The sequence below is a fragment of the Mizuhopecten yessoensis genome, unplaced genomic scaffold (genome assembly GCF_002113885.1).
Source record: "Mizuhopecten yessoensis strain PY_sf001 unplaced genomic scaffold, ASM211388v2 scaffold2369, whole genome shotgun sequence".
NCBI classification, from domain to species: Eukaryota; Metazoa; Mollusca; class Bivalvia; order Pectinida; family Pectinidae; genus Mizuhopecten; species Mizuhopecten yessoensis.
In genome coordinates this window covers 631,077-703,165 of record NW_018404512.1, presented here as the reverse complement: position 1 = coordinate 703,165, position 72,089 = coordinate 631,077, and the positions used below count along the sequence as shown (strand labels likewise).

General features: G+C 34.7%; 2 protein-coding genes across 2 annotated transcripts; one reads left to right on the top strand and one right to left on the bottom strand.

Annotated features, from left to right (window-relative positions):
* Window positions 1-27,247: 27,247 nt before the first annotated feature.
* LOC110445792 (glutamyl-tRNA(Gln) amidotransferase subunit B, mitochondrial-like) lies at window positions 27,248-51,349 on the bottom strand. The gene is made up of 12 exons (XM_021490581.1): window positions 51,241-51,349; window positions 49,325-49,469; window positions 41,587-41,700; window positions 41,035-41,239; window positions 37,623-37,745; window positions 37,085-37,198; window positions 36,609-36,693; window positions 34,647-34,881; window positions 33,246-33,379; window positions 32,530-32,608; window positions 29,836-29,985; window positions 27,248-27,613 (listed from the first exon to the last, which is right to left on the bottom strand). Exons 1-12 carry the CDS (start codon window positions 51,339-51,341, stop codon window positions 27,482-27,484), a joined length of 1,617 nt encoding a protein of 538 aa, XP_021346256.1. The 5' UTR covers window positions 51,342-51,349; the 3' UTR covers window positions 27,248-27,481.
* Window positions 51,350-57,481: 6,132 nt separating this feature from the next.
* On the top strand, window positions 57,482-68,740 carry LOC110445791. The gene is made up of 4 exons (XM_021490580.1): window positions 57,482-57,621; window positions 64,064-64,259; window positions 66,805-66,929; window positions 68,250-68,740. The coding sequence occupies exons 1-4, from the start codon at window positions 57,561-57,563 to the stop codon at window positions 68,333-68,335; spliced, it is 468 nt and encodes a 155-aa protein (XP_021346255.1). The 5' UTR covers window positions 57,482-57,560; the 3' UTR covers window positions 68,336-68,740.
* Window positions 68,741-72,089: the final 3,349 nt, after the last annotated feature.

The window sequence follows — 72,089 nt, the reverse complement described above, 5'->3', positions numbered from 1 at the left end:
GGTGAAATTTCATTGTGATGAAGTTCACAATTTCGTGTCAATTGAATATAGATTAAGTTTCTTTTCTTATCATAATGAATCCAAATGTAATCAAAGTCTCGTAAAACACTATACCTGTTTTAACCGTTCGTGTTTTATTTAGATTTGAACATTTAATAGGACAGTTACTGGGTATATGACATTAATGATCGATTTTGTACAGTTTATCACCGTTAGGTAATAGATAACATTTGAAGGTGACCCAGTTTGTATTACTAATCGATTCAGTTTATGTTTGTTCACTAGTCTACATGTGCATCATGTAAACTTACTATACAATCCTGTCGACATGTAATAACTATAGTACTTCTGTTAGCTAAACCCTACAGTTTGTATTACGAATGGACTCAGTTTATGTTTGTTCACTAGTCTACATGTGCATCATGTAAACTTACTATACACTAATGTCGACATATAATAACTATAGTACTTCTGTTATCTAAACCCTACAGTTGGTGTACAGTGTATTTTATTTAAGAGATGCAGAATGTTCATTTGCTGATAAATGGATTAAAAACCTTTCTCTAAGTATTGATATTCAAATTTTCTAACTAACAAGACATATTTGCATTTTTATAGCTAAAATCATCTCGCATCTACAAAGATTATTGAATATCCCGTAAAGAAAGTTTATGTTTATAAAGGTTTAGACATCAATAGCACCGATTAAATATATAATTCAAATACGTTGATCCTTTACGAAATATCTGTCGTCATTTCCCCCTAAATATACAAATCAGCGGAAAACGCAGAAATATTATATTAATAAATACAACACAAATTTTCTCATCTTATATAGGACATCGTCTAAACGTTGCTCTCGTTCCAACCATGTCAAACCAACGTGCCTGTAGGTAAGTTAATATAAATTTAAGATATGCTTCATCTTTGCAAAATGTGTATGAAAACGATTTCAACACTAAATAATATACATAAAAATATCATTTGTATTATAAATAGAGGGATGAAACGGTTCTCGGTTTGATTATGCTATGACAAGATACCTACAAAGAGTACTACACAGAAATAAACGGACAACTTGGCCGATTGGAAGGAGGGTCCATCTAACAAAAAGCCTTAAAGTTTTGATACATAGTCAGTAAATACGGTGGTTGATATGTGCCATTTCGTTTGTTCGTCTGTTCGTCCCGGAAAGACGAGTTAAGTAACTTTTATTCTCATTGTTTTGTCTATTTGCCCTGAATAGACAAGGTTAAATAATTTGCTTAAATCTCGTTATAAATCACATGCGAACACACGAAAATAATGCACCCTGATAAGAAACCTTTCATTTGCGTTTTTCGGGTTAGAAATTTCGTCTTTTCGTTGTTTGGTATTTTCGCCTCGAAAAGACAGTAATTAAGAAACCTCAATTGTCGGGGTTTTTTTTCGTTTAGCAGAACTGACGTGAATAAACACATTTTTATTCCATTTCTTTTATCTTTTCGCCCTGACGATTGGGGTCTGTTTCTCTCTACACCTTGATCATATCTCTATATGTATATTACACAGTGTATTGTGTAGCATAAATTACTATACAGTGACGGGGTCAATAATTTTGGCATCTAAAAAAGAGAAACGGAATTATAGAAGCTCTGTACTTTAATTTTAGTGTGTTTTGAAATTTCCTTTAAGTATTTTTCTGAAACACTTTTGTCACTTTTTGTTATTTTATTCTATGAGAATATGGGCCGATCTGGACAAAGAATCTTCTGATACCGGTTACATGTTCTTTAATCCTTGCTTAATATTTCCTTGCTATAAAATTTTAATGTTCGTTAGATTTTTCTAGAGTCATGGTGAGCTTTTAGCGGTGATGTTGGGCACCCGAGGAATCAAAGGTAGCACAGACTCACTTAAACGTGCCAGTACAAATGACGCAGGGTATGAATTTTTAACCATGTCGCAATTGAATAACTCGTAATTACAAGAAAGTAACATACTGATTACAAAATAAATTGGTCGAAATCATGTTGTAATCAAATCGTAATTCTGAGAAAACAAACAAATGGATTTTACCTTATTACAATAATAGGCTTGCGTACATAAAACATAAAAACTGAAAATAATTATCAGAAATGCTGAAATCAGCGGTAGCGCATCTCCAAAAACAATGTTTTTGTTTAATATCTAACATGTTTTTTTATCTACTGCCTGTCCCCATGTTTACAATATACTACACTTGGTACTTTTTTATTTGCATGATCAGCCTATGCATTATTGGCTGTAGTTCAAAACAATGTTTACCTTTCTCCTTTAAACACTAATCTCCTTTTAAATTGCATTAACATCAAAAACATATATATATTTCAAACCATTTTTAATTAATCCATGGATTCTGTGCTGTACAGTAATGCAATTTAATCAACTCTGAGTTCCCTGGATCTCATTTGTACACCCGACCTTGGTATATATTTGCATGTCTTATTGCATTAGTTCTCGTAGTGGACCCAAGAGAAATCCATCAAGCCCAACATGCAAATAGGAATTATATTCTAATCATCATGTAAATGATCTCTACAAACAAATTACGATCTCATTCCCTGGACATTGATAGTTAAAAAAAAAAGTTAATTGAACTTTTAAAATCTCACACTGATAATGTTTCATTTATGAGAATGTCGTTTATTGGAAATCGGTATCAAATTAAAGCAATAAATACTTCGATTTTATCTCTATGATAAACACGTGACAGCCTCATCTGGGTCAAGGTCAACAAATACATTTCGTTAACATGCAAGTGATGAGTGGTTAATCTCATAATTCAGCAATAAATCAAAATAATATACGTGAAGGGAGATAATTTTACCAAATCATCACATCGGAACATAACGAGATGGTACAGCTTGTATCTGTTTTATGAATTATTAATATTGCTTGCGTGTTCGGACGGTGATGCAACACCCCACAAACACGTGTAATCGCTTTCACTATATAAACCACTCCAACCAATATATATATTGTTAATAAAATATTTAAAATGCATCATATTAATTTCTTAGGAATTGTGTATGCTGCAGAGACATGTCACACATATAGAAAACATGTGTCATTCAATAGATTTTTAAAAGCTTAGCTTACAAACTGATAACATTTGGGAGTCATGTCAATAACAATACCTACATTACAGAGTAGTTTATAAAGCTCATTAAATGAGACACAATGGAGCAGTGGAGGCTATAAAAGTAAAGGAATTCTAAACCAATCCTAATATAACAACAAAACACTGCAGTATAAACAACCTTGCAGCTCTTCTCGTTTAGCATTCGGGTTGATCAATATATAAATGATGTCATCAATTCTCGTAATTATCGACATTCTAAAATATTATGAACGTTTTTACATTTCATATTGCCAAATTAGTATATCTGAAAAGCTTTAATCATTATAAAAGAAATATTAGATATCCGGAAGCAGGAGAGTTTGAAGGACTCATTAATGATTAAACAATATCAATATGCTTGTAAAATTGATAAGAACAAATGGATGTTTCATACAAAATGCGCCAAACTGCATGCGTATACAAACTTGTTATACATTATTAGTACTTTGAAGATATCCGTTAAACGCTGGGTAGTCATTAGACTAAATCAAAACGTTTGGCAGTGCGTAAAGGCTAGGTAGTCATTAGACTAAATCAAAACGTTTGGCAGTGCGTTAAAGGGTTTAATTTAGCATCATTCTTCTGTAACACTCTAAAATAAAACTTTGTTTAAGTTACATTTTTCACATTTAGAAAGCTGCAGAAAACGTTTGAAACAACCTACACTCAGTTCCTGTTACAATAATATCAGTATAATAATAGCTATTACATACCAAACAGTGTCCGTGTAGGATAAAGCGAATCGATAATCAACAACAAAATTGCATAAACTATGTTTACAACGATTTTCATCTGAACGACACCTTTAAATTTATTTATTTATTTACTCATTTATTAACTAATTTGTTATTCGCCTTGTTATAAATTATTGATAAAAAAGAAAGAGCATTACACAGTGTGGATTTATTTATATTCAGAAGTGGACATTCAGAGCGAGAGTTGTGCTATGTACCGGGTCATACTTCCTCGTAACAGCTAAGGGCACTTAAAGACGAGTAACAGCAATACCAATCAGAATGTACCCTGTATGTCAGGTACTATACCACGTGTCTGTGTGTCGTCATCCAAACCCTCTCTCGGTACGTTTCTTCATGTAATAACGTGTATATAGATAGTATATAGGTGACATGAAGAAACATAAAACCAACACTTCCAAAACAAACAAGCATGCACTGCAAACCGGTGTATATATGTTAACGACTTGCACAATGTCGGTTGTAGTAAAGATGTTAATACAATAATGAGTGCTGAAATCACTCCGGTTTCAAAAAAAACTCATCAAATAAAAAGGGAGACCAAGTATAGTTATACATTATGTGACAAGAACACAAGACCAGATCAAATAGTGAAACCATGTTTCTATGCATTTGTACACCCAAAGACTCTGTAGGTGTGTTATTTAGTTTTGTAGTCTTCGGCACCGTGCCCGGAGTGCAATGCACTTGGCCGCCGTTTACGCATTGAATATTCAATTATTAATGTTAAAAGACGTTTGATTGTTTTGCTCAATAGTAAATAACCAACCATACACTAGTAAAATAAAACAGAGTTTTAGACATAACATTTTTTTGATAATTTTTACAGTGATTGATTGGTTTACGCTGACAGTAACCAATATCCCTCGATATGTCTCTGTTTTTCTTTAATTCACGATACCAAATTAAAACTTTTGGAGAAAATTAATCAGACAAAAATATATACTCGGTATAGACATTAATACACTATTGGATAACAAGATGGAAAATAGGTGATCGCGAAATTTGATTGCTTTACAGCAAAAGTTATTTTATAATTGGAAACAATTTTGTCATTTTCATGTAGCATGAAATTGTCGATGTTCTAATTAACATTCCAGATGATTTACAAATATTTATATCAAAGAAATTACCGGGAACATGAGTTAACATATTGGACTTACCTTCGAGTCGTTATGAAGGAGTCGAAGTGTGTATCCGTTCAGTTTTTGGCGATTGTTGATATGAGAAACAGCCACTTTAGCGGCAGTGAGCTCGGAAAGTCCGTACCGTAACCCCCTATCTCCTTCCATATCGAGGAGGCCACCGATGTAAATCTCTTTATTTTGGTTACCAGTAGAGGACCCCTTATGGTGAGTTAATGTCATTGACATGTTGGCTGGTGTTCCGTGGTATTGGGAGTCCAACATTCCACCTGACGGCTGTGTCCGAAATGCTGTGTTTTGCTCCATTATCATTGAACTAGCATTAAACATCAAACCATCTTTTCTTTTCCACGTTTTACTTGTGAAGTTCGTGTTGAACTGTTTCTCGGTTATCTTGTGGTCCTGAACCAATATTTCCAACTGTTTTAGCGGTGATCTTTTTGTGTAAAGATAGAATGGTTCTTGTTTTTCAGCATAGGACGTGCACATAAGTGTGAACAAGAAAACGTAAAACATCTTTGGGACGACAAACACGAATCACAAAGTTTAAAACAGTTCTGTTCCAGATGTCATTGAATCACGATGTCTCAACTTTCATGCTCTGAAGTTAACATGAACATGTATAGAGTAAAGTCTGTAGTAGGTGGTGAGCGCCTGGAGTGAGTGGAAAGCTAATCCACAAGTGACACAAAACTAGAACGAAACCATCGATCTCTTAATTTAATGTTCTGTCGTAATCATCCCACAAAATAGCAGATACTTCTACATTCGGAAAGCTCTTTCGGATCAGCAAAGTGCAAGTTAATTTGATTTCTAGGCAAATTCTTCTTTATCGTAAGATCCCTTGTCACAGCCAGAGTCCATACCAATACGAGGGAATATCTTTAGGGGCAATAAGGATCCCGCGGACATTTGCGAATGGTGTACTTCCATACAACACACCGCCGAGGCGCTCTTCTACTGGCGTTAACTGTATAGTTTAAAATTCATAGCAATTGTTATAAGCATGCCAACCCCAAAAACCTGTTTGCTAGAGCTGGGTTTACTAAAAGCCTCTGTTCAAAGTACATTTGACATATATCAATTACAACCGTATTAGTTTAGTTATATTAATATCACTGTCGTGTTAGTTTTAAGTGAACTTGTCTGCAGAGAGTTTGCTGTAGCGCGGGTTCAGGCAACATCATCATATCGTGTACCACAACCCGAAATCACAAAAATAAAATGTAAAATATGGAAAAGGAATATGCAGCTGCTTAAAGTTCAATTCTCGCTAAAGGAATACTGACAGGATAAGTGGAGTTTAAACACTCTTAAGTGCCTTAAAACCGATGTCAAATCATGTCAAAGCTGAGGTTACAAAACGACCTGCTGTGGCGGTTATACGGGGATCCATATTGCTGAAATGTCCGATTATAGGTGTTTATGACGTAAGTAGAAGGGTGGTCTACCATTTCGGTATCACCCTATGACAGATCATTAGCATGGGAACCGTTTTGATGATTGTGTATTGTATAAAATGCAGAAATATTCAACATTTTGTTAACATCCTTATAGTATATTATTCAAAACGCAACAGATCGTAGACATACAAATTTTAGCGCCCTCGGGTTGTGGCGCATTGTCGAATTTTAAAAGAATAGCGCATTTATATGTTGGCGCAACAACAGTACATGTATATGCAAAAGAAAGATATACGGAAACTTCGTTAAACGAAATTATACGTTAACGCAATTAAGAGCACCTCTAGAACAAGTCCGTTGACAGATTCACTTTACTGGTTATGATTGTAGATATCGAAAGTTTTACCCCTTTTGAAATCATATTTTTTCACTTTTCGCACTTATTAATAGGAATAAAGATACTAAGATAGCACAGCATTGTTAATTAACTATGAAACATACACTAAACAGTATAATAAGCTCAGCGTTATATAGACATTGGTATCACTTTGTCAAAAAAGCAAAGTGCAACCTGAAAGTTTAAAGTAGTCGGACACGCTTTACATGAAATCCTTGTTAAAGATGTAAATAATTTGTCGGACTACAACTTTTTTTATCGGCGCCTTCTTCACTTTTACCTTTTTTGAAACAAATATTTCGGAAACCATTGAATTTTTTACCATGGGTACCACGGACAAGTCCTGAATGAGCAAACAACTAGACAGTGAATTAAAATACACAAACAGCTAGACAGTGAATTAAAATACACAAACAGCTAGACAGTGAATTAAAATACACAAACAGTGTAGGTTTACTAGATCCTTCCCGCTTCCCTGATTGTCATTTTTAGCGATTATTGTAAATATAATTGAATGTGCTCTAAAGATGGTCACGTCCCGTACATATATCCACATCATAAGTAAGCCGGTATAAAGCAGGTATGTTGATCCTAAAACCAGGTGATCACAAACACATTAATGGTAAGTAGATAAAATACTTTCCTGGTCATAGGGTAAATGCTTAACTAATAATCCAGTAATTGCAAATCCATGATATGCCTTGTAAATTGCTGTGTTCGTCTAAATGTCTTCTTCATTGATTTAAAAAAAAAATCGCTTATCTCTTTTCGAAAATTTGTTTATCTTCCCCAGCTATTGGTTTAACCACTGTCCACCAGTAGAACGAACGAGTTAGGAAATATACACGCGTTAAGTATATGTATAAGTGCGTGTTCGGATTAGATAAATAGTGAAAAACCATCACTTCGATACACAACTGCCATGGACATAGACCAACAGTAAAACTCCATCAAGAATGTGTCTTGAGCGCCCACGTGCTATACTGTAAGTAATCCACACTCTGTCTTGTATATATTTTCCTGCCAAATCACCGACAGGAGTTATTAAACTTCATTATAACTTGTAGACACTAGCAGTACATGAGGTCCCATACCTCCAATAACCTGTTATTATCTCTCAAAGGAAGGTGAATAACGGCGGTTGCACTAAGGAGTCATGGCGTTATTAATTCATTTGACATATTAAACCTTTCCCTGGCATTTTGGCACCGGGAGGATCATCAAACCGCTTGATAAAACCCATCAAATGCTAAATCAACATAGCACATCACACATCCTAAGCAATCAAAAGCCTTTTTTATGAATTCCCGGATTGTCCGTAGTTGGATTCATCGATTACAATCCCACTACGATTTCCGGTACGTCCTGGGTTTTCAATTACGTGAAGTATATGAACACTGGGTCTGTTTCAACACTCCGATGACACTGGGCCAATCAAGAACGTGATGGATCTAGCAATATCATAAATCATTCTATATCTTCACAACTGTCAAATCTCCAGAAAATAAACGGAAGTGGAAAGCGAGCGTCGTCCTTATTGGGTTTGGTAATTTGATAAGATTAAAAATACAAAGAAAATTATATGATAATAATTTCTACAATTTGATAAATTGTACAATATATGCCATCTATATCGAAGGCAATATATGAAGGCAATATATGTACATAGATGTTATTTCAGTCAAAAGACCAAGTGGACAATAGTATGAAGCGTCATATCACTTTAAACTCAAATGCGACTGCATGAAGGAGCGCAACCTTGAAGCAACTTTAAAAACTTTCCCGCACTGCCTTATAAATATGATGTTGTAAATTATCAGTCAATCGAAAACCGTCGGTCAGAAATGCTAGAAAAGACCGATTTAGACATCACAAATGCATTTGCAAATGTGTAAGTCAAGCAGCTCTTTCTGTCTCTCTCGTGATGCAACGTACAAATGGAAGTGACTCTCAATTTGCTTGAAATATTGAAAAATTGGAAAAGAACTGAGTTTATTCATCATAAACGGGTGGGGAACAAGAAAATAACTACTGCCACTTAAGCTATTTCAATCCAGTGAAAAAGTGTACGCTTTGCTTTGACTATCTTCGGCCAAAATGTTGAATCCGTTAAAAACGTTATCTTTATTGCAATAAGGTAAATGTTGTTTACCAGGAAGCCCTTTTAGCAATGACATATAATACAATTTAACAGTGGCTCTTGGAAAACACTGTAATAGACACGTGATTTCTGTCCACGTTCGGCCGCGATTCTAGGACGTTACAAAACAAAGGATCCATTAGCCTTTAAGGGCACCTGAATAGTATTATAGCTTTTATTTATTTATTTTACTGATTTGTTTATTTATTGTCAGTTGGTTTCGTAGGTAAACGAGGCCGGCATAAATTTCACACTTTTTAGTCTCTTTACTTATTAGCTGAGAATGTGTTTTACAGCGCTTTAAGAAATACAACACTTCCTGAAGATGAGATTAACATTCCCATCTAATATCAATGAAATACCTAAGGTAATAATTCAATTTTATTTGAAAACGCACGTACATGTATGTAAAATGTTAACCGAAGATAGACGACAGCCATTATAAAGGATCGGCATAAACTTATGTTGGAAATTGAAAACAATCTGTCAGTAAAAAAAAAAAAACACAAAAAAACGCACGAACTATATCTTCTGATGGGGAACGGCTTTTGCCGTATGCAAATCAAGCACGTAACTCGGGTCTTTCAGTTTTGTTCACGATGCAACAAATTTAAGGTTGTGACTATGATTCCCCAGTTAACAAACCTTGTACAAACATTCCATGAAGAAGAATATTAAAAAAAAAAAAAAAAAAACATTGATGCCTGTATATCCGATGTTTGTAACTTATGGAATTTGACTAGCAGTGTACATGTCAAGTAATAGATAAATACCAGAGTCGACCTCTATCGGCAGACGATGGGCGCTCGCAGGTGACAAGATGTTAGTTTCTTGTCTAATTGACTGAACCATTAAATTCTTCTACAAGATGGACAAACGTATTATATGTTGTTTAGTCGGGGGTTTTCGGGGTTTTATGTTCTACCGTCAAAACTAAAATACGTCTGGATCATATCTCCGGACCATTTTGTGAAGCTCTATATATGTGATCTTTGTGAAATAGCGTAGCCCCAGGCGTCAGCTCCTCAGCTTATCAAAGTCGTGTATTTTCTATCAGTAAGGATATCACATCATATCCTTTGGATAGTTTGTAAAATATAACCTGTGCATTAAATGTCATGTATTTAGAACATACTTGTATCTTTATCTCACATTTTTTATATCTTAAGGTGAGCTACATATAATTACTTACATGTATAGAAGCTCCTATAATGATCATACATATATGGGCTAGTCATTGGTATATATATCTACATATGTATCCCGTTACACAGAAAGTATATGTGCTAGTCATTGATACTTGTATATGTATATATCTATATTTACATTCTGTGTTGCATTTGCCTATATGTCGTTAGTAAACCAAATTGCAGTATACGAGACTGTATATATACTACAATTTACAGTGATACGGCTAGCGTAGGAATTCTGCTGGTACAAGGTAAACAAACATGGCCGCCAGTTACATCCGGTATCAATAGGCCTATAGTCAGAGAACTTTCTGGGTTCGTTAGCATTTAGCAATATAGGTCATCGCAAAAAATAAAGCAACTTGACAAACTATGACAATATAGATTTATTATAAGATGTGCAGGTACCACAAAATAATTGTAAGCGCCATTCTAGATACGAAATTACCAAGTGTGTCAACGTCATCACACAGGGGCTCGGTTTCGAGATTTTGAGTTATGCATAACATCAATGAATAAGCACAACACTAAAATTCAGCATTTATAAAACCTTTTAAAAGTCGAGGGTATCGACAACGTTTTAGAATGTGTATAAATACCTTTTTAAGTGTTGTGGTTCTTCAGTGATGACATCCATTACTCAAAATCACAAAACCGAGCCCCTGTAAACGTCGTCTGCTACCGATGCTAATCTGACCGATTAGACATGGAATCTGTTTCAAACGAAATGTCCTTGGAATCGTTATCACCCTATGAAAGAACCACTTTAATTACGAATTTCCGAGTATATATGCTTCTGAAAATAACGTAATATTCCAGTCGATGGAAACAATCAAGTCCGTTCAGCGCCGCATCACTTCAAAGTACATGTAATCTATCAATGCGCGAAAAACAGCTTTGATTTTAAACAAGCAGAAGTTATGCAATTATTAACAATTTTTCAACATATACACACTCATATGAAATAAACCATTTTATCTGCGTGTGGTTTTCATTGACACGAGGGACTATATTATTTCTTCTGGAAATTTCGGCTGTTCTGGGATTTGAACTTACTGACGTCACTGATATGGTAAGCGGGAAATTCAAATGTATTTTTGCTTCAGTTTCTATACAAAACAAACTATATACATGTGTAACGTGATACATTTAAGCATTGAATGGTTACAAGATGTAGTATACAGTCGATATGAATGCAATTTGGGTGACAGATAAATATTCATGTAACGGCCGATATTCTATCTATCTGTCACCCAAATTGCATTCATATCGACTGTATACTGCATCTTGTAACCATTCAATGCTTAAATGTATCACGTTACACATGTTATGTGTGCTAGTCATTAGTATATGTTCATATCTACAGATCACGTTATACATATATTATCTGTGCTAGTTAACTGTATATGAATGCATCTACTGTATCACGTTATACACATATTATCTGTGCTAGTTAACGGTAAATGTAAACATCTACAGTATCACGTTATACACATAGTATCTGTTCTAGTTAACGGTAAACGTAAACATCTACAGTATCATGTTGTACACATAATATCTGTAATAGTTAACGGTATATGTATACATCTACAGTATCACGTTATACACATAGTATCTGTACTAGTTAACGGTATATGTATATATCTACAGTATCTCGTTATACACATATAATCTGTACTAGTTAACGGTATATGTATACATCTACAGTATCACGTTATACACATAGTATCTGCACTAGTAAACGGTATATGTATATATCTACAGTATCTCGTTATACACATAGTATCTGAACTAGTTAACGGTATATGTATACATCTACAGTATCACGTTATACACATAATATCTGTAATAGTTAACGGTATATGTATACATCTACAGTAATACGTTATACACATAGTATCTGTACTAGTTAACGGTATATGTATACATCTACAGTATCAAGTTATACACATAGTATCTGAACTAGTTAACGGTATATGTATACATCTACAGATCACGTTATACACATATTATCTGTACTAGTTAATGGTATATGTATATATCTACAGTATCACGTTATACACATAAAATCTGTACTAGTTAACGGTATATGTATATATCTACAGTATCACATTATACACATAGTATCTGTGCTAGTTAACGGTATATGTACATATCTACAGTATCACGTTATACACATAGTATCTGTACTAGTTAACGGTATATGTATACATCTACAGTATTACGTTAAACACATATTATCTGTACTAGTTAACGGTATATGTATATATCTACAGTATCACATTAAACACATATAATCTACACTAGTTAACGGTATATGTATACATCTACAGTATTACGTTATACACATAATATCTGTAATAGTTAACGGTATATGTATTCATCTACAGTATTACGTTATACACATAGTATCTGTACTAGTTTACGGTATATGTATATATCTACAGTATCACGTTATACACATAATATCTGTAATAGTAAACGGTATATGTATATATATACATTGTCACGTTGTTAACATATTATCTGTACTAGTTAGCAGTATATGTATATATCTACAGTATCACGTTATACACATATTATCTGTACTAGTTAACGGTGTATGTGTACATATCTACAGATCACGTTATAAACATATTATTTGTACTAATTAACAGTATATGTATATATCTACAGTATCACGTTATACACATAATATCTGTGTTAGTTGACAGTATATGTATAAATCTACAGTATCATGTTATACACATAGTATCTGTATTAGTCAACGGTATATGTACATATCTACAGTATCACGTTATACACATAGTATCTATGTTAGTTAACGGTATATGTATACATCTACAGTATTACGTTAAACACATATAATCTGTACTAGTTAACGGTATATGTACATCTCTACAGATCACGTTATACAAATATTATCTGTGCTAGTTAACAGTATATGTATATATCTATAGATCACGTTATACACATAGTATCTGTCCTAGTTACCGGTATATGTATATATATATATATATACAGTATCACGTTATACACATATTATCTGTATTAGTTAACGGTATATGTATATATATACATTATCACGTTGTAAACATATTATCTGTGCTAGTTAACGGTATATGTATACATCTACAGTAATACGTTAAACACATAAAATCTGTACTATATGTATATATCTACAGTATCACGTTATACACGTAATATCTGTACTAGTTAACGGTTATGTACATATCTACAGATCACGTTATATACATATTATCTGTGCTAGTTAACGGTATATCTGTACATCTACAGTATCACATTATACACATATTACGTTAAACACATATAATCTGTACTAGTAAACGGTATATGTATACATCTACAGTATTACGTTAAACACATATAATCTGTACTAGTTAACGGTATATGAAAATATCTACAGTATCACGTTATACACATATAATCTGTGCTAGTTAACTGTATATGTATATATCTACAGATCGCGTTATACACATATAATCTGTGCTAGTTTACTGTATATGTATACATCTACAGTATTACGTTAAACACATATAATCTGTACTAGTTAACTGTATATGTACATATCTACAGATCACGTAATACAAATATTATCTGTGCTAGTTAACAGTATCTGTACATATCTACAAATCAAGTTATACACATATTATCTGTGCTAGTTAACGTTATATGTATACATCTACAGTATTACGTTAAACACATATAATCTGTACTAGTTAACGGTATCTGTACATATCTACAGTATCACGTTATACTCATAGTATCTGTATTAGTTAACGGTATATGTATATATATACAGTATCGCGTTGTAAACATATTATCTGTGCTAGTTAACGGTATTAAACACATATAATCTACACTAGTTAACGGTATATGTATACATCTACAGTAATACGTTAAACACATAAAATCTGTACTATATGTATATATCTACAGTATCACGTTGTAAACATATTATCTGTGCTATTTAACGGTATATGTACATATCTACAGTATCCCGTTATACACATAGTATCTATGTTAGTTAGCGGTATATGTTACACATATTATCTGTATTAGTTAACGGTATATGTATATCTATACATTATCACGTTGTAAACATATTATCTGTGCTATTTAACGGTATATGTACATATCTACAGTATCACGTTATACTCATAGTATCTGTATTAGTTAACGGTATATGTATATATCTACAGATCAATATAATCTGTACTAGTTAACGGTATATGAAAATATCTACAGTATCACGTTATACACATATAATCTGTGCTAGTTTACTGTATATGTATACATCTACAGTATTACGTTAAACACATATAATCTGTACTAGTAAACGGTATATGTATACATCTACAGTATCACGTAATACACATATAATCTGTGCTAGTTTACTGTATATGTATACATCTACAGTATTACGTTAAACACATATTATCTGTACTAGTTAACGGTATAAGTATATATCTACAGTATCACGTTATACACGTAATATCTGTACTAGTTAACGGTTATGTACATATCTCCAGATCACGTTATACACATATTATCTGTGCTAGTTAACGGTATATGTGTACATCTACAGTATCACGTTATACACATATAATCTGTGCTAGTTAACTGTATATGTATATATCTACAGATCGCGTTATACACATATAATCTGTGCTAGTTTACTGTATATGTATACATCTATTATCTGTACTAGTTAACGGTATATGTATATATATACATTATCACGTTATACATATAGTATCTGTATAGGTTAACGGTATATGTATACATCTACAGTAATACGTTAAACACATAAAATCTGTACTAGTTAACGGTATATGTATACATCTACAGTAATACGTTAAACACATAAAATCTGTACTATATGTATATATCTACAGTATCACGTTATACACGTAATATCTGTACTAGTTAACGGTTATGTACATATCTACAGATCACGTTATATACATATTATCTGTGCTAGTTAACGGTATATGTACATATCTAGAGTATCAAGTTATACACATATTATCTGTGCTAGTTAACAGGATATGTATATATCTACAGTATCACGTTATACACGTAATATCTGTACAAGTTAACGGTATATGTATATATCTACAGTATCACATTGTAAACATATTATCTGTACTAGTTAAAGGTGTATGCACATATCTACTTTATCACGTTATACACATAGTATCTGTACTAGTTAACGGTGTATGCACATATCTACTTTATCACGTTATAAACATAATATTTGTGCTAGTTAACGGTATATGTATATATCAATAGTATCACGTTATACACATAGTACATTTTTATCTGTACTACAGTAGTTACATGTAACGGTATGTGTACATATCTAAAGTATCACGTTATACACATATTACCTGTACTAGTTAACGGCATGGCCTCCATGAAAGCTGGTTAATGTCGCGAGGCTGGGTACTTTGGCGCTCAGTGTGTATTTGATCATTTCGGTGGGGGGGGGGGGGGGGGATTGTCGCGCACTGGGCGTCAGCGTAGCAGAAGGCTTTGACAGTAGTTCCAATTTGATCCAACCTGTTTGCCGTGGGCTGCATCTCGTATTCCTGGGGGAAGAAGATTCTGGTGGTTGAGCAGAGGTCGGAATCACTGACGAAATCTGGATTGGAGAGAGACATGATCCGACAATCTACAACATACTATTTTGGCTTTGGACTCTGGGAGACGCGTGGTGATATGGGTCCTCTATCACCAATCGGCTAGTTACGCCAGCCCTTGTTATCCACATTTCCAAAAAGGCGGTGGCTTAGGTCAATCGCGAGAGTGTACTCTGACACTTTGGCGCTGGATATCCGCGCTGATATCAGTGTCCCCTTGTTGGGCTCCAGGGTGGGCGGGGACACAGATAGTGAACCAATAAAAACCCCACACATGGGTAATGAATAACACACAGAAAAGAACCCTACAACTACCAAATTTCCACAAATCATCGTCATGTCATCAACCACAAATTGAAAAACAGCTGCAACATTATCTCCTCTTCTGTTGAGGAAAGGTATAAAAGGAATAGCTGGGGACGTAAAGTCCGTCAAACCTTTTTCGCAAGCAACAGGCGACTAACCTACTGGGTACCACATGTTTTGGAGGTATCAGCGTTACAGTTATACCGCATCGATCACTGAACAGCAGCAGAGGGGTAATCATATGCCCTGCCCTGCGCAATGACGCTGATGTGGCCATACTGGTGTACTTCCAGGAGGAGGAGATCCCAGTCTCTGAGGTGCGACGGACATTGTCCAAGAAAAACAAAAAGTTGGTACCAACATACACGTTTTTACTGACCTTTGCTACCCCATCACTCCCTTCGGCCGTAATGATTGGTTACCAAATGTGCAGTGTCTCCGTCTACATTCGTAACTGCCAGAAGTACGGGCATCATGGAAATAGAAGTAGGAGGAAGACCGTTTGCCAGTATTGTGGTCGTGAAGGTCATGAGGACCAAAGCGACTGGGATATTGTCAACCTTCGTTGTGTCAACTGTGAGGGAAAGCATACTGCTTCGTCTCGAGACTGTCGCGAGAGAGATATTGCGGGTCAAATATAACCGAAATGTCTCCTTTCCCAAGGCTATGAGGATAGTGGAGAGCACGGACGTAGCTGCACCCTCATATGAACAAGTGACGAAAGTCCGGTCGTCGATTGACAATGTCGCAGTCAAGGATGCTTCGGTTCAAGTGTCTGAAAACATACCTTACTGGGGCTCACAAGTCCCAGACATGGCTGGCCAACAGAACTTGAAAATCTTCACGGGAGACCAACCCCGTTTCACGACTATAACCAAACCAGCTAAAAACAACAAACCACCAAAACCGACAACACTAACAACAGTCAATGTTTCAAAAAACACCTTCCTCATCAGAAGAAAACCAAAAAAAAAAATTGGCCCATCTAGGACACATATGTGTTTGTAGTGATCTCGCTCACTTTACTCTGTACCTCAATCCCAACTTAGGTCAAAGGCAATATCACCAACCAACAGACCTAAGAAAAGAAAAAAAAAATAGCCAGGGGCAAATTTAATAGGCCCGATCTGAATGTCACCTATGGCAAAGGATCAGAGGACCCGGCAAACAGGTTTAATGTCCTAATGGATCTCGATGATGAGATGGAGACGAATGCCTTAAAGCTTCGTGCTTCGAATCCACTCAAAATAAGAAAAAAAATAACAATACAACTATCCAATGGAACATCCACGGATTAAAGGCAAATATAGAAGAATTTCAGAATCTATCAAAAGAATTTAAACCCACTATTTTTTGTCTACAAGAAATCATGCTCAAAAACCCAATCACTCTTAGAAATTTCTCACTCTACACTAACATTCCAACTGTAGGTAGCAGAGCAGCCGATGGTGCAGCTGTAGCTGTCCATAAAAATATTCCTCACAGAATGATCAAGTAAAACACAAATTTACAGGCTATTGCTGTCTGTGAAACATTACATAGACAAATAACCGTCTGTTCAATTTATTTTCCTCCGAGTATTGTTTTCACTTGTGAGCAACTCAATAATATATAATATCGTCTCCCAACTCCCAACACCATTCATAATCCTCGGTGATTGTAATGTTCATAATAGCCTGTGGGTCTCTCCAAAAACAGAGGAGAGAGGAAGACGTATCGAGGAAGTTATAGATAAAAACAACTTGTGCCTTTTTAACAACAATACCCCTACTTATGTACACCCTGCTACAGGCTCTCGTACCCACATTGATCTGTCATTATGTCATCCTTTCATCCTACTTGATTATGATTGGAAGGTAAATAATTATCTTTGTGGGAGTGACAACTTCCAAATATTTCTTAAGAATATAGGGACTCCTCTTGATGATCCTCTACCTCGATGGAATGTGCACAAAGAAGATTGGGTCCAATTCCAACACATGTGCAATGAGAAGCTTACTACAGACATTTTTACTAACCTCGACGACCCAATCAAAACTTTTACAGAAACACTCACTTCTATTGCCCAAAAGATAATTCGAAAATCCGCTCCAAAACCTACGAAGTTCCTTTTATCAGAAGAATTTTTTAAAACACGCAGTAATCGGGCAGCTGCTCTAAGACGCTACTTGAATCGCCCAACTGCTTCAAACTACAGTGAGTTTAACATTTGGCGGACAAATGCTCGGCGATCAATTAAAATTGACAAAAGAAACAGCTGGAGAAAATATGTATCCCATGTATCATCAAACAGGTCCTCCAAAAAGGTATGGTATATGATTCGGAAAATAAGTGGGACAAAGAAAAAGTCAACATCCTCCCACCTCATTAATAAAAACATTTTTTTCGTCTAGGTCTGAAATTGCTGATGCATTTGCATAAAACATAGCTAAAAACTCATCCCCTTTAAACCACTCCCGAAAATTCCAGTCTTTAAAGAAAAAAAAGAGAAAAGAAACGTCTTAATTTCAAATCATCAAACAAAGAAAGTTACAATAACCATTAACCCTACCAAAACTTGTTTGTTCACTTAGAAAATCACCGGACTCTGCTTCAGGTCCTGGTGATGTTCCATATCCATTTCTCAAGCACTTACCGGACTCTCATTAACACGCCTACTTTACATATTCAACCAAGTTTACGCTCCCAGAAAGATTACCGAATCGTAGAAGAACTCCACAATTATACCTATCCCAAAACCGGGAAAGTTGTGTATGTAAAACTTTAGAACGAATGATAAACACAAGACTGGTTTGGTTTCTTGAGGCCAACGATATAGTATCCTCTCTTCAAAGTGGTTTTAGAAACAGAAGAGGTACAAATGACCATCTCATCAGACTCGAGACATTCATTCGAGAGGCTTTCGCTAAGAAGAAAAACCTTGTTGCCGTGTTCTTTGATTTTAAGAAGTCCTATGATAATACATGGCAGTATGGCAACATGAAAGATCTTCACGACCTTGGCGTACGTGGAAACCTTCCCAATTGTATATCTAATTACCTATCAGATAGACACTTCAAAGTCCGCATTGGTTCAACCTGTTCTGAAACGTCGAACCAGGAAATGGGAGTCACACAGGGTGGAATCCTATCAGTCACCCTATTTTGTCTTAAAATCAATGATATAGTCAAATATCTTGGTCAATCAACAGAAGGGTCGATATTTGGAAACGACTTCTTGATCTGTTACAGATCTAAGAACGACAGCTTCAACAGAGTTTGAACAAACTACAAAATTGGGCAGACGAGAACGGCTTCAAATTCTCTAAATCTAAAACTGTGTGCATGAATTTCTGTCAAAAACGAAAATCACACAATGACCCAAACCTTACACTCGATGGCACTAGAATTCCTGTTGTTGAACAGTCAAAAGTTCTCAGCCTCATTTTTTATTCGAAAGTCTCTTTCATACCACATATAAAGTATCTGAAGGATAAGTGTTTCAATGCGTTAAACATTATACGAGTCCTTTCTCATACTGATATTGGGGCGGACCGTGAAATGCTTTTGCGCCTATACAGATCACTTATTAGAACAAAACTGGATTATGGTACTATGGTATACAGGTCTGCGTGCAGTTCGTACCTGCAGATGTTAGACCCAATCCATAACCAAGGGCTACGTCTAGCCCTTGGAGTTTTTCGAACAACACCTGTAAAAAGCCTGTACGTGGAAGCGAATGAACCATCCCTTTAAGACAGAAGAAAAACACTTGCATTACAGTTTGCAGCTCAATTAAAATCAAACCCTAAAAATCCTGCTTTCGACCAAGTATTCAACCCAAAATACCAAAACATATTTACGCAAAACCCAACACTTCTGCCAACATTTGGTATCCTAGTTTCAACTTTTCTGCAAGAACTCAACAAAAAGTTGACTGTCATAGCTGAATTTTACATATCTGATGTTCCTCCGTGGACCATTCAAACACCTGCTTTTAACTTTACATTACATGAGCGAGGGAAATCAAGTGTTATGCCCGAGGAACACAAATCCTCCACTCGGGAGTGCATTTCGAATTACCCTTCTCATACACAACTTTACACCGATGGTTCCAAAGAAGGTGAGAAAGTGGCAGCAGCCTGCTGTACTTCTTGCACTTCAGTTCGACTTCCAGACGATGCCTTCATTTTTTCTGCCGAAGCATGCGCCATTGGTTTGGCCCTCGACCATATCGATGAACACCGCATTAAAAAAGGCAATCATTCGTTCAGACTCTCTATCTGTCCTACAGAGTTTACAGTTACGAGATCCTAAAAACGCACTCGTACAAAACCTTTCTCTTCGAATATCTCGTATCTTAAAAAAAAGTCTAAAATAACTTTACTATGGATTCCGAGCCATGTCGGAATGAAAAGCAACGAATTTGTTGACAGGGAAGCAAAAAATGCGTTAAATCTCGAACAAACAAAGACCAAACTACCATAAACAGATTTTAAACTTATTATTCGTACAGTCATTCAAATCAAATGGCAACAACGCTGGTCTCTCGAGACCAGCAATAAAAAAAAAATACAACCGAAACTTAAAACATGTATTCTAAGTCGGCAAGGTCGTAGTGAGGAAGTTGTCCTCGCATGGCTCCGTACTGGCACACATATCCTACTCATTCGTACCTTTTAAAATGAGAAGATCCACCTTCATGCCACGCATGTGACACTCATTTACAGTGGAACATTTTTTACTAGAATGTTCCGATTTTAAACACATTCGTGATAACTACTTTCGAGTCCCGGATATGAAAACTCTTTTCCGTTCCGTGGACTCGAAGGCATTATTTAACTATTTGAAAGACATCGGTCTATTCTATAGACTGTGGTGTCTTTTAACCCACCTTGCCCTTTCTGACGTTATATATATCACATATTCCATATAATCTATTCGTTATCTCTGTTATTATTTTAACCCCCTTTTATTTTTAATTATCTACACAAACAATGCGAATGCTTTTAAATTGAACCTTTTTATCTGAATTTATCTTTGCTACTCACATGTTGTTTAAAAAAATAATCACCGTGGCCCTAAATGATCACAGCCGTCGATGGGCCGTCAAACCCGTTACACAAACAAACAAACAAATCTGTGCTAGTTAACGGTATATGTATGTATCTACTGTATTAGGTTATACACATATTATCTGTACTAGTTAACGTAATAGAGGATATTTAATGGTGTCTTCAGTAATACCAATATATTTCACGAGTGTGGCTAATATTTGATGTGTTTCACGAGTGCGTAGCACGAGTGAAAAATATCAAAATATTAGCCACACTAGCCTTCGGCTCGGGGTCTATGAGATATACAAGCCAAATTCATAGAATAGGCAGGAGCTAGTTTGGCTGGAGGCGGCACAGTACCTCACTTCCGGTCCTGACTTGGTGAGTGTTAGGTTAAGACATTATTAGGCATAGGAGCCGTCTTACAAACACTAGACTTATACAGTTAATATATATAGGATAGACGGCCCCTTCTCTAACCTATCCCCCTCTTCTACTCTTTTACTCCATACTTTATCCCTTCTACTCATTTTCTTTTCTGTTCTTCGTCTGTTGGATAACCGAACTACTCGGTAGTGAGGCGGACGTAAAACCTACCAATCAATCAATCAATCATATGAGCCTGTAGACACCTCCTAACCCAGATATAACTAATATTATCTACAGTATCACGTTATACACATATTATCAGTGCTAGTTAATGGTATGTGAACCTATCTACTTTATCACGTTACATACATATTATCAGTGCTAGTTAATGGTATGTGTACATATCTACTTTATCACGTTATACACATATAATCTGTACTAGTTAATGGTATGTTTATATATCTACAGTATCACGTTATACACATATTATCAGTGCTAGTTAATGGTATGTGTACATATCTACTTTATCACGTTACATACATATTATCAGTGATAGTTAATGGTATTTGTACATATCTACAGTATCACGTTAATTACATATTATCTGTGCTAGTTAATGGTATGTGTACATATCTACAGTATCACGTTACATACATATTATCTGTGCTAGTTAATGGTATGTGTATATATCTTCTTTATCACGTTACATACATATTATCTGTGCTAGCTAATGGTATGTGTACATATCTACAGTATCACGTTACATACATACTATCTGTGCTAGTTAATGGTATGTGTATATATCTTCTTTATCACGTTACATACATATTATCTGTGCTAGTTAATGGTATTTGTACATATCTACTTTATCACGTTACATACATATTATCTGTGCAAGTTAATGGCATGTGTACATATCTACAGTATCACGTTACATACATATTATCTGTGCAAGTTAATGGTATGCGTTCAAGCCCCTGCGTGATCACTGTAGTCACATATTTTAACATTATAACAAGGAATACTTTCGTTAAAATATTGTATGAATGAATAGTGAAATGAAATCACAATACTGACAGAAAGGAACATGTCAAAAGTTAAGTACGCTTAAAATTAATGAGATGATAACTCCTACATGAGTAGGAAATATCCGTCAAAGGTCACCCAGTCACAACTGAGAAACATATACGTGAAATGCTTAAAACCTTACAACGAAAATCCGATGAGGAAGTAATACATTCAATAAAAATACAGGACTATGGAGGAAGCACCAGCGACTTAACTTCTTAATTAAACATGCATGGACTCTGAGATTGTTATGCTGATATGGATTCTCAATGTACTAATATTTTCAAAAGATATGGTGATCAAAAATTAAAAATTAATTACCTTATGTCAACTAAGAAACTTTTCCAGTAATCTGAATCAAGATCTTTTTAAATCTCACATAAATTATGCCTCTGCCTTCTAGTGTAATTCTCCTGTTGAGGATAGTGATCACTTCTTCCTCCGCTGTTCCCTGTATACTAATCAAAGGCAACTGCTCATGATCCCGATTTCTACTCTTAATAATACTTTTCCGTTAAATACTCATACCTTTCTTTATGGATGTGAACGACTCGATATCAATATGAGACGCTTTTACAAGATTACACTTATGTATATATCAATTGTCACACGACCTTGCCAGCACAGAATCGTACGTTTAGTATGTGTTGTCCATCAGCACCATTTGGCTGAGGTTTGTATCATCTAGTTTATGTATCAACAATCGCAAAAAGAATATTAGCATGCAATTAGCAATTTATATATAATACAACATATGTTTTGTCATTACTACAATATGATGTGTGTAACTGTTTATTACTGAGAGGCCCTATATTAGGAGAGGGCGTCCATAGGCTTTGCCTGTTGCCCAATGCCTTTGTATATAAGACCTGAACAATGAACATTCTGATAGTTTCCGATTAATAAATCGATAGAACAATGTATGATCTTGTTCAATCCTTTAATTTATTTCTAAAGTTGAAAAGGTACACTTTTACTGCACAAAATATGTGTCCTTTGTACGTATAACTACGATATTAGTATTTTTATGAATGGCGCAATGATGGAGTGTTTTAAATCTTTCGCAAGCGTTACGACCCGCCAGTATAGTTGAGCCGGAGATTTAAACAGGCTTGTTTAAACGTTTATTAGGTCATGTGTAGATCTTCCCTAACCGTCGGGAATATGTCCATGCCTTCTGTTCTAAACTCACGTGTAGTGCTTAAATTCCCAATGTAAAAAGACTTGGTTACTGACGATTATTCAAGTGTGACAGGTGAAAACCTTTTAGTATTGTTTGGGGGAAAGTAGTACTTCGTGTATGACGTATTCAAAATATGTTCTTATTTTCTTGGTCTATCACTTGTAAGACAGTAAACACAAACCAATAAACAAGTGTGTTACAAAAAGTATTGATTTATTGAAACTTATGGAAGTCAAACAAAGTTAACATGTACTACACCATATGGCTACTTCGTCAATTTAAACTCCTCAGTGAAACTAAAGGTCGAAAGAGTGAAAAACTTATCTGAGGTGTTTCAAAACAGATGTAGAAAGATAGCAAAATGGCAACCAGACTTCTGTACTACGTTACAAACGTACATCTTCTTGCATAACAGATAATCAATTATAAACGAACACAGTTTTTATTTCGTGTACACAATGTCAAAATATATTCTAACTACAGTAACAGCCGCCCTCCGGGTCTGATAGTCCACCAGAATATTCCACCATCGTGCGGCGTAAAACACGAAGGAAACACCTATTCAAACATTGCATTAGTCATTGTAGAACACCAATCAAATCAAACATGTTAACCTAATATAGTGATTATTGGCTGGTTGATTCTATTGTTGGACTATCAGTCCCCGAGGTAGGCCTAAAACGTGTAACTGACATTCATTCTGGCAGGGTTTATATGAAGTACGTATTTAAGCATAACTATATGTGGTAGTCAAAAGTTATTAATTTGTAACCTAAGAAATAAAAATGAAAATAACATTTCGATGAACTTTATGCAGGTCCGTGTATATAAGCTTTTGTTTTGTAATAGCCATTACCGGACTAAATTTTTGTAAGTGTATGTTTATAAACATGACGCGGAAGGTTATGGTGAGGATTTGGATGTGATAAGGTCTAAACCTTTCCCCTTTCACTGTATTCTACACATGTTTCGGAATATTCACTATTTACCTTCACTACCATTGTAGAGTCCTTAATGAACGAAATAGCCATCTAACGCAGTATCATGCCAAATACGTGTTGCTTATTGTGTTGAATAAATAAGTAAATAAAAACATAAATAAATAAATAGGTGTTTCATTTCTGCATATTTCAAGTGATAACTTTACATCACAAGTTGGTTGGGTCTGCCGGTGGACAACATCTATCACCCCCGAAATTTGGCCGCAGCATTGGAGCCGAGATTTACTCAGTCATGGCTTCCGTGAAATACTATTACAAAAATAACATGTTTAGAACACTTCAGATCTCGATTTTTATTCCTTAAATCTACATTACCATAAACAAAAACTAAATGACCAGACATGCCATACAAACGATGCACTTAAAATTTGCTTTAGGCAAAAAGCACCAAGATGGTGTTAGAGCAGAGAAGTCAACAAGAGGAATGCAGTTAGGCATCAGGATTTCATACTGATGGTCATCAGCTTGAAGGCTGGTAATAATGTGTATGTGCCTACGGGAATGGGTTGCTGGGCTAGTGTATGTTATTGCGGACGGCTTAAATCGAATCGAATTAGTGGTGAAGAGTGTCATAGAGATATCGTCCTAGTAGGTATGGAGAAAAAAGATAGAATGGCGACGAGGAGCATTGTATTTCATTATACTTTACTTGACTGATGACCTCAGTCGACGCTCTTCTGAAGCACAAAGAAAGGCGAAACGTGTGAGTCATTAGTGCACGCAATGGCTATATGACGCAGTAGCATGTTCATTTTAACATTCTTTTCATTTTCAAACAGAATTTTAATAAGAGTTTTGTTTTTTTCCAACTCTACTAGTTTTGTTTAGAAAGGAAAGCTTAACCTGTTAGACGTGCGAGGTGTTGTTGTCCTGATTTTACAAAACGTTTACCATTTAGAGTAAGTCTTGGTCTACCTGTCATTAAACGGCGTACACGCATTGTGTCTCTATCAAATGCACAAGAAAACTTCGGGCAGTAATTCTCCATTGTGAGTGTTAAAGTTTGACCTTGTTTGCATGAACATGTTTGCCATACCTTACACAGCCACGTCACGATGTCTGACGTCACATTTAGTTCATAAATTCGTCCCTTTCCTGTTTGAAACATGTGAAGTTGTGATTTTGCAGGGTAGGAATTTCAAACTTTTAACGTATAATCTACGATCAGATTAGTATCTACATGTCACATGTATACCACTGAATCGTAATATATCCTGTCCTTTAATATCAACTCTTTCAAGAATATTACAACATCTGACACGTTTGAACTGTATGCATGTACATGTATACAAAGTCTATTTTGTAACAGATTTACCTGCAATACTGTTGCTCCTTCTTGTGTGTTGAATCCGTTCGGTGAGTCACATGTTCGTAGTAAACCTCGGCTCTTATTTTCTGTTTATTATCCAGATGTTTCTCTTGCATTACATGTTTGTAACCTCGCCATTGTAGCTGATGAGTGATATGTTATGTATTTTCATGTCTTGTTCACTATGTTTGGTATTTTTTGGGGGGATTTCTATCATCATTAGGTCGTTGTTGCATATGAAGGACAGCAGGTGCATTAAAGATCCATTAATACAGAGCTCTCTGGCATTTTATCGAAATGATTTGTAGATAAAAAAAAAAATAGTGGATGAGGAAGATCGACAAGACTGGTCTGCAAGGAAAGTTCCATGCTATATGAGGTTCATTTGACTTCAGTCGAAGGACTGTAGAGATTCATCAGAAGCACCATGCGGAGGTGGCTTGAAGTTCTACTCAGTTAATTCGACTCTTCAACCAGACATCATCATCGCAATTCCCGCTGTCTTTAGTGGAGTAGTTCAAGGTCACATAGGCCAGGCTGGTGTTGATGCTGCGAGACTGAAAGGACAAGACAGTAAGGCAGGCAGAAATCCTGAACGGGACAGGAAGGTCCTGGTCCGCAAACCAGTCTGAGGAACAAACCGCAAGTGCTAGTGCTCTCAAAGACCAGGACATCATCGGAGTAACCTGCTCACGACGACAAGAATTCGGGGACAACGCATTGCCAGAGGTGTGAAGGAACAGACAAGGAGCAAATATTAATGTTACATGGGGAATACCTCAGAGAAGATGGGGTCAGGAAAGCAAGGACAGTGTAATGGACTTGCGAGTGGCATAGTTAAGATAGAAGCTGCCGAAGCGGAAACTAATATTGACAGTCATGTGGAGATACCAACCATTGAGGATCCAGTTCATGCTGTGGTTGGCATACGACACGTTACCTGATAACGTGATAAAGCCAAGAATGAGTGATACATGAGTGATATCCTTTCAGCGTGCATGTCAGCGCTGCCTTGGGTACAAAACTTGTGGATGCATGACCGCGGGTAATTAGGAATAAGGGAATTTAGCGGATAATCCAATGGGCCATAACTGTTGTATTTCATGTTTTTTCATTTCATACTGAGTCTGGAACACTGTTGTTTAGATAAAATTCAATTTTATTTTGAGTTTGGACCACCCGTGTTCAGCTGTTTGTTCACACTTTTCTACAATGTCTTTTTTTTCACGTTTAATTTTGAACACATTTTACAATGTTCCTTCATTTTATGTTGAATTTAGAACACCTTTTAACAATGTTTTTTTCTTTCACAATTTTCCTCTCGGTCAGTTTGAATAAGAATGATGGCTCTTGTCAAATAGTGGATTTTAAGTCATTCCTTATTCAAAAGCTTCTTGAAAACTGTCCTTGCATGAACAAAACGAACCTCAACTGATTTCTTTGTAGCCTGCTGAGCCAAGAAAATCAACAACTTTTCCGGATTTCGTTTAAGCTTTGCATTTTTCTGAAATGACAAAACAGCCAAATGTCATTTCACAGACCTTCACTGTTAAAGTGGTTCATTTCAATCAATCCAAATGATTTTGCTTCTATCAATACAATTGCGATATCCCGGAAATATTGTATAATGCAATATACTTCATACCTAATATTATAATGTTTATATATACATCACAACAACATTGTTATATTATAAATCAATAGTTACCTTTCCATCCTGACCAGTTACTGAAAAATCTGCCTACCTACTTAAGATGAGACACTATAATACAAGAGGCCCAATGGGCCTGCATCGCTCACCTGGTATAAATCTCACACTTGTAACCTTAAAAGTGATCTAAAATAAAGCTACAGGCAAATTAAGTCATTATGTTGAACAAATTTTATAGCCTTTCATCACAGGATGCAACTTGCAAAGTATCAACATCCTGGGACCCATGGTTATTCAGAAGACGTCGTTTAAAGATTTTAAACAAATTTGACCCCTGACACCTTGAATATAAGTCAAAGTCATTCACTTTAACAAACCTAGTAGTCCTTGATCCCAGCATGCTACTGACTAAATATCATCACCCTGGGCATTTTGGTTATTCAGAAGAAGTTGTTTAATGTTTTTAACATATTTGACCCCTGTGACCTTGAATATGGGTGAAGGTCATTCATTTGAACAAACTTTGTGGCCCTTTATCTCAGCATACTACTGGCCAAATATCATCACCCTGTGCGTTTTGGTTATTCAGAAGAAGTTGTTTAATGTTTTTCACATATTTTACCCCTGTGACCTTGACTATAGGTGAAGGTCATTCATTTAAACAAACTTGATAGCCCTTCACCCCAGCATGCTACTGGCCAAATATCATCACCCTGGGCATTTTGGTTATTCAGAAGAAGTTGTTAAATGTTTTTCACATATTTGACCCCTGTGACCTTGAATATGGGTGAAGGTCATTCATTTGAACAAACTTTGTAGCCCTTTATCTCAGCATACTACTGGCCAAATATCATCACCCTGTGCGTTTTGGTTATTCAGAAGAAGTTGTTTAATGTTTTTCACATATTTGACCCCAGTGACCTTGAAAATAGGTGAAGGTCATTAATTTTAACAAACTTTGTAGCCCTTCATCCCAGTTTGCTTCTGGCCAAATATCATCACCCTAGGCCTTTCGGTTATTAAGAAGAAGTCGTTTAAAGTAAAATATTGACGCCGGACGGATGACGGACGACGGACGGACGACGGACGCCGCGCCTGGGCATAAGCTCACTTGGCACTTTGTGCCAGGTGAGCTAAAAATTAGAAAGCAATTGATTTTGATGTTTCTACTGTTGGTTGTGCAGGTGGAATACTGACACTAGATATATTGAACATTTTTATTTTGATCTATTCTTGTCATTATTATTATGAAAACTTATTGAAAAACTGATTTTAAGAATTGATATAGACTTTATCAACTATATTATCAGGTTATGACAAAAAATAACACATCATGCATACATGTATGCTATACAGATGAAACAGTTTGCATGTTTTTCTCCAATGACTAACGAAATATTCCCATCAATGTTTAAATAATATACAGTAGTTAAAACGAATCTACTTACACTTAATCAGTGATCACATAAAATGTAACTAAAACGATCCTTTTCATACCTTTGAAAAATCATTTTTATGTAAATACAATTAAAATTATTTGTATCCCAATAATATCCGTACACATTCAGCATTATATAGATACACATAAACCATTCATATCTATGGGAAATCATATTTGTATGAAATGTTTCTGAAATTATCCTGATAATAAAGATACTAATTCAGTCATACATGAATTTGTACTACTAAAACTTTCATGTTCATTTGTTTAAGATTTCATTGTAACGGATATATGTAGCTAAAATGATACCATTTATATCTTTTTTTAATTTTTTAAAACTTATTTTTAAAACCTTACCAAAACTATAACCTTCCCATCTACAAACATTTTTCTGTATATTAGATAAATCAATTGTTACCTTTGTCATTTAAGAAGTAATTGGTCATAATTGTTACATAAAACTATGATTGGAGATCCATGTAACGTAGATATAGCTTGTGACTAAATCAATTCTTAATTATCACTATACTTCAGAAAAGTTTATTTCTGATTCCAGATCCTTGTTACCGTTCAATTTTAAAATCCATGAAAATACTGAAAAGAACAAATGAATAAAAAATAGATGACATATTACCAGATGTGATCCCTGTTCAAAGTCCTCTAGGACCTGACGACAGATACTCTCTAGCTGCTCATCAGAGTCCCTGCTTCCCATAAGTAATCTTTTCCTGATACGATTTAAATGTGTTTCCGATGGTGGATTCTCCAGCAAATCCTCTACAACCTGTAATAAAATACATGAAACTAGAATTTTGTTTTTGTGAACAAAAACATATGTCTCCCCTAGCCAATAGACAAACTTCGGTATTAAAAATTAACAAAGGGCCATATCGCTTTATAAAGGGGAACACAAGACCCGAATTTAGAATGCGACACTCCTTCTTCCCGAGATACATTAAAACTAAAGCAAGTTTGGTCAACGTAGGTGGAAAAAACATGGAAGTAATGCTGTGGACAAACTTCCGTATTGAAAATGAACAAAGGGCCATAACTCTGTAAATAGTGGGGCACAAAACCTGATTTTAGTGCAAGAGATTCCACCTTCCCAAGATACATAAATATGGTAAGTTTGGTTAACGTAGGTGAAATAACATGGAACTTATGCTCCGGACAAACTTCGGTATTAAAATTAAACAAAGGGCCATAACTCTGTATATATAGTGAAGCATGAGACCTTAATGCAGTGCACTGCATATCTTCTGTGGGTGATGTAGGTTAACTTCAAGTTTGATTAAGATATCTTTAACGGTTTAAAATGTACGGGCCGGACAAGAATTTACTGAAAATGTTGCACTTATTTGACCTTTGACCTTGAGGTGAAGGTCACAGTGACCTAGTCCCAGTGCATTGCGTACCTTCTGTGGGAGATGCATGCATACTTAAAGTTTCATCAAGATATCTTTAACGGTTTAAAAGTTATGGCACGGACACTTTCCGATTAGAAGAACCAGAAAAAGAAGAAGAGGAACCAGTACTAATACAATATGTTTGCCTTCATTCGAAGGGGAGATATTTAAGCATTGAACTGTTTTGTATGGTATTTATGATCTATTTGAATGACACAGCTTTGCAAGCACTAGCGCATTATGATTTGATTGCTTGCAAAGCTGTGTCATTCAAATAGATCATAAATATCATACAAAAACAGTTCAATACTTATATTTACGTTTTCTCTGCCTCTTTTGTTCTTTTTTAACTTATAATTTATAATTAAAATTAAAAATGCCCGCCTTATCGACAGTCCACACAATTTCGTTCAATAGTTTGAACAGCGTATTGTCGCGTGCTGATTGGCAAACAAAGTAGTACTTTGACATTTTAACAAACACTTCAAATGTATTCCACAATTTAGTATCAATACAATTGCGTATGATATGTCTATAGGGTGATTCAAGTTTATCAATAGAAATCTGAGCTGAAAGTTAGATTTGAAATTGTTTCGATTTTTCCCCTGGAACAAATTTCGCGCATGGATAAATACAGTGAACACCGTGAATCCGACCTTGACCTCCACGAGGGAGTTATTTTTGGAAGTTAATTCAAACTTTTCTCTTGGCTCATTTTGTGAAGAATCCAGGCGTGACTGTATTTGATGATTGTATGGGAACCCGACAACAGTCGGTAGATTCTATAACAGCATCGTTATTTGACATGTCGTCAGAAACTGAGGAACTGTGGATCAGGGACGCGTGAAACTGATAGCATTTGAAGTGAGTGATCTTGCGACGGAGCACAGGTTCGTTACAAATGTCTGAAATGACAAATGTTTGTGTGTGCTGGGACTCATATCAGTAGGTCTGTAACATATGTGTCAGTAGGTCTATAGAATATGTGTATTTCAGACATTTATAACGAACCCCTGTTGATCAGTGCAGTGGAACAGACGATATTTCTGATAAATTGCATGAGCGTTAAAATTGTTTCCATTGCCGGCATTAGTGATTTCAACCGATGTACATTTTGTACGATATTGCAGACCTTGGTCTTGTTTTCGTTGTAATAAAAGTGTTTTTTATTTTATGTTTTTATTTTTTGTACATAAATTCACAATGACATTATCAAATCTCACAATGCCCAGGGATATTTCAGCAGCCGTCATGTTTATTTACATTGGATATTGTAGTTCCGGTCAGTGTTGTAATTAATACGCTAAGAATTGTGTCTCGTGCGGCATGGGAATTAAAGTCCCATCAACGACACAGCTTTCAAAGAGGCTATATAGTGGCAATGCCATGCAAATGTAAATATAATCGTTTATGTTAACACACGATTTTTCCGAACACATCCTTCTGGGTTTTTTTATTGATATAAATGTATCGGCCTCACGTTTATCCATACAAACATATTATCTATAACTAAACGAAGACCTGGCGTTGAAACATCGAAAACAGGCCCAAAGTCTAACATTCTTCCAGATCATTGACAAAATGTTATTTTTTTATTAATTTATCACCAGAATAAGAAATTTTGCTTGAGCACAAAATCTGAGTTTAAGCATCAAAATGATTTCATGAATACCGGCCCAGATCATGTTTCCACACAATTTTAAACAACATGATTATAAGGACAGTTTAAAAGACACATTTACTCAAGCTTAAATGTTTATGATGGATTCCAAAACTGATATCAGAAATCACTGCTCCAAGATACTTATTTATAGGGTTTCTTTGTCGTTATCATATTTCTGTTAAATTTGGTAAAATATTAATTAGATGGGATCAGCTTTAATGGATCTAACTTTGTATGTGGTTATTATTAGTTTTCTTACCTTTTCAAATTCTCTCGTTGTCATTGCATTTAGTTTACGTAAGTCACAGGCCTCACCAAAGGTTTCCGGGCTACATGTTCTGGAAAGTCATCAATGAAAATGGTCATTCTATAGAACTTTTATTAACCTAAATCAATAGTCAACAAGAGTTCATTCATTTTCGTTTTAAGAAATACACTGTTTGAAGGAGAATTTAAGATTAGAAGAAACATAATTAAAAGAGAAACTATGAAAATTTGTGCATGGTCCTTGACTAAGATCTCAGTTTCTATTATCTGCTGTAGAACCAATGACTGCAAATAGTACTCTGCTCTACCTGTAACAGTCCACTGATATGGTACTACGTATATGTAGTAACTGTATTATCTATGTTCTCCTGGTTCTGATTAAATGTACAACTTTATCTATTCAAACAGTCCTTAGAGATGATACATATTTAACAGTAACTTTATCTCTCCACTTCTCAGTTTAAATAATTGTTTTACTTCATTTAAGTTTAGGGGTGCACCTCAGGACCGCCATATTCTAAAGGAAATGTTGACATGGGACAAACTGATGCAGACTTTGTATGCTGGTTCACTGACACTTAATGACAGGTGGCTTAACTCATTCACCCCTGAAGACACATTTGAACTCTTCCAATTCAAAGATTGGAATAGATCATTATGAAATTCCATGGGTGAATGAGTTAAAACCTAGAAAACTGAAATACTTACATGTCGTTGAATTCCAGCTTTTTTTTATTCATTTCACCTAGCAGTTCTCCCATCATACGAACTGCTATATATATTGGATCTTTAGGTCTGGCCTCGACAACCTTTTTATAATAATCTCTCATACCTGGTTTTACCTGAGTACAGAATAAACATTTTATTACACATTGTACTGTTCATTTTCTGCTTATCATATTAGATTTAATGCATTAATAATTCACTGATAGCTAAATGTTATAATTTTACCATTCTCAAAATGAATTACAAGAATCTTCACATTATATATAATTCATTTTAATCATTTTAATTAATTTAATTATAATTCATTAGCGATATGGGCACTCATTACCTGAGTAACAAACAAAGATTTTTTTCACATATACATTGCTACATGTACATCTTATTGGCTTCAGTATATATTAGGCAAAGTTTTTAAGAATTTGAAATTTCAAGGGCAAATAGTATTTAACTTGTTACTCGCACAAGAATACTTGCAAGTTAAATAAGGGAAGGGAGATAACTCCTATTACATGACTTCCATTGAATATATTTGCTATCATTTAGTTATTTGTCTTTAATAACATTACTTCACATAACAAATCAAATACATAAGTTGTAATATTAATCATTCAATAGTAAGAATCTGCATGATTTTGCAGAAATGATCAATACCAAATTAAGCTTACCATGCCATCATATTTTCAGGATGTCTTTTATCGAAGCTTTATTTAACCATGTTCACCTATACCCTCCCCCTGGAAACTACCACCTTTACATACAAGTTTGAATTCCCTTGCCTATACCTCAGGAGTGACACGCTTCATTCATAAAAAATTCATTCTGTTATCCCTGAAATGCTGCATACAAAATTTACGCAGAATCTGTTTACTCACATTTTAGGAGAGGTTTTTAAGATACAATGTAAATCCCTATTTCCACAATTGGGCTCTACCTCTGCCACCAGGGAGACTACACCCCTTATTAGGGCCTATAACAAGGTGCTTTACTATTATAAGATCAATTATACATTGTCCCCAGTTGGCCCAGGGATGGTCTCTTTATACCAAATTCATTCAAAACCTGATCACTGGTATATTAGGAGTTTTCTTTTAAATACAATAAAGTGAAAACAACACTGCATTATTTTACATCACTTTGATGAATAGTGTATGAAATTTAAAACACAGGACCACAACGTGTTTTGGTAAACGTGAACAAAGTTTGAAACAACAGGCCACAAGGGTCCCAGATTGAGCCAAATTTATGCTATCACTTTACTGAGGCAGTGAAAACAATGGTTTTTAACATGTGACATCAACTCTGTAACTAAATATTTAATATAGCAACTGTTCTACATAACAATACATCAAGGTATGTAAATCAACAGTTAAACAACCTCCTCACCTCGATACGATGTGCATATAATTCTGGTAAACCATAAGTTGTCACTAGATCTTGTTTCTGTTGTGCGGGTAGGGGAGGTAACTGCTGTTGGAGGACGTCTATATTAACTATCTGTGAGGGATTAAGCCCTGCGGGAATAGAGGTGTTATCGTACACATGCAGTGGTGGCAGGTTTGGCTCCGGCATGAATCTGTAATCCAGTTCTATTTCCTTGTCTCTCATAGGAAGGGTGAGCCTAGACATACATGTAACAAGACATATGGTTCATTATTGTTAAATAGGATTCAAAGAAAACTCAGTTCTAACAAAAGAACTGATAAGGTTAACTGAGTAAAACAGAACAAAAATATTTTTAAATTTCAAAATAACATGATTCAAATTGAATTCTAAGCATTATTTGTTTCTAATATACATAATCCTTCGTATGCATACTATTTCATAATAAAGACAAACAGCGGAAATCTAATGAATGCTTTCTTATCATGACAATGATTCAGGAATTTAAAATGATATTTACGTAATATAATGTCTACCTTACACTATTTACGTAATATAATGTCTACCTTACACTATTTACTTAATATAATGTCAATCTTACACTATTTACGTAATATAATGTCTACCTTACACTATTTACGTAATATAATGTCTACCTTACTCTATTTTCGTAATATAATGTCTACCTTACACTATTCACGTAATATAATGTCTACCTTACACTATTTACGTAATACAATGTCTACCTTACACTATTTACGTAATATAATGTCTACCTTACACTATTCACGTAATATAATGTCTACCTTATACTATTCACGTAATATAATGTCTACTTTACACTATTCACATAATATAATGTCTACCTTACACTATTTACGTAATATAATGTCAACCTTACACTATTTACGTAATAAAATGTCTACCTTACACTATTTACGTAATATAATGTTTACCCTACACTATTTACGTAATATAATGTCTACCTTACACTATTTACGTAATATAATGTCTACCTTAAACTATTCACATAATATAATGTCTACCTTATACTCCCCTTTTTTAGTACTGCCTGAAGGTTAATTTTCTTAATCATTGCGATTTCGGTAAGCTTAGAGCCGTATGATCAATTGAATATTTGGTTGAATCACAAGCATTTCCATTTAACTTCACAATGCTCGCTGAACAAAATAAACATATGGTTTAGCCTGCATTACAGTACAGGCATGAACTCAGACCTCCCTAGAAGGGCTTACACCTTTTGCACAAGAAGCCTATATGGGCCTGTGACCTACACACACCTTGGGTTACGATACAACAATCTATTTTCTGGAACTGTAATAAGCTAACCAGAGGTGCCTAGGGTGACGCCACTGGAACAAGAATTAGCACATTAGGGATTTCTGTTCCACTGCAGGCAAAACAATATGGAGTTCCACTGAAGTGGTTTTTATGTATACTTGGGTGTGTATTTGCCTCCCCTTAATTTTGTTATGGATACAACTGTAGCCTGACTTGTCCAGGTTACTATCGTTGACCAGGTAGTCTAATTAGTTTTAGCCACAGTATAAAGATTGGAGGACCAGGGTTTGAAACCTGCACGGTCTACCCCCCATTGCATTTACACCTGGAATTAAACACTGTTGCTAATTTAATTTTGTTTTTTTATCTTATTCCTTTTTTTCTACTTCATCAAGTATGGTTGCTTTTTCAGGAATGATTTACCAATGCTTCAGTCATACTGTCAAAAACTATTTTGATGCACAGTAACAGTTTGAAACAGTGGTACAGGGATCCTTAAAGACAGAAAGATAACAGTTTTAAGTGTTAAAACAGGGCAATGAGGGAAGAATTGTCAAGGTTGACTGGATTTTTTTAAACAATCAACAAAACTATCAAACAAAATTTCAATACATGGGAAAGCCTGTAGACTGTTAGACTAGTCTTAACAGACATTTTACTTACCCTGCAGATACATCCCAAGATCTAGTATCGTTGATAATCTGCTTGCCTTGCTGTAACTGCTGTTTTTGGCGCCTTATTTCATAGTCTGTGGATTTCACACAAATTTTTTCATGAAAACTAGACACTCTCCTTTATGTTTCACGTACTGGTTTAGTTGAAAATAACAACTATATTATTCATCAATATCAATAATTACTGTTTAGAATTAATTATATGACAAGCTAGAGGGTAATTGTTGCATCCTTAATAAAATATAAACTAATTAAGACAGTAACACTCTAACATCGGCTAGTTTCACAATCTCTTTTTGAGGTCAAAATTTCTTCATCATACTGCATACATTGTGATTGTAAAATTTGGTTATTGGTTATTTAGGGTAATTTTTGTGAGCTTACACAACTCACTGAGCCAAATGACTAATGAAAAGATGGAATTCACCAAAGTTCACTTTATCATTTATCAGCAACTCAACCTACCTATGGCATTTTTTACACTTCGAATACTGTTTAGGTTTTTCACTTCTACTCTAGTACCGAGAGGTTCTCCAGGTTGATGAACTGAGATGTTAGCATCCACTCGAAATGATCCCTCTGGACACAAAACAAAATAAACTGTATAACCAAAAGATTCCATCCACTCAGCATGTCCTATTCCTGTTAACCCTTTCACCCCTATGTAACTTGAGAAGACTCTACCATGCATTGATATGGATGAGTCCATTATGGTCTACAGTGGTGAAAGGGTTGTAGAATATAGTGTTACATCACAAAAACCTACATTCTCCTAACATTGGTTAAATCAGCGTGATGAAGTTGTTTTCTATTTCCATTATTTCATATGCTCATTTTCTGAACAAGAAAAGATCCTTTTTATTATGTGGTACATTTTTCGTTAACCTGCTACATAGATCAGAAATTATTACTATCTCAGTGTCAGTTTAAAACAAGTTCTTGACAAGTCTTTTTGATTCAAAATTATTTTGTTCCAAAGAAAACAGAATCCAATTACATGTACCTTCCATTTTGCAGTTACAGGTAGATACTGTGGTAAGAATTCCAATGAGTTCTCGAAGAAATGACACAGATTCCAAGCCAGAACTTAGATCAGGGGCTGTAATTATCTCCATAAGTCCAACCCCTACAACAGATGTAAACATTGATGTGACATTATCGCCATCAGAACAACCCCTATAACACATGTAAACATTGATGTGACATTATCTCCATCAGAACAACCCCTACATCACATGTAAACACTGATGTGACATTCTCTCCATCAGAACAACCCCTACAATAGATGTAAACATTGATGTGACATTATCTCCATCAGAGCAACCCATACAACACATGAAAACACTGATGTGACATTCTCTCCATCAGAACAACCCCTACAATAGATGTAAACATTGATGTGACATTATCTCCATCAGAGCAACCCATACAACACATGAAAACATTGATGTGACATTCTCTCCATCAGAACAACCCCTACAATAGATGTAAACATTGATGTGACATTATCTCCATCAGAACAACCCCTACAATAGATGTAAACAATGATGTGACATTATCTCCATCAAAACAACCCCTACAATAGATGTAAACATTGATGTGACATTATCTCCATCAGAACAACCCCTACATCACATGTAAACATTGATGTGACATTCTCTCCATCAGAACAACCCCTACAACACATGTAAACATTGATGTGACATTATCTCCATCAGAACAACCCCTACAACACATGTAAACATTGATGTGACATTATCTCCATCAGAACAACCCCTACAACACATGTAAACATTGATGTGACATTATCTCCATCAGAACAACCCCTACAACACATGTAAACATTGATGTGACATTATCTCCATCAGAACAACCCCTACAACACATGTAAACATTGATGTGACATTATCTCCATCAGAACAACCCCTACAACACATGTAAACATTGATGTGACATTATCTCCATCAGAACAACCCCTACAACACATGTAAACATTGATGTGACATTATCTCCATCAGAACAACCCCTACAACACATGTAAACATTGATGTGACATTATCTCCATCAGAACAACCCCTACAACACATGTAAACATTGATGTGACATTATCTCCATCAGAACAACCCCTACAACACATGTAAACATTGATGTGACATTATCTCCATCAGAACAACCCCTACAACACATGTAAACATTGATGTGACATTATCTCCATCAGAACAACCCCTACAACACATGTAAACATTGATGTGACATTATCTCCATCAGAACAACCCCTACAACACATGTAAACATTGATGTGACATTATCTCCATCAGAACAACCCCTACAACACATGTAAACATTGATGTGACATTATCTCCATCAGAACAACCCCTACAACACATGTAAACATTGATGTGACATTATCTCCATCAGAACAACCCCTACAACACATGTAAACATTGATGTGACATTATCTCCATCAGAACAACCCCTACAACACATGTAAACATTGATGTGACATTATCTCCATCAGAACAACCCCTACAACACATGTAAACATTGATGTGACATTATCTCCATCAGAACAACCCCTACAACACATGTAAACATTGATGTGACATTATCTCCATCAGAACAACCCCTACAACACATGTAAACATTGATGTGACATTATCTCCATCAGAACAACCCCTACAACACATGTAAACATTGATGTGACATTATCTCCATCAGAACAACCCCTACAACACATGTAAACATTGATGTGACATTATCTCCATCAGAACAACCCCTACAACACATGTAAACATTGATGTGACATTATCTCCATCAGAACAACCCCTACAACACATGTAAACATTGATGTGACATTATCTCCATCAGAACAACCCCTACAACACATGTAAACATTGATGTGACATTATCTCCATCAGAACAACCCCTACAACACATGTAAACATTGATGTGACATTATCTCCATCAGAACAACCCCTACAACACATGTAAACATTGATGTGACATTATCTCCATCAGAACAACCCCTACAACACATGTAAACATTGATGTGACATTATCTCCATCAGAACAACCCCTACAACACATGTAAACATTGATGTGACATTATCTCCATCAGAACAACCCCTACAACACATGTAAACATTGATGTGACATTATCTCCATCAGAACAACCCCTACAACACATGTAAACATTGATGTGACATTATCTCCATCAGAACAACCCCTACAACACATGTAAACATTGATGTGACATTATCTCCATCAGAACAACCCCTACAACACATGTAAACATTGATGTGACATTATCTCCATCAGAACAACCCCTACAACACATGTAAACATTGATGTGACATTATCTCCATCAGAACAACCCCTACAACACATGTAAACATTGATGTGACATTATCTCCATCAGAACAACCCCTACAACACATGTAAACATTGATGTGACATTATCTCCATCAGAACAACCCCTACAACACATGTAAACATTGATGTGACATTGTCATCAGAACAACCCCTACAATAGATGTAAACAATGATGTGACATTATCTCCATCAGAACAACCCATACAATAGATGTAAACATTGATGTGACATTATCTCCATCAGAACAACCCCTACAACACATGTAAACATTGATGTGACATTGTCATCAGAACAACCCCTACAATAGATGTAAACAATGATGTGACATTATCTCCATCAGAACAACCCCTACAACACATGTAAACATTGATGTGACTTTGTCATCAGAACAACCCCTACAATAGACGTAAACATAGATGTGACATTATCTCCATCAGAACAACCCCTACAATGCATGTAAACATTGAAGTGACATTATCTTCAGAATAACCCCTACAACACATGTAAACATTGATGTGACATTATCTTCAGAATAACCCCTACAACACATGTAAACAATGATGTGACATTATCTCCATCAGAACAACCCCTACAATAGATGTAAACATTGATGTGACATTATCTCCATCAGAACAACCCATACAATAGATGTAAACATTAATGTGACATTATCTCCATCAGAACAACCCCTACAATAGATGTAAACATTGATGTGTCATTATCTCCATCAGAACAACCCCTACAACACATGTAAACATTGATGTGACATTATCTTCAGAATAACCCCTACAACACATGTAAACATTGATGTGACATTATCTCCATCAGAACAACCCCTACAACACATGTAAACATTGATGTGACATTCTCTTCAGAATAACCCCTATAATACATGTAAACATTGATGTGACATTATCTTCATCAGAACAACCCCTACAATAGATGTAAACATTGAAATGACATTATCTCCATCAGAACAACACCTACAACTCATGTAAACATTGAAGTGACATTATCTCCATCAGAACAACACAAACACCTACCTGCCCGGTTTAAATCTATAAGACTCTGTTTATCATCCTCATTGTGAATACTCTTCCCGCTATCCTGCTCTAACTGTATTTGTTCCAGTCTCACAGTCATATAATCTAAAGGACATTTTGGAGAGATGTCTCCTCTTAAAATGGGAAACCTGAGGGATCCCTGTTTGGCTAGAGGCTGTCTCAATTGAGTAATCTGGTAACCAGCCTGTGGACAAAATACAAGCATGTCTCTGATTAAATCTAATTATATATATATACATGTAATATACAGTTGTCTTTGTATCCTCATATCAATGCAAGCTCTTGTAAACAGTTTTCTTTCATAATTATAATTCCTAATCAGCAAAATTTAATAGACTTTCCATCATGTTGGTATAAAAATCCTTTCTTGGTTGAAAAATAAAATATTCCATTTATTTTTTTAGTTTACTTCTACCTTAATCAGTCTCCATGTTTAAAATTAGAATATAATCGATTAAGACATGGTGGTATTGTTAAAAACGTGATCACAGATATAATTCTTGTAAATTTATTCCATAAAATTGAACTCACTGGCAGGTCTGCATAGAAGTAATGTTTACGATCAAACTTTGACACTTTGTTTATTTGACAGTTGAGAGCAAGAGCAGTCTGGCCCCCCGCCTCTACACATCTCCTGTTGATAGCCTGCAAGGATATGTACAAATTATAAAGTTAATCATCAGATATGTAAAACCATTACGTTATCTCAGACAAATCTAAATAAAAAATAAAAAATCTATTAAATACTTCTTTTTTATTTTATTTTTTTAAAACAATAAGCATTTGAGAAAATACTGAAAGCAATGCTGTTTTGGTATGATCTTTATCCCAAGTGTCAGATGTATACTCAAACTGTTGATAATATAACAGAAGAGAGGTCAAGGTCGCAGAGGACCCAACAAGACGTGGTGTTTTGGTCTCTCCAGCAGTTTTTGTAACCACATATCAAATACTGCAACTTTCATTAAGAATTTTGCTCTGTACATGTAAGAGACATTATATATTGCGCCTGTGGTGTTTTAAGTGCAAATTTGTGTGCATTTATCGTGTTTTGAGGATCCAAATATTTAGAGACAGACCAGAACTCACCATGGTTCAGACCACACTACTGACCACTATCAGCTATACTGCAGTGTACTAGTTGACACTTACCTGTACACCTTTACACCTGTATTGAACATCTATATTTATTGTAACAAGTGTATTTTTGTCTGAAGTGAAAATGACTTCTACCAGAAGTGCGAGCACCAGCAATAGTAAAGGACAGTCGAAGGGTCCTCATTCTGGAAGACTTAGTGACATCTCAAGGGGGAAAATGTCTACAGACGAAAAGCTGGATAATATTTATGTTATCCTATCAACGCTCAAAGAGGACATACACTCACAGATGATAATTCTAAGAGAGGATATCAAAAAGGAAAACAGAGAACTTGTTGAAAGACTTGAGAGTCGTGTTTTTGATCTCGAGGAACAGAATGATGATTTGAAACAGACAGTTAGCAAATTGGAGCAACACTTGGGAGAATCTGAAGATAGGCAATGTGAACAGGACAATAAACTGAATGATCTTGAACAGCATGGAAGGAAAAACACTATTCGAATAGTGGGACTTGAGGATTCCAACAAGAATGAAACTGTTGAGGAATGTGTTGAAAAGATTGTGAAATTTGTATATGACAAACTGAATGTCACAATTGTTGAGGCAGACATCGACATAGCCCATAGACTTGGTGTGTACCAGCGGGGTAAACCTCGAAATATCATCTGTAAGTTTACCCACCGTAGGAGAAAATTTGAGATCATCAAACAGAGGAAACTACTGAAGGGAACACGATGCTACATTATGGAGGACCTTACCAGGATCAATCAACAGAGACTTAAAGAGGCTTTTGAGCTCAGGTGTGTTGAGAGATCCTGGAGCACTGATGGGAAACTGTTTGTGTTACTGAAAAACGGGAGAAAACGGAGAATTCAATACAACACGATCATGACTGAGGCTTTCCTGATGAACGATGACAATTTTACCCGTAAGTGAACTTATCTGTGAAATCAGTGACTTTTCTATGTACAAAAAAAAAACATTATTAAGAAAAATGATTATAACATATATAATTATGTGCATATATAGATTGATCAGATAATGACATTATATGATTCATATTGTGTATTCGTTTCATATGGCTTGGTGATACTTTACAAGCTAATATCAGATACGTTTTATTTTTGCTACCTTTAGTCCGCATTCGTTCCAGGTTTCATATTATTATATATGTGCGCAAACTTCCGGACAGGTTGTTGACTTCCGGCTGAAGTTTGAAAGTTTGTAGTATGGTAGACTGAACAGCGATTGAGTAATGTAATCATTCATATGTATGTATGTAAATGTTGATGGTAGACTATGTATATAGGTATAAATGATATGTAGTCATACTTCTTGTGTGTGTGGGATGAATCCGATAGAAAGATTATTGTGTCTATAAGCTAATATAATAAAAAGTCAATGATTTTCGACAATATGCAGTACATACATGTATGCACTAGGTAAAATACATATACTCGGACATGCTTAAAAACAAGTATAGTATTTCCATGTATAAATAGGCAAATATTTTTTAACACATTAAAACATGTACGTGTAATACATAGGTTGGTTTTTGTATATATACATAATACTATGTACTATGGAATGTGAAAAGAACCGTCGATGCAATGATTACATTTATAATGTTGGCCGTTATTGGTGAGATTTGTATTGAATCAATGTAAAAAGAAACATGTGCATACATATTTAGTAGCAAGTCAGTATATGTATTTACGTTGTTTGTAAACTGAACTGTTGCTAAGTTTAAACCAACATGTATGTGTAGTCCTTTATTCTTTTTTCTTTTTTTTATTGTAACATTTACAAGTGAATTGAAACCAAATAGATACCACATAGATGTCCCATCTTTTTGAATCAATTAATCATATACACTATAGTTAACAAAAGACAATGCTATTATTAAAAAATAAATTTATATATACATATATTGTTTTTGGGATTCGGTTGTGATTTCATCGTTGATGATCGATTATAGTCACTTTGTGACCACAGATTGATTTTTTTATTAGTACCGAGTTGGTTTTCTAGGTAAAAAATTATATTACTAAAAGCTGTGCAAGTCGAAAATTCATAGCTCTGCTCTATGAGTGATTTCGATATTTAAATTTTTATTTTTTATATTTTATTAGATCAAAGAAATACTATGTTGCTATTGTAATGTGCGGAATTGAAAAAAAAAATCAAAATAAAATGAAATCTACTATAATTCTTCCGGATTGTTTGCCAAGAGGCTGTATATCTCTGTCTCGTCCAATATAAACACATTCTTTTCCCCTCAATATTAAAATGAAAAAGATTCAACATATATCATTTTACATGAAATATATAAAAAATAATATAAAGGTATTTTATAAGCATGTAATCTCTAGTGAATTTGCTTTCATATTTGCTTGTGGTTTGTTGTGTATAAATATATATAGCATGACGGATACTATAATCTGGAGTTGGTTTCATTTTGTAAAACTATAGTCGTACTGTTGACTTCCGGTGTGCTTACTAGACGCATGTAGCAAATAAGGAGTGAAAGAATGGATGAAATTGGAAAGAATGCACGAGGTGTAAGATTATAGGTAAACAAATAGATTATGATTATGTATAGTTGATAGTGTGTCAGTTTCGTTTGACCACATTTATATGTTTTTCTGTGTCTTTTCCTTCTGTCTATCAATGCTTCTTTCTCCTTTCTTCTTTTGTGTCAGTGTCATTATAATTACTATCCTGGCATGGGGCCCTCTCGTGTCTTCTCCCGTTGTCCTAGGCAGTGTCATATATATGTTGAGTGAGTATAAGCTGTTTATACAACTGATTTGTTGATGGTATAAAAATAATATCAGCAAATTGCCAAGGTTTAGGAGATAGAAATAAAAGAAAAGATGTATTTTCTTACTTGAAAAATAAAAACTATAATATTTTCTGTTTACAGGATACACATTTCACTCATGATATTGAAAATATAGTTCGAGCAGAATGGGGTTATGAATGCTATTTTAATTCATTTAGATCAAATGCAAGGGGGGTAGCAATATTTTTTAATAATAATTTTGAAGTAAAGGTAATGCAGGAAAGAAGGGATTTGATTGGGAATTTTCTGGCTCTTGATTTGAAGATAGAAGGTAGAAAAGTAACTTTAATAACATTATATGGCCCTAATTCAGACAATCCAGCTTTTTATGAAAATTTAACAGATACTATTAATGCATTTGGCAATGAATCTTATATAATATGTGGTGATTTTAATTTAATTTTGAACCCTAAATTGGACTATGATAAAAGCTATAAACATATAAACAACACAAAAGCCAGAGATAAAGTAATTGAAATTATAGAAGAGTTGGGAATGGTAGATATATACAGAGAACAACATCCGGAGCACAAAAGATACACTTGGAGGAGAAGTAACCCTGTTAAACAAGCTCGTTTAGATTTCTTTCTTATTTCAGAAAGCTTATTACCAAGTATTCATTATTCAAATATCGAGCCAGGCTATAGAACTGATCATTCGCTTCCTATTATTGCTTTAAAATTTAATGAATTTAAGAAAGGTAAAGGATTATGGAAATTTAATAATTCACTCTTGTATGACTTAGACTACCTAGAACTTATTAATAAACTTATTTTAGACATTAAAAGACAATATGCTCTCCCAGTGTATCTTTTAGAAAACATCAATAATATTCCTGATTCTGATATACAATTCATAATAAGCGATCAACTTTTTTTAGAAACACTTTTAATTGAAATTCGAGGCAAAACCATTAACCACTCTTCATATAAGAAAAAACAACAGAATTTAAATGAAAATAATCTTACAGATACTATACGTAAACTAGAAGATAGTAGTGATGTTGATATAGATAAAGTGAACGAAAAAAAACAGGAATTACAAAATATCAGATTACATAAATTAAAAGGTAGTATAATCCGATCTAGAGCTAAATGGGTAGAAGAAGGTGAAAAGCCAACAAATTATTTTTTTAACCTAGAAAACAGAAATTACACCTCGAAGTTAATACCGATGATAGAGAAAGACAATGGCGATAAAATAACAAAGCAGGTAGAAATTCTTGATGAGGTAAGAAATTTTTATGAAAAATTGTATACAATTGATAATGATATAGAAGATGTTCATATAGATGATTTTTTAAAAGATATTGATATTCCAAAATTAAGTAATATAGAATCTAACAAACTAGAAGGTATAATTACTCTCAATGAAGCTTCAAATACTTTAAAAACTATGAAAAAAATAAAAGCCCAGGCTCTGATGGGTATACAGTAGAATTTTTTAAATGCTTTTGGAAACAACTAGGTACTTTTATAGTCAAATCAATTGATTTTGGGTTCAATCAGGGTCAATTATCAATCACACAAAGACAGGGCATAATTACATGTATACCTAAGGGAGATAAGCCTCGACAATATCTTAAAAATTGGAGACCAATTTCTTTACTTAATATTATTTATAAAATTGCATCAGGATCAATAGCTAGCAGAATAAAAACAGTTTTAAATAAAATAATTAATACAGATCAAACAGGATTTATTGCAGGGCGCTATATTGGGGAAAACACTCGAATTGTATACGATATCATGCAATATGCGGAAGATAGGAATATACCTGGAATGTTGTTAATCATTGATTTTGAAAAAGCTTTTGACTCTGTTTCTTGGAAGTTTATTGATGAAGTTCTGGATTATTTTAATTTTGGTGAAGATATAAAAAAGTGGGTCAAAATTCTACAAAAAAAGTCAAGTTCAGCTATTAATCAAGGGGGAAATTTGTCTCCATTTTTCGAAATTGAAAGAGGCTGTAGGCAGGGGGACCCCATCGCACCATATATATTTATAATGTGTGCTGAAATTTTAGCCATTAGAATAAGGAACAATAAAAATATAAAAGGTATTGATATTGATAATAGTCCTATTTTACTGTCTCAATATGCAGATGACACTTCACTGATTTTAGATGGAACAGAGAAATCACTAAAAGAATCAATTGATGAACTAAAAACTTTTGCAAAAATATCTGGATTAAAAATAAATGTTTCTAAAACACAGGCTATTTGGATTGGGAGTAAAAAATATAGTGATGAAGTTGTGTACCCTGAATTGAATATACAGTGGGGAAATCAAAAATTTATACTTTTAGGCATTGAGTTTCATGTTGACCTTCACCGAATACCTAAACTGAATTATGATAAAAAACTAGTTAAGATAAAGGCCCTTATTAGAACTTGGGAAAGAAGAATTTTGACACCAATAGGTAGAATCCATATTATAAAGGCACTATTAATTTCTCAGTTTAATCATCTCTTTATCTCTTTACCAAACCCAGATGAGAATTTCCTGAAAAAGTTAAACACAGAACTGTACTGTTTTTTATGGAAAAGTAAAATAGATAAAGTGAAAAGAGATATAACTGTTAAAAAATACATTGACGGAGGTCTAAAAATGTTACATGTAAAGTCTTTCATTGAATCTCTAAAGTTAACATGGTTAAGGAGACTCTATACAAGTCCAAGTAAATGGCAAATTATTCTAAGAACTTCTGTTGATGATCATATTTTGGCTAACTGTGGAACTGAGTATATTTCAATATGTCACAATAACTGTAAGAATTTATTTTGGAAAGATGTTTTTGAAGCATGGATAAACTTATCAAATAAACACTATTCATATCAATCTCCAGATAAATTGGCCAAAACACCAATATGGTATAATAATGTAATTAAAATAGATAATCAGAGTATTTTTTATCGGGATTGGTACAATAAAGGAATTATTATTATTAGCGATTTAATCAATAAAGACACTAATTCGTTTTACTCTTTTCAGGAATTTCAACAGTTCTTTGGTATAAATACAAACTTTCTTAATTACCAAGGACTTATTTCAGCTATTCGAAAACATATACAGAAACAAGATTTACCATGTCCTATCTATCCTTTCATACCAATTAATCTAGAAATACTTTTCCGCAGTAAAAAAGGGACACAAGATTTTTATTATTTACTCAATAAAAATAATACAATATCAACTGGAAGAAAAAAATGGGATGAAGTTTTTAATTTTGATAATGAAACATGGAAAAAAATATATAAAATGCCTTTTCATATAACCAAAAATTCAAAATTACAGTGGCTTCAATACAGAATCAATCAACACATTTTGACAACAAACTCATTCTTATTTAAGGCAGGAATAGCTGATAGTCCTTATTGTAACTCATGTAAAACTGATATTGAAACAATAGAACATACCCTATGGGAATGTGATAAGGTGCAGGTTATGTTACAAAATTTTGAGTTTTTATTAGATGCCTTAATGATCCCTTTTGCTTACAATAAGGAGACTTTTATCTTTGGACTATATAATCAAGATGGAATAAGAACACCAATAGACAGTACAATTATTTTGAATATGAAACAATATATTTATTCAGCAAGATGCCTACAAACCAATTTATCTATAAATGGTCTTAAAAAAGCAATCAAGGACAACTAAGTTACACAAAAATACATTGCAACAGGTAAAGATGACAAATATAATAACACTTTTAAAATAATTGGAAAAAATGGCAAAAGTTAATAAATATCTCCTGAATCTTCAATTTGCTGAACTTTATTTTAAGAATACTGTTTACAGTTATGATATGTAATATTATTGGACACTAGTATATGAGTTGTTTTGTATCCATTTTTCCTATCTAAAGACATCAAAATATTCTGTTTAGCTATTACTATTCATATATTGACATTTGCAGCTGACAACACATGCTCTTTACTCCCTCCTGTTTTCATATGCTAGTTATACATATAGATATATAGATATTTACTACTGATTGCCTGACATCTCTCTCTCTCTCTCTCTCTCTTTATCTCTCTCTCTCTCTCTCTCTCTCTCTCTGTTTTGTCCTTGTCTTTTTTTCATCCTCTGTCTAATTTTCTTTTTATTAACCTTTCCCTTTTCTGCTTTCCTTATACAAATGCAATGTAAATGTAAACATTGGAAAAATGTATTAAAATGACAATCGATAATTGTGTGTGTGAAAGTGGAAGCAAGATTAGTGTGTGTGAGATTTTCAGCTATTACTAATGTACTTTGCATTGTATAAAAAAAAAATCTGAAAAATAAAACAAATACAAAAAAAAATAACAGAATACTTACAGGAAGAGTTCCAGGAAAGGCCGCATCAAACAGAGATACTTGATTATTTGTAGTCCCACCAAACTTAGTGCAAGCTCCAGAGAAGAGTTTACTTTCTGCAAGAATCTGAGCATGGATTTCTAGTCCCACAACACCTTCCCATTTCCTGAAAAATTACAATAATGATATAATGATATATGATATAATGATATATGATATATGATATAATGATATAATGATATAATAAAAATAATTGTATTTGATAAATTTGTTACAATTCTTTTCTTTGGCTAAGTGCATATTAATAATCCATTTGTAGTCGTGTACATTCATATGTCTCCATGGTATAGACTGAGACAGAACATTGTGGTAATCAAAATGTGGTACCTGTATTCAAAATTTATATATACCCAAATACATATATATATGTACATGTTTATGGGGAGGGGGAGGGGATGAAGTACCATTTTGTATTTAAAGTTTATGCAAGTATCTAGTGTGCAGAGTACAGTTGCCTTTGACTAATCCGCCATAATAAGCGGATATCTCCTTCTCTTAAAAAAATTACTAATAAAGAGGAGATCCACATTTCATTGCAGACTTGAGATGAAGATATCAAAGGTTGGTGATGATGTGTAAGATATCTATGGATCGGTTAACGTTTTAGTCAACAAGAAGGTTGATGTACATGTACCTCACTCAGACCCACACCTGCATGCCAAATAACTCAATGGGCTATCTTGTATCACCACCATATACCAATTACCTTCAGAACCCCGTCTTCGTGAGATCTGTCGCCTAGTGGAACACCCTATTCCAGATAACATTATAGTAACAGCAGCTTTTTTGAAATCATTCAAGGATGCTTTAGAGACGGCTACAGATCTAGAGGAGTAGCAAAAAATTGCTGCACTTTTAACCTAGCTTTATATATATAATTATCTTGAACAGGTATCCAAATGCAGCGGAACTGGACTGGGTCAATTGTCGGCGATCAGATAGCTTATTGGTAGCTGATGAGCTTCCATCTAGAGTTCAGAGGGTCCTGGGTTCAAACCTTGGTCTGGCTGTGCACTTTTCCTCTCCTGTTACAACTTACTTAAGTCAGGTGCCTGTGACCAACCCTTGTTTCAAGCATTTGGTGTATGCATATGCTTGGCAAGGGGATACTCGTTCGGGGCCGAAGACTTAGAAAAAGAAGGGAGGAATGTAGAGGAACTGGACTGGGTCGATTGTCGGCGACCAGATAACTCAATTGATAAAGCGTCCATCTTTGACACAGTTCGGAGGTTCTGTCCAAAGTTCTGGCTGTGCATTTTTCCTCTCCTGATACACTCCTTGGACTGTTAGAGACATTTGCACAACAAGTAGCTTACAGTGATCAATCTACAACCTTTTGTAATGGGTCCTTTTCAACTGTATTGCTAAAAAAATGGGTTCCACAAATAGATGTAAACATTGTTTAAATTATATATTTCCAGAAATGCTTTGCGTCCCATCAAAATAGATTTATCACTGAGATCAGAGACGTATATAACACACTCTGGCTTTATACGTCTCTGCTGAGATTATATCCTCGTGTAGTAACCAATAGGTCACGTTGTAATGAGATATAGCATGATAAAATGACTGCGCGGAAATATATAACGCGCGGAAACCTATAACTAGACGATAAAAGCAATGTTGCCAAGGACTAGATGTCGTTGTCGTTATGTCAGTCAAATGCCTAGTTAACCAAACCAATGAACGTGTCAAATAACAACACTTTACAAAGGCAGTATATACTTCACCATGGTACAGTATGCTATATTTAGAAACTACTTGGTTATAGCAGTTCTTTATTGAATCCTGCGGTGTCGATACGTTACCGTCAATATCTCAAAGATGATTAGACCTATATATCCTTATAATGATATGTTTCTGTAATGTTTTCTTACCTTTTGGACGTTGTAGATGACGAGCACCGTAAAAAGGATGACGGAAAACATTTACAAATCTGACACAACCTTGGTGCCCGCACCCTCATAGGCGCAGCCATTTTGTTAATAAGGGAAATAACTCTCTGAAATTAAAGTTATACTTTCACTTTACAAGTGAATTATACATGAGTTAGAATTGAGCCCCAAACAGAAATGCAACTTGCTAGTTTCTCGTATATTTTTACATGATAGTTCATATATTTTATGAGAAAGATATCTTTTTCGTTTAAGAGCTATCTTACAGTGGGTTTTCTTTTATCATTCTTGTACACACACAAAAAATCGAACAATTTCCAGTATATTTTTCAAATTATTTTTCAAACAAAAAATGAGACACCCAAAACTGTTGCACACCTTATCCTCTTACGATCATCGGATACCTATATATAACACGATATCTACCGTCACTGTACCCAAATCGGGACAGTACCCAAAACGGGACACTTGTGGGAAAACGGCCCAATAAATTGTCATTTAATGCAAAGAAGTACTTTTATGTACATACAGTTTTCATTTGATAATACTTTTCATGACAATTAAACTGTATTTAGATTTATTGTCTGATTATTATTATTACATGGACAATCTAAAGGTAAGAATAGTTACCAAAAAGACTTTCCCGACGCTATTTATTTGGATATCATTTCAAAAGTCTATTTTATCAAAATGCTAGTTTGGAGAAGAAATTTAATCAGAACCCTCGTTGACTCTAAAATATTTCAACTATGCTTATTATCTGTCGATATTGATCGTTTATCCCCAAATATTCGCCAAAATACCGGAAGTGTTCCTTTCAGGGTACAGACACGCCGGTTATTTCGTGTTCTTTTTATAGAACCACGCGCCAGAAATATCGAATTGTGATAGAAATGAAAAGTGGATAGTATCTATTTATGAAAAATGAACAAACATTTTTGGAATTGATAGTGTAGTATAAAGAACATCATTGATATGTATCTAAAAAGTGTCCCAATTTGGGTACAGTGACGTTATAACGTACGTCTCTGTAATCATTTAACGTTACGTTTAAAGAATATATTGATTTGCAGCCCCAGAGAGAGACAGATGTTTAACGTTTGTCCTGTAATTATTATTGTGTTTGGGAGATGCATATTTTTTTTAATCGCTCGTTATTTTTTTTATAGAAAGCTGTCTCTAAAAACGAGCTTATATAACACTTTTTAGGGGATTTTAAACAAATGTTTGATGGCTGAAAAATGGGGTTATGAAGAGGGGGTGGGGGCGGATCCCGTCTTTATCACTTCAAACTGCCTTGGTCGGGGTTTTTTTTGGGGGGGGGGGGGGTCGGGAAACACACATTAATATTGAAAATCTACTTCTTTATTTTACAATAAAGAAAAGCGTCAAGTTAAGAATAGAAGATTTATATATTATATATGCTATCTAAGTTCGTGGTTGGATAAATTGTATCTGAATTTCATTGCATATCTTATATAAACTACAATGTATGCGTGCGTTCATATCAACTTGTAAGATTCAGTTTGTGCGCATGCTTCATAACATACATATACGCGTGTTTAAAAACATCAGAATCTGACACTGTTCGTATGTTCCTATGATACAGTATAACATGCAGATCCATTGACATCATCAGCCGGGTCCATTAGTCTCCTGACGTTTCAAACCTTGTCCCGGAACGCTCTCGTGGTGATGGCCTGGGTGGACAGTGGCGATCGACTCACTGCCTGCAAAGGATGACTTCCAGTCTTTCTCCTCCCGCCCGCTCTACTGTCAGCATGTTTCGCGTTTTGAAGCCTCGTCTAATCTGCGAACGACAACTTTCTTGCGTGTCTTCTCCGCCAAGCCCAAAGTCTGAACATATCTTCGAGTCCATCTTCCATGGGATACAGCCAATGGGCCACCCTTGCTTCCTACAATGTTCCATGAGTTCTGTATAGTTACTCTCTTAGATCGTACTTCTCAAAATACAGTAAGCTCGATGACTATGGCCTGTCTGGTTTCGACAAACCACATCACCGCATCGTGATGTAACGCTGCCTGCATCACGTCCAAAAACATTAGTTTTTTCCCTGGTCTTCTTTCATCTACCATGACTTGACCCTTTTAAGAATGCTAGTGCTGCTGCTGAGGCTCCCTGCTTTTATCCGTGGGAAGTCCCCAAGTGGAATGTCCCTTCCTCATCGCCACGTGGTTCCTTCCGGTGCTGCTCAATATCTCTACTGTTGAACTCTCAAAGAGACATTTTTAAATATTTCAATTCCTACTCAAGTTGGACTCAATGCAACTACCAAATGTAACCTGTTTCATTTAAGGATTGAATCTTGCTTTGGTCGAGTTCATGGGGTGATGAATTGGGTTGGTCTTAAAACAAATTTAAGGAACTGCGAAGCAGTTCTTGTTGAATTTTTTTAAAGACCAATTCAATTCATCATCCAATGAAATCGACCAAAGCAAGATTCAATCCTTATATTTCAATCAATGTGGATGTTTTTTTTCATCTTGCGAAGTCCATTCTGATCGTTTGTCTCAGGTTCTGGAGCTTGTGCAAGTCTACGTATTGACGTAATGTTAAAATATATAGTCCGTTCAGTAATTTTGTTTCAAGAAACATATAGCCTTTTCTCAAAGGACTTGTGTCACGCGCGTTCTGGTATACGTTTCTTCTGTTTTACCTGTCGGTAATCCTTAATTATATTATTATATATGCATGTTGTAAATTTTGCCAAAATATGGATTTGCTTTCAAAGATATGATCTTGACTATGTAAAGGCATCTTCAAGCGATAACAAGCGTTTCAAGTTACAAGTGGACAGACAAAATATTTGACTACACCTGAAGTTATACTATTTTACTGAGTTATGAGGAATTTAATTTTTCCGATCAAAGGCGTGTCACAGTTGTGCTTCAAATCCATTATTATCATAATTTTCTAATTCCTAACGACCCATCAACACAAAAGTGTCCGATAAAGAAAGCTTCAGATTCAAATATGGGTGTTCAAACTGTCTCTCCATACAATAACTGAAGTAAGTGTCACCAGAAGATATCTATTAGTTGTTTGCATTAAAATACACATACAGAATCAAATTTCAGTTCGATTTGTGGAAAAATATTTGCGTTATGATGATTTTTCACTTAACACAGAATTCTACTAATTTCTCGTTTACGGAAAGTGCTGACGGCTCCCGATTGATTCCAGAGGATCTGTAACGGCCCATACTCTTTGTTCTGTTCTCCAGTTACCAAGCGGGTTACGAAGGTCTCTAGATATTTGCTCCATTGTTCATTTATTTATATAAGCTTCACTTCCTATAATCTCTCAGCGTGTTCTTCATAGGAAAGCGAGATAAAAACATATAGGGTTGTCCATTTGAATGTGAATAATACATTGTAAATTTATGTACAATTAATCAAGTAATCCTACCCCTAAACATGACCCATATACCGATTTCATTGGAACATTATTTATGTATTTATCATTTTGTTTTTGTGTGTGTTTGTTTCTTTTAATCAATGATAAATATCCACTTTGTAACAGAATCAAGTCTACCTTGGGGAAAATGCTTTATCCTCCTCTTTGGAATTTTACCGACTCTGAAGTATGATATCCTTATATTATAAGTTTCATTGATCGAGCAAAGTTTAGGAATATAGTAAGATCAATGGACTTATATAGGCCCAATTCTGACATAGGTGCCAACCAGTTGCCTCAAAATCACCACATGGCAAAAATATTGAACAATCAATATGGCTTAAAAGCATTTTCAAGTTGAAGATGTTAGCTTATAAGTTACCTTAAACAGATAGAAAAGGGTACTATTAGCTAATCTCATAAGCAATATTGGTTTATGAAAATATTTAAAAGAATAGCGGTACGACACTGGATATGTTTTAATTTTCATATAATACTTATGTTGCTTTCCCACACAAACAAACATCAACTAGAGTTGGCAAATGGGGCTGATTTGCAATAATTTTTAAGTCCAAATTGTAACGAAATCTCAATAAAAAAGGCAAAAACAGATTTAAAATAATTTTAGTATCTCTTCTTTGCATGCCCCAAATACTGACAATGCCATTTATGGTAAAAGATATTAACCAATGTGTTCAAACTCTTGGCAAAATTGCAAAGTCAACCATTCTAAACAACAAAATGTTTATTTTTGTATGGAGTTAGTCCGACTACTAAATGTTTTTATTAGAGAAACTGTTATAAAATTGTTATTTTCTACAGTTATAAAACTTTTAATGATATAGAAAATTTCATATCCCCATATACTAATTGTGAACTTTGGGTTGAGAGAACATATTCTACTTTTTATGAATATGAAATAAGTATTGTTTCCCTGAATAAAGGGCTGTGTTATGATGCTAAAAGATTTAATAATCGGACATAAAAGAAAACAACTATGAGCAAGAACAGTTTGCTCACCCTGAATGTAGCTCTTATTTCAAGATAGAAACGTATCTTATCCAAAGTAGCATTTCTACTAAGAATTTTACACACCAAAAAAGTTTGATAAGCTTTTAAACATTTGCCTGTTTTTCGCGTATTTTTAAAGCTCAAGTTGCATAAACAGGCATATCATTCAAAATGGACTTGGACTGCAAACATATTTCTATATCATCCTTGCTGGCCTACATTAAAGCATGCTTATCGCTCTTGCGTGAATATATATTTGTCATGTGTTCAATAAAATGATACACTAATATTACTTTTGTGATAAGCTACGTGCAAAAGCAAATACATGGATGTATCTCTAATTGGAGAATGTTAATTAGCCATATTGACAGTTTAGGTTTCTTCAATACATGTACAGTGATTCCTGTGACAGTTTGGCAAATCCAGTAGTTAAGTTAGTAAAACAAGTAATTTCAGGTTTTCTCATCACAAGGTTGACTTTCCCCAATATTGGTTTTGTTTTGTAAGAGTTCTTTTCTGTTGCATGTGCAGTGGGCATTCACATTGACTATATATGAACCACAACTGAAAGTAGGTCAGTAAATGCTTTATAAGATTGTTGGATAGAAGGTCATGTGCTAGCGCCGAAGAGCGAAACCACTATCTCTATGGTGGTTAGATTTCCATGAAATTGGTCCTATTCCCTGAAAACAACTTAAGATACTTTCAAAAAGTGTGTAGTGAGACGTATTTCCAGAGAGAACCAGAAATATCGAAGCTCCAAATTTTTAGTACATATATATGTTGCGAAAATATTTTTTGTCAATTTTCCGGCCTTATCGTGCTAATCGTTCAGTGGAGCAAGAAGAACATTATTTTTTTTATGTTTTAAAGAATATAGATTTTCAGTATAAAGAATTACTATTAAGACCCAAAAAAAAAATTTTCGACGGTTTCAAAACGGTAATACCCCCGGTTAAATTGTGCTGTGAAAATACACGGTACGGGGTACAGGGTACATGGTACAGGGAACAGGTTTATTTTCATGACGGAATGGTCTGACAGTATTGATATTTCCAAATGATTTGTTATTCCCAAATAAACTAAATAAGTCTCGCCATTCGTCAAAAGTGAGATGAAAACACGTACGCGCATCAGTTTCACTTTCGTTTTCTGTGTTTTCAGAAAATAGATTAATGACGCTACATCAGATAATGAACGCTTGCCATTGCAAGGAAGAACCTCTGATTCAACTTGAACCCATAACAGAACAGAACGGATCCGTTCATTTATAGGAATGGAGTCGAGGCATAAAGGAAGGGAGACATAAATTTACAAAATGAATTTGGTGGTGCAGTGTTGCTTGTGTATTTGGCCTAGTGTTTATTCAAACCATGAGTAAATTGATCAGTCGGCACTGTTGAAAATTGCATAGCGGAATAACATAAATTTAGTCTAGTCAATAGCTAGATAGCTAGTATATGGCACAGTGACCTAAGAGTTTGTTACAGATATGTTTATGCCAAAACTAAGGTGTACAGAGTTATTTTACTTGTTTTAAAGATTAAGATCAACTTTCATTAAAAACGCCACGCTCACTGAATAATGATACTGAGATATGTTTGGTGTGGCATTTTTACCGAAAATGTGTTTATTAAACCTCTTAAACGTGTATATTATTACTGGAATACCTTAGTTTATTGTAGGTCCAAAGATATCTGTAGCAAACTCTCATGTCCCTGTGGTATGACTTGTCGTTCAGGTTCCTGCACAGTGCATCGCTCTACCCTGGTTATGGTAGGCGCCCTTTAATACTTAATAGCGTGACGTTCATCGGCGTGTTACAGCTGTAGCTTTATAAATTTGGAACTGTTGGCAGCCATTGCAATTGAACATGGACGGCCGTTTACAGACACGTATTGAGGTTGCTGCAGCAGTATTGCTGGTGTGTCTGGGTAAGTATTACAAAACAAGTATACAATGTATAATGTGTTTTGAATAATTCAGGGCTACTGCTTATATTAGCTACAGCAATCCAAAGGCGCACACAGATATCGGTTACTACTACTACTACGTATACTAGGTCTCGCTCATGTCTACTTTTTTGTTATGGTCTGTGCGAACTAAGTCAGCAAGTGATCCGAAAGCTATCAATTTGTAACTCATTAAAGACTTGTCTTTTATGGAACTCCAAATCGCAAGGCCAGAGTTCTGTGGGACAGTCTGGACACACGTCCGCGAACGTTAGGTTTAGTCATTTTACAATACAATGCAAACCCCCATCAGGAATTAGATTATATTGTCCGTGCGCATGCCCCCATTTTAACACCATTGGTTGAGACAGGTAATAAATGTATATATACATGTATTGAACTTCACTTTACTTATTAAAAAGACAGGTAACAAATTTGGTCTAAAATAAGGCATTAAGGCTGGTATACCTTCATAAAAAATAGTTCATTTACCATCATTGTAATATATATATATAGGCTAGAATACTAAGAAATGACACCTTGTAATGCTCATTTATATTCCTATAGTCATACAGTACAAATGTACTTAATTATATCCCCCAAACAAACTTTGAGGACATATAATTGCTTTTGCTCCATTTCTTCTTCTTATTATTTATTATTGGTCAGCCGGACAGCGGCCTTTGATTGGTCGAAATTTAGACAAGTATATATAAGTATGGCATTACCAAAACAACTGCGGGGTTTGTTTTGCGATTTAACAAAATGGCTGCCATTTCCTGACCTCTGATTGGTCGAAATTTAAATATTGTCCGATTTCGATCAAATTTTTGTATGTAGGTGAAGCTTAGATTTCACATTTCAACCAAATGGCCGCCGTTTTTTCCCCCTCTGATTGGTCAAAATTTAAATACTGTCTGATTTGGATGAAATTTGGTGCATAGGTGTAGTATGGCACTACAAATACAACTGCAGTGTTTGTTTTGTGATTTAACAAACAAACACCGCAGTTGTATATGTTTTGTGATTTAACAACACGGCCGCCATTTCCTGTCCTCTGATTGGTCGAAATTTATATATTGTCCAATTTTGATCAAATTTAGTATGTAGGTGTATCATAAGACAATGATCTCTTCCGTAGCTAAGATTTCACATTTCAACAAAAATGGCCGCCAATTTTTTCGTCTAATTGGTCAAGGTTTAAATACTGGCCGATTTGGATGAAATTTGGTGCATAGGTGTAGTATGACACAATACATACAACTGCGGTGTTTGTTTTGTGATTAAACAAAATGACGGCCAATTTCTGGCCTCTGATTAGTCAAAATTTAGATACTGTTGGATTTTAAAAAAAAGGGTATATATATAGAGGTAAATGGGGGCTGAAAATAAAACAGCATATAATTTGTTACCATAGCAACCACATGGATTCTTCTGATTGGTCGAAATTTAGATATATTGTTCGATTTTGATGACAATTGGTATATAGGGGACTGCATATTCAATCGCATAGATATCGTTGCCATAGCAACCACACAGACACTTCTGATTGGTTGCAATTCAGAAATTGTGCGATGTCACTCAAATTTAGTATGTACAACTGTATATTGTAAGTGTATTATGGCATTGCAAAACCTTTTCTGATGCATCTTTGCAACTATGGGGGCAGTTTGGGGCCCCATTACAATTAGTACTTATTTACCTTACTACATTGTATAGCTGTTGAGAAGCATGCATTGAGTTGTATATTTCGTAAGTTATCTGCACCAGTGTAGATATCTAAATATAATTGGATTGTACCTGTCTTTAGTTTAATTGGAGATGTCTTTAATGGATTGAATCTATAATCCTCAATTCAATTGTGGTTAGGTATGGGGTATATACAGTATATAGCTGTTATTAGCTTTAGGTATTAGCTATACTTACGTTTTGTATCTTAATACAGTTGAAATGAAGGTAAATACAGTATCTTTATAATTAGTAATTAGCTAAAGGTATTATCTATACCTATCCTCAATTAAATTGAAGATCGGTATTGGCCGGGTTATAAAATTATATATCTTAATAGTTATAAGCAGCTATAGTTCATATTACTGAGCACATCAAGGTGATTTTGCTGAATACGTGTACCTAAAATAGTATTTAGAGTTGGAAAAACATTTGTTTATTTTATTGTAAAGATTAAAAATGTTTGGGCTATAAACACTGCTCATCTGTGGTATTAAACAGCAACATACATTATACAGTGGTCTTAAAGATAAAACATTGTTTGTAAGGTGAAATGACACATACAAAACTGTCTGGCAGAAAAAACAGCATTTTACATGTACAATACTGGTATCGACTACCACCTGGTATGGAGAACGGATAGGGTACCTACTTTTGTTCTTAGGTATTGCTTACCTCCAATTTATTCATGCATATAAAGGCAAAACAGGTAAACAAGTGTATCCACCTGGTATGGGGAATGGATAGGGTACCTACTTTTGTTCTTAGGTATTGCTTACCTCCAATTTATTCATGCATATAAAGGCAAAACTGGTAAACAATTGTATCCACCTGGTATGGGGAACGGATAGGGTACCTACTTTTGTTCTTAGGTATTGCTTATAATTAATTACCTCCAATTTATTCATGCATATAAACAGGTAAACAATTGTACCTAATTTACCTTATTTTATCTTTAAGACCACTGTACAATGTATGTTGCTGTTTAATACCACAGATGAGCAGTGTTTATAGCCCAAACATTTTTAATCTTTACAATAAAATAAACAAATGTTTTTCCAACTCTAAATACTATTTTAGGTACACGTATTCAGCAACATCACCTTGATGTGCTCAGTAATATGAACTATAGCTGCTTATAACTAGTCTTAAGTATTCATTGGGGGATTTTGATCAAACTTCACACAATTACAAAGGACCATATTAGCTCGGACAAGTTCGAGTTTCAGGGTTGTTGGGTCAAGGTCCAGATCACCGTTATTATTTTTAGAAAATCCTTGTCAGAACTCTAGCGGCTTCATTCTTTGAGGAATTTTGATCAAACTTCACACAATTACAAAGGACCATAATACCTCGGACATATTTGAAAAAGCATGTAATTCAAACATCATGGTTTAGAAACATTAGGATATATACCTACAGACAAAAAAATACTTTTAAGTTCAAAGGACCGTAACGCTGTTAAAAGGGCAATAATGAACTGAATTAAACTGGATAAGTACCACGTTATTACACGTTGGTGATGATATTCACGTCTTAATCACCCTTGCTAGTAATTGATTTAATACCACAAAAGCAGCAAAAAATATAACAATCATTTTATATATATAATTCATCTGTCATAATACAAACATTACAATTTCTTGTATTATTATTACATTAAAATCAGTAACAAGCTAATTGTATACTTTCCATTTTCCCAAATTAACACCAAAGGGCACCATTTTTATAAATCATTACAGTGTTATAGCTAGCGGGAGGCGATAGGGGACATGTATTGCTTTAGCAATACTCAGTATGCTTTTTCTTTTTAATTATATACCTTCTAGCAGCTGCTATTTATTATAATGTTGATACAATTCTGTTCTTTGGACAATTTTGTTGTTCCAATTTTCGGCACAAAATGGGATGGTTATTTGTCAGATTTTGGGGTTGTACGATTACTGTGTGTTGAATTTTCTGTACAATTTGATGCCTGCATTTAGATTATTTTGGTAAATTACAAGTAAAGTTTAAGGTGGCTCCACACATCGTCATCAGCGTCCATTTTCGTGACGTACTTCCGGAAAAAGTACAGCTCGGACTCGATTATCTTGATCGAAATGTGCTTGTACACCGTGTCATCATTTCCGTATTGGGCATTCAATATCGTAGTGCAAATTATAGTAACACCTGGGCCGTTTTCGTTTAAACGGTCAAACCGATCAGCCCACTGTTGTTCGTTTATTAAATAAGGGCGGACCTAGTAATCTGATGCTGTTTTCAGGCGAGCCTTGAGAAAGCCTTGCAAGGCCTGCATACACATTTGCAGGTCCGCCAGGATTTATACCCAAAATTGTTACATTTATAAACGGTCAAACCGGTTGCTCCACATAAACAAACAGGCCCCTGGTAAACAATAGTACACGTGTGTGCCGATGATATGTCAACACCCGATATCGAGATTTTACTGGGAAATGAAGCTTTCCAATTCATAGACATAAACAGACTCATGGAAAACAGTGACATGGGACCAAACGACCTCAAGAAGGTCATATAGGAAACGCATGGAATGCGGACCTACCAACCTCACATGTGCATATCACGTGCTTACACGAGTTCATAAGCTCAAGGTCGTTATGATTTTCGCTGTAATCGTGTTTACAAATGTAGTCTACTTACTCTGTGAAAATAATGTTTTGTAAAATATCAAGATACCTATGAAATGCATATGTGAGTGCACGTGAGAACGGCATACCATGCGATAGCCTCTGGTCACATATGTACCTGACATATAATTATAAATATACCGTGTGAGTTAACGGACTGCGGAATGATGTCCAAAGTGTACATGACTGAGGGTAATTTGGTTCCATTAAAGAACAATAAGTTGATAATTTTTATATCATATTTTTGATTTATTTCCATCATTTTTGTTATATGTAAACAGAGACAACTGTCATTGTGTAAATGTCACCCCTCTGCAAAAAGTTCTGATCTTTTTCAAGGAAGATAACTCTCACCCGGATCGAAGTGATTGTAAAATGTAAAATAAATTATTATAAAGTCATTGTTTATATTTTGTTCAATTTCCCGTTCTCTATGTATAGATCTTTGTGTCCTGTTTGCTTTTAGCTTGTAGATAATCACTTTTATCTGTACAAATTCAATTAAAAACACTTTGTGTAACATGTGTTACATATTTTGCGATAAATAAAATATTTGTAGGGTTAATTAGAAATGCTTCTTTTCATTTTATTATTGTTGTTATTGTTCCGAACAATGCCACACACACAAAAATCCGGAAAATATTAAAATTGATGAAAATTCAATTTTTTGGTATTTTTTCCAAAAAAGTCCCCAAACTATCGGAATGTTAAGATTTTCATAAACCCAACTCTACATAGTTGCATAACCATTATATGAAAGTTTCAACGAGTTTTGCTGGTTAATTGCGAAAGTGTGGAGCCACCTTAAAGTAATAAAATGTACTTGAAAGCAATAGCATGTAAAATGTTGATGGGTCCAGTCTTAGTTGAGTGTAGTTTGTCATCTACTATTGTATAGCCTTTCTTAACCAAGGTATTTTTCTTAAAACTTATATAGGGTGTAAATAGTTTCTCCTACAAAGTATAACAAAGAGGCCGCAGCTGGTTGGCTAATTATTATGGACATGATTGTCAACGGTTTTTCGCCCTGTTACAGTATAGTATGATGTGAGTTGTATTCAGATTCTATAAATATATAGCCTTTGTATTTTGTCTCGCATGGCTGCACAGCGGAGCTCGCATGCACACTAACCTGTCGAGGTGTATTGTTAAGGTTCAACAAGCCCCCTTATAGATGCTGTAGTCACTGAAAATTTCAACCCCCTGATAAGTCATATTCAAAGACCTCAATTAAACGTTGAAAATTATATATGTAATTTGTATATATAGAACTTGTACATTGGCTATACAAAAAATACATAGCCATGTTAACGTAGTCGAAAATAAGGCATTAAGGATGATGCCTTCATTAAAATAGCTCATTGGACTTATAATATTTCAATCTCTTTTGGGACCCAACTGAGTGCTAAGAAATGACCCATAATTTAAGGTTTATTTATATACCTAAAGGTCATGCAGAGCTTATTTCTCTTCTACTAGCTGTTGAGAGGAGCACCGACCTCAAATAGTGATAGATGTTGCCATGCAAACCACTAAAATCATAGTAAAATCCCCTGGTTATACATTTTAGCAATAAATAAATAAGAAAACAAAGGCTAAGTAACCTTGATCGATAAATGAACTTTAGATGATGTGCCATTTGCTCTAGACATGTTATAAACATTGAAGATCAAAAGCAGAATAATGTTTATTATAATTCTAGCTTGTTTATATCAACATTAAATGTTAAGAAAAAAAAAATCCAATACAGATGTATGCTACAAGGATTGACCTTGGGGTCTGGCTCATTCATTTGCATATTATTTGGAGAATATTTTGCCATGATTGTTTAGATATCCAGGTTAGCGATACAGGCCCTCTGGACCTTTTTTTTTTTATACTTTTTTAGCTCACCTGTTCTATAGCTTATTAAGTATATCATTAAGATTATGTAAATAATATTGTGTAACTTCTTATTTTTTTATTCAACAATTTTCAATTAAAGCAATGGTAATATAGCACACATTTTACCTCTTTCGGAAGTAAACGACTGTTTTAATTGATTTCAGTCCAATTAGGAGAGAGTGGTGAGTGTTGCAAAGCCCACTACAACATCATTGGGAATGAAGTGTCCAACGAACAGAAATGGTGTGACAATTACTGCTGCTTCAACCTCCTCAAGTATGACTGTTGCGATAACATCCTGCTTCAGGCACCTGTCGACATGAGGATGGACTTCTGTACAGCCTGGTTCACAGCACATTGGTGAGCCCAGAAACAAACCTGTCTCTCAATTTTGTATTTACTAGAATTTAGTGGGGTTTTTTAAGATTTAAAAAAAAAAAAATATCAGCTAAAATATAGTAACGAGTGACTGGTAATGTGTTGGCCCTATATGACAGCAGTAATCACAAGGAACTGTCTAATCAAGACAAGTCAACAGTGGTTCAGTTCCAGTTGATCAGTTTCTTTATTTCCGAGAGCTATTCAACTCGTAGGTTAAATATCTAACAAATTACAATTACATCATGTAGTGCACGTTCATGTACAAGAGATTATGTACGGATACACATTTAAGTTAATTAAGTGGAGAGTGAGCTTACAATTGATTTCTCAACATTTTCTCATAGCACAATGTAAATATTTTCTGAGATTACACAATTCTTTTACTTTGTTAGTACATGTACTCAAATTTTTGTTAACTTACGTAAATATATTAGGTAGGGCCTCTGAGATAGAATCAAATTTTGTTTACAATTATGTAAAAATCTTTGTTCTATGTGTAGCCCTCCGTGGCCTTATTAAGGCTTGGAAAAACAACTTCTTAGACATTTAAGGGTGTTCATATTTTTAATATCCACAGAAAACCTAAGAACAGAAAGATACGAAACTATCACTAACAGTTACAATATACATAGTTTACTTTCACGTAACGAATACGATGGACATGACTACATATGATATCACATTGACACATACATTACAACATGACATTAATATTTAGTGTTATGGTAACTTCTGTTACACAGGGCTGACCCATTTCAATATGTTGTACATATATATTATGAACATTACATATATTATCATAAACAGCTTATTAGTTGTTTCTAACCGGAATTCAAAGGAATTTTGTCAGGCATACAAAATATAAATGTGTGTCATGTTTTGTTTGCCTTTAAAGCTGTTTCATTCCTACATAATGTACAGTCTGTGAATGCCATATCACCACAGTTCATTGTTTAAATGATGTCACTTGTATCATATAATGGCTGCTCTTTCACACAACATGTAATGTTAGACCAAAATGTATATTTATATGAAAACTTTGGTAAATCAGTGTTTTCTTGAGGTTTATAAAAAGGGGAGGGTAGAGTTGGTGCAATTATTTAGGCAGAAATTCAAAATTTAATGGGTTTGCGGGGATCAGTATCACTGATATTATGTTAGTGTTGTTTGTTATAGTTGACATGTTGTATGTTATAGTTGACATGTTGTATGTTATAGCTGACATGTTGTATGTTGTGACTAACATGTTGTATGTTATAGATGACATATATTGTATGTTATAGTTGACATGTTGTATTTTATAGCTGACATGTTGTATGTTGTGACTTACATGTTGTATGTTGTGACTGACATGTTGTTTGTTGTGACTGACATGTTGTATGTTGCGACTGACATGTTGTATATTATAGTTGACATGTTGTATGTTATAGATAACATGTTGTATGTTGTGACTAACATGTTGTATGATGTGACTGACATGTTGTATGGTGTGACTAACATGTTGTATAGTGTGACTAACATGTTGTATGGTGTGACTAACATGATGTATGTTATAGATGACATGTTGTATGTTGTGACTGATATGTTGTATGGTGTGACTAACATGTTGTATGTTATAGATGACATGTTGTATGTTGTGACTGATATGTTGTATGGTGTGACTAACATGTTGTATAGTGTGACTAACATGTTGTATGGTGTGACTAACATGATGTATGTTATAGATGACATGTTGTATGTTATCGATGACATGTTGTATGTTGTGACTAACATGTTGTATGTTGTGACTAACATGTTGAATGTTGTGACTGACATGTTGTATGGTGTGAATAACATGTTGTATGTTATAGATGACATATCTTGTATGTTATAGTTGACATGTTGTATTTTATAGCTGACATGTTGTATGTTGTGACTTACATGTTGTATGTTGTGACTGACATGTTGTCTGTTGTGACTGACATGTTGTATGTTGTTACTGACATGTTGTATGGTGTGACTAACATGTTGGATAGTGTGACTAAGATGTTGTATGGTGTGACTAACATGTTGTATAGTGTGACTAACATCTTGTATGGTGTGACTAACATGTTGTATAGTGTGACTAACATCTTGTATGGTGTGACTAACATGTTGTATAGTGTGACTAACATGTTGTATGGTGTGACTAACATGATGTATGTTATAGATGACATGTTGTATGTTGTGACTGATATGTTGTATGGTGTGACTAACATGTTGGATAGTGTGACTAAGATGTTGTATGGTGTGACTAACATGTTGTATGTTGTGACTAACATGTTGTATGATGTGACTGACATGTTGTATGGTGTGACTGACATGTTGTATGTTATAGATGACATGTTGTATGTTATAGATGACATGTTGTATGTTGTGACTAACATGTTGTATGTTGTGACTGACATGTTGTATGGTGTGACTGACATGTTGTATGTTGTGACTGACATGTTGTATGTTGTGACTAACATGTTGTATGTTATAGATGACATGTTGTATGTCACAGGTATATACCAGTGTTGATTGTCCTGGCTATACTAGGAGCTATAATCACCTGCTGTGTTTGTTGCTGTTGTGCCTGCTGCCGCAATCGCACTTCTGGAGCAGTCTTGATGCCAGCTGAGCCACAAGGTTTGTTTTTTATAACTTGTTCATCATATTGCTATCCTGCAGAGAATAGTCAGAATACATTAAACACATTATACAATTAGCCTCATGTAATATCGCCAATAGTTGTGATGTTACATNGGGGGGGGGGGGGGGGGGGGGGGGGGGGGGGGGGGGTGTCATTGATATGATGATAAATTTGATATGATCAAAAAAAATCTTTTGTACCAGATGAAATATAAATTACTAGGCATATTTCACAATCTTATAGAAAAAGAAAAAAAACTAATTTTTCCTAAATCAACCTGATTGCACATCATTTTAAAATCAAATTAAGGAAATTATACATTTCAAAAAGTCCTTCTGAATTTGCTTATTCATGTATACAATAATTTTGTGCCATGGTGAATGGGTAACAACATATATAAATACCCTGAGATACTTATAATCCCCACAACCATATACAATAACCATGCATGAAAGTTCCAATACAGTAATAGGCTATCAGGTTTGGCCTCAGGGGACATACTCCCTGGGTCATAGTAGGGAAAGGGTTCTGATCCCCACCCTAGGACTATTATTAAGAAAGCTCACTCAGAGGCTCTTGAAGATTGCTATAAATTTTACGCTTAAACTTTCGTTGCAAATATTTACCTATCTAACCAAATTTTGTTTGGGAAAACACTTTATTTTAGCTCACCTACCCAAAGGGCAAGTGAGTTTATGTCTTGATGCTACTAGTCCTGCACAGCTTAGTGGATTTTGACTAAATTTAGCCTGGAGCATCCTTGGGTAAAGGGAATTATTTTGTGTAAACAGAGAGTCCCCCCCCCCAAGGGAGGGGGGGGGGGTTGACTTAATAGGGGAAATTGAGCTAAATCCTTAAAATACTTCTCCTTCTGAATGATTGGAGGGATTTTAACCAAGGGTCCAGAGCAACCTTGGGCAGAACAGGGGACTCAATTTTATATAAAAGGTGCAGTGGTTGCCAGAGAGCAGAGAGGTGTGACCAAATAGGGGAAATTGTGGTAATATTTAAAATCCATCTTCTTAACTTTGATTGGAGGGATCTTAACCAATTCTTGTGTAGGATGTTTTTTGGAAAAGGGGACTCAATTTTGTATTCGTGGAGGGTTGCTCTATGGTGGCATATGGTGGGGCCCGATAGGGGATATAAAGATTAATGTTTAAAACCACTCAAATTCTATGGGGCGGAAATAAGGGATCCAATCAAATACAGTTGTATTATAATTTATTCATCGTCAAGATGGTCAGTAAAATATTACTGAAACATTTAGTTCTGTAGCTATACAACAGTTCTCACACCTTCATTGTAAATTATAGGTATGCTGGTTGTGACCCATCAGGCACAACCAAATGACCAGTCGAGCAGTCCCGCCAACCCTTTCAACACTGGTTACGTACAGTAAAGGACCAGGAGTTGACCAATGTAACATCTCAGCCATGTACACCTACCAGATCGTAGTACAGGGATCACCAACTTATGGTCAAGCAAATCAACACCAAAATGGAAATTGTGTCAAAATTCAGAATTTATGTCCACTTCGGAAGACATTGGGCTGTTTCACTGAACAGGAGCTGAAAACGTGACTTTGAGTATAAATCTGTAAGATATTTAAAGGAATATTCTTGGACTAATTGAGTCTGATAGATTGACTTTAGATCATGATATTATTTAATATTGAACTCTTGCAGTATATGTCATCAAGTAATGTTCACATAGAAATTAATACAATAGCCATGGGGTATATTGGAACAAGATTGTTTTTATCTCATTTTTTCTTTACATTTGATGTTGTTTGTAAACATGCACTTGAAGGTTTTGAAGAATTCCTTTTTAGTTCTATTTGATCATTTAATGTTGCTATAAGGTTTGTGATGGTTGTTATTAGTGTAGTTATCTTTGTTGATTTAAATGTTGATTATGTAGTGTGAGATTATGTTTTGGTGGAACAAATTCCTTTCCCATACTCCACTGGTCAGTTATACAGTAAATTGAAGTTTATACTGACATGTGTTTTGAAGACCTGACATGTCCCTAAATGACCAATCAAACCCAATCAAACCCCTGCCGTGTTGGTTGATTAGGATTTATACCATGTCTATAAGATTATTCTAAAACATTTTATATGAGCAGTGGCAAAAGTGTAAAAATTTGAAGAAGAAAAAAATCGTTTGATGGGATATGAATTAAGAATAATGATCAGTTTAGTATCTTCTCTCTCCAATAACACCTACTGGGTGTGGGGGGTGCATGTGTGTGAGAGGAAAACGAATTACAATATTTTATATATTTAAGCATTGTACATATATAGCTACCGGAAATGGAAGAAGACTGATATAGGCAAAGCCTGTTGTCTTATTCTTTTGTCAATACTGTTCAAATATCTCCTTTAATGTTAACTTATATGTTTGTATTATATATGTATTGTCAATAAAATACTTTTGAAATGGCACCTACTTAAAATAGAAAAAGAAAAAAACATAATTTGTCATTGCCTAACACATGATTTGACACTTTGAGTTGGAAGGTGTCATAAAACATGACGTCATTATACAAATGTGATATCTCAAAGAATGTAATGTCTCTTCTGGAAGGATAAGAACGCAGTTTGTCAGATAAAACATATCACACTGAACAGAATTGAAGAAATCGATAATATTTATGGTAGAAATTACGATGACAGTATTTTTTGTTAACATTTTTGACAACATTTTACATCAACACTGTTGGGACATCTACTTATATTACTCAAACCCTTTATTTTGTCATAACTCAATAATGTTTTATATTAATATAAACTTATAAGGTATCGAGCCATGATTGGTTACTAAAGTAAACTTATAAGGTTTATAGAGCCATGATTGGTTACCTAAGTAAACTTATAAGGTTTATAGAGCCATGATTGGTTACTGCAGTAAACTTATAAAGTTTATAGAGCCATGATTGGTTACTGCAGTAAACTTATAAGGTTTATAGAGCTATGATTGGTTACCTAAGTAAACTTATAAGGTTTATAGAGCCATGATTGGTTACTGCAGTAAACTTATAAAGTTTATAGAGCCATGATTGGTTACTGCAGTAAACTTATAAGGTTTATAGAGCTATGATTGGTTACCTAAGTAAACTTATAAGGTTTATAGAGCCATGATTGGTTACTGCAGTAAACTTATAAAGTTTATAGAGCCATGATTGGTTACTGCAGTAAACTTATAAGGTTTATAGAGCTATGATTGGTTACCTAAGTAAACTTATAAGGTTTATAGAGCCATGATTGGTTACTGCAGTAAACTTATAAAGTTTATAGAGCCATGATTGGTTACTGCAGTAAACTTATAAGGTTTATAGAGCCATAATTGGCTACCAAAGTAAACTTATAAGGTTTATAGAGCCATGATTGGCTACTAAAGTTATGTGAATCTCGTTCCTTTTTTGAACATGTAGCTTTGTCTTTATTTACTTTATGGAAGAGAAAAGTGATCTTCACTTACTGATACTGTTTGTTATGATCTAGCCGTAACAATTCATCAACATCACAGCAAAGGCATAAATCTGGGATTTAGTTTTATTATTATATCTTCAAGAAAGTATATAAAGTAAATCCTAGAAACTTGAATTATTCTGGTTACCACCAGGGTAGTGTTAGAAAAACATTCACTTTTTTTAGAAAAAGAAATTTGGGGGAAAAAAAGTATTTTTAATATTTTAGTTGAGATATTGCCAAATCAATAAGTTTGACGTAACCAGATTCTGAGGGTTAAGTTTATGATATTACTACTTATAAGGTCAATTTGGATACCATTAAACACATTTACAATGAACACCCTGAATATACATGTAAAATATATATTTTTTAAATAAAGTCATCTTTGTGTCCCATGACATGGATGTATCTCATTGACGGCATATGTTGTAATTTACCTATAAAGAACTATATTTTTAGGTCCTCCATGGGAACCTATTCCCTCGCTCCATAACCGTTCATTGTAAACATATTTCACTTTGAACAACTTATTCCATGGATCCGCTGTTTTACTCAATAAAGTTTATCCTTAGAGTCGATCCCTTTGGGTTAATCACAAATATATTTTACTGAACTTCCATTTTCACCAAACTATTTTTGTACATATAGTGCGGTTGTTGTATATTCTTTTACGTAAACCAGTATCACTGTACTTGTATTGTATGTTAACATTTACTAGCATTATTATACAACTATCATTTGTTAACATGGACAAGCATTTCTATAGTGTTGTTGTGCCGTTGGGTGAAGGCTATAAAGGTAACGCCTAGTGCTTGTAGAGGGCACTACCTTTAGACTACATGCAAATAATTAAGTATACTACACTCCTCCAGGTGTTGGCCGCCTTCTCTACCTGTTCCCAGGTTAATCTACATGTGTTTGTTATAGCTGCCTTGTAGAATATATACCAGTATTATTTTGGAAATGATGATTTGAAACATATATGCCCATGTTTATTACTGATACTGGATATTTCAAACTCAGCAATCAACTCATTATGCAATGCTTAAATGATAAGTTTAAATTAAATTTACCTGTTACTGTATATGAAAGGGGAATAACTTGATTATGGTTAAACTGCAGACCTGCAGGCACAAAGAGACGAGGTGGGAGTAGGTATCCCCACTCACTGTGCAGAGTCTGGTGGCCAGCTTGGCGTAGGTATCTCCCACTCACTGTACGGAGTCTGGTGGCCAGGTGGGAGTACTGGTATCTCCCACTCACTGTACGGAGTCTGGTGGCCTGGTGGGAGTACTGGTATCTCCCACTGACTGTACGGAGTCTGGTGGCCAGGTGGGAGGACTGGGATCTCCCACTCACTGTACGGAGTCTGGTGGCCCGGTGGGAGTACTGGTATCTCCCACTCACTGTACGGAGTCTGGTGGCCTACCCAGGGCAATTTCATGTTTTTTTAACACATTTTGTAAGTTCTGGTGCATTTTGGGGGTCAACTTTATAAAATAAAATAAATGTAATCACCAAAGATGTTATTGTTATATTTTACTTTCCTGTAGGTAACTGTTTACTACATGCACACTTTAGCAAAAGTATAATTTAAAAAGGTCTGTCATTATAATACAGTAAGCTAAATTATTCAAAACTTAAACTAGATTCTAACAAATTTCTTGTAAATAACATA

What these genes read in the sequence shown, in the direction of transcription:
- LOC110445792 (XM_021490581.1), bottom strand. Translation starts at nt 51,341, where the DNA reads ATGGCTGCGCCTATGAGGGTGCGGGCACCAAGGTTGTGTCAGATTTGT. An exon ending in CCTTTCCTGGAACTCTTCCT is followed by an intron (nt 41,701 to 49,324) that starts GTAAGTATTCTG and finishes ATATCCTTGCAG; the next exon opens with GCTATCAACAGGAGATGTGT. An exon ending in AAGTGTAAAAAATGCCATAG is followed by an intron (nt 36,694 to 37,084) that starts GTAGGTTGAGTT and finishes TGAAATCCACAG; the next exon opens with ACTATGAAATAAGGCGCCAA.
- LOC110445791 (XM_021490580.1), top strand. Translation starts at nt 57,561, where the DNA reads ATGGACGGCCGTTTACAGACACGTATTGAGGTTGCTGCAGCAGTATTG. An exon ending in AGTATTGCTGGTGTGTCTGG is followed by an intron (nt 57,622 to 64,063) that starts GTAAGTATTACA and finishes AATTGATTTCAG; the next exon opens with TCCAATTAGGAGAGAGTGGT. An exon ending in GCCTGGTTCACAGCACATTG is followed by an intron (nt 64,260 to 66,804) that starts GTGAGCCCAGAA and finishes TGTATGTCACAG; the next exon opens with GTATATACCAGTGTTGATTG.